Source organism: Pelodiscus sinensis, chromosome 18, assembly GCF_052426305.1.
Source record: "Pelodiscus sinensis isolate ZL-2025 chromosome 18, ASM5242630v1, whole genome shotgun sequence".
Lineage (NCBI taxonomy): Eukaryota > Metazoa > Chordata > Testudines > Trionychidae > Pelodiscus > Pelodiscus sinensis.
The window spans coordinates 2,464,084-2,520,414 of NC_143069.1; the positions used below are offsets into that span (position 1 = coordinate 2,464,084).

A 56,331-nucleotide genomic window follows, 5' to 3' on the forward strand; every position below is an offset into this window, starting at 1 on the left:
GGGGTGCAGGATCAGGGGGAACCCCAAGGCACCGTCACACCAACCTCAACCTCCATTTAAGTCCATTGCTAAGGAGAACAATGGTTCCCCCTCCTCCTTGACACCCTTTGTCTCCCCTCTCAGTCTTCTCCTTTCCAAACTAAACACGCCCAGTTCGTTCACTCTTCCCTCCTCGCTCGTGTTCTCTCCACCTTTCGTCATTCTTGTTGCTCTTCTCTGGACCCCCTCCCATTTCTCCCCAGCTTTCCCGAAACGTGGTGCCCAGAACTGGACACAACCCTCCAGTTGAGGCCTCACCAGCGCGGAGCAGAGCGGAAGAACGACTCCTCGGGTCTTGCTCCCCACACTCCTGTTCATGCCGCCCAGAACCAGGTTGGCTTTTTTTCCCAACAGTGTCACACTGTTGACTCATATTTAGCGTGTGGTCCAGTCTGACCCCAGATCCCTTCCTGCAGGGCTCCTTCCTAGCCAGTCGCTGCCCATTCTGTGTGTGTGTGATACGGATTGTTCCTTCCTAAGTGGAGCACTTTGCATGTGTCCTTATCAACTTCATCCTCTACCTGAGACCATTGCTCCAGCTTGTCCAGATCAGGTTGAGTTATGACCCTGCCCTGCAACCCCTCCCAGCTTGGGGTCAACCACAAACTTCACAAGCGTCCTCTCTGTGCCAACATCGAAACGGTTGATGAAGGGATCCGTGAGTGAGACAATCCCAGCTCTTGCCTGTCTCCCCCCCTCGGGGCTGGCTCAGGGGTGTCGCTTTGTGCCGGGAAGGGCTGATTTATAGCCAGCTCTGCAGAGAAATAGGTCAGTGTGACCTGCCCGCCCCCCCACAGCCCACATCCACCCGCATCTTCTCAGCCCTGCTCACTGCCCACCCCCTCACACCTGCCTGCTCCTCACACATCTACACACCTGTCCCATTTGTATGCGCGTGCACACATTCACACAAGTCCGAGTGCCCGGGCACTGATATGTTTGCACATTCACATTTGCACACACACTCACGTTTGCACATTCATGTGTTTGCACGCGCATGCTTGCATGCACACACGTTTGCACTAACACATTTGCAGATTCATGTGTTTGCACACACACTCCTGTGTGTTCACTCGTTTGCATACACACACATTTGCACTGTTTGCACGTTCGTGTCTGCATGCACGCACATGCTTGCACATTCACGTATTGCACACACAGGTTTGCACTAATCCATTTGCACATTCGTGTGTTTGCACGCACACACGTTTGCACACTCACGTGCTTGCGCGTACACACACCGAGGGTGTGTCACTCTCGGGGACCGAGCCCAGGCGCCGGTAGCTCCCCGCCCGGGCACTCAGCCCCAGGCTCCGGACGGGGGGGGCGCAGCTGGAGCCGAGTTAAGCCGGGCTCGGGGCTTTACGTCAGCGGCTTGGCGATCCCCGGCGGGGGTCGGGGGCGGATCCCGTCCCGCCCCGGCCCAGGCAGCGGAACCCGCGCCGGCAGGACGCGCCCGGCCGCAGGCTCCAGGTAAGTCCGGCAGCGACAGGCGGGCCAGGGCGCAGCTCGTGTCCGCGCCCCGTGTGCGCCCTGCGCCCTGGGCGCACATTCCTGCGTGCGCAATGCAGCTTGCGCGTCCCCATTGGGGGTGTGTGTCAGTGGGAGCGGTTGGCGGGGGCTTGTGTTAAAGTGTGTGACTGTGAGGGAGGGGGTGGGCCTGCTGGTGTGAGAGAGAGATTGTAGGCAGCGGTGTAGGAGTGTGAGTCAGGTTTGTTTGTGGCTCTGTGTGGTGGGACTGTGTGCGGCACAGTTTGTGGTTGTGTGTGTTGGTGTGGGGGGGGGTGTGCGGCACAGTTTGTGGCTGTGTATGGTGGGGGGCGTGGCAGTGTGTGGTGTGCACTGTGTGTGGTACAGTTTGTGGCTGTGTGGGTGTGGCAGAGTTTGTGGCTGTGTATAGTGGGGGGGTCTGGCAGTGTGGTGTGCGGTGTGTCTGGTACAGTTTGTGGCTGTATGTGGTGGGGGGGGGTGGCAGAGTTTGGGGCAGTGTGGTGTGTTTGGTAGAGTTTGTGGCTGTGTATGGTGGGGGGGTGTGGCAGTTTGTGGCAGTGTGTGGTGGGGGGCAGAGTTTGGGGCAGTGTGCAGTGTGTGTGGTAGTTTGTGTCTGTGTATGGTGGGGGTGTTTGTGGCAGTGTGTGGTGGGGGATGGGGATGGTTGTGGGGTGAGCTAGGGCCGCTGGCCATTGTGCCCGGGGAAGCCGGGGGCTGTGGCTGGTGCGGGGACAGGGCTGTCTCCCAGAGCAGGCTGTGGGGGGGTTGCAGCTTTGTGCCCAAGGATCACTGCCCGGGGGGGATTAATCCCTGGTCCAGACCCCCCCCCATGCGCTGAGGTGGCTCCACGCCCAGGCAGTGGTTTATTTATACCTCGGTAGCCACCAGCGGGTCCCCCTGGGGGCAGGCGGGCGCATGTCACACAAGCCACCCGGCTGCAGGGCAGGACCTCTGTGCGCTGGCAGGCGCCGAGGCAGGGCCGGGGGGAGCTCTGGGAGCAAGCGGAGCCTGGTGAGACCCTGCTGCCTGGCTGAGGGTGGGTGACGGCCGGTGGCTCGTGGGGGGCACTGGCTCAGGGGGACCTGGTCTTGCGAGGGGCCCGAGGCGCGTGGGGAACGGCCCCAGGCAAGGCCAAGGCGGCAGCAGGAGCAGCTGCCAATGCGAGACGCTTTGCACTGCGGCTCCTGCCACTGTCTGCCCGCCCGCCCCCTCTGGCCTGGGCACGGCCCGTACCCTTCCCCAGCCCCATACTGGCCCTCTGCTGGGCTCCTGCTCTGCCCCCCATGCCTATGCCCCAGGGGAGGCCAGGTGGAGCAGGGAGCCAGCCCAGATACTGATTGGAAGTCAAACCTGGCGGGAGTTTTCCGCCAGTCCCTGGTCCCAGAGCTTGGGGCTTTTCGTGGAAGCCACAGGCCTGCCCCAGCTCTGCCACGTGCCCTGCTCAGGTCAGAGCCGTGGGCATTGCCTGGCAGGCCGGGCTGGGCCGCTGCGCTTTCATGCTGCTAAATGCCAGCGCTGGCCAGATGTGGGCCCGGCTTTGGGGGGCAGGGACCCCCACAGAGCTTTGGGGCTCGTGATGTGCACGAGCGTCCCGTGCGCCGCTGCCCCCCTGGGGTGCAGGAAGGGGCGCGGAGTCCTGCGCGTGGCGGGACCCTGCAGGTACAGGGGATTTTCCCTGCATTTGGCCGGCTGTGGGGCCCGTGTGCCGCGGAGGACGCTGGTCAGTCGTGGGGGTCAGAGGAGAGTGGCCGAGGTGGGGGACACACTGGGAAGGGCTGATTCCAGTGACAGTCTGTGCAGCCAGCGGCTGGCTGAGGCAGGGCGACCGAGCCGCTGGCTGGAATTTGAAGCTGGAGAAATGGAGCCTGGAAATCAGGTGGGAGTTTTGTGGGGAGGGTAACTCAGTGAATCCACAGCACAGCCAACTGGAAGTCCAGGTGCGTGGTTGTTCTAAGAGATCTGTACAGACGTGGTCTCCTCACCTCAGAACAGATATTTTGGCCTTGGAAAGGGTTCAGAAAAGGGCAACTAAAATGATCAGGGGTTTGGAACAAGTCCCATATGAGGAGAGGTTAAAGCGACTGGGACTTTTCAGTTTGGAAAAGAGGAGACTGAGGGGGGATAGGATAGAGGTCTATAAAGTCATGAGTGGTGTGGAGAGGGCGGATAAAGAAAAGTTATTTATTAGTTCCAATAATAGAAGAACTAGAGGACACCAAATGAAGTTAATGGGGAGCAGATTTAAAACTAATAAAAGAAAGTTCTTCTTCACACAGCGTGTCGTCAACCTGTGGAACTCCTTGCCAGAGGAGGCTGTGAAGGCTAGGACTATAACAGAGTTTAAAGAGAAGCTAGATAATTTCATGGAGGTTAGGTCCATAAAAGGCTATTAGCCAGGCGATAAAATGGTGTCCTTGGCCTCTATTTGTCAGAGGCTGGAGAGGGATGGCAGGAGACAAATCGCTTGATCATTGTCTTCGGTCCACCCTCTCTGGGGCACCTGGTGCTGGCCACTGTCGGCAGACAGGATACTGGGCTAGATGGACCTTTGGTCTGACCCAGTACGGCCATTCTTATGCCCCAGAGATACCCCAGGGCTGTTCTCTGACCTGTGTAATGGGGCCCTGATCTCAGCTGGGGTCTGGGCGGCGCCCGGCCCGACGGGCCCTGATCTCGGTCACTGTGTGTCTGGGCGGCGCCCGGCCCGACGGGCCCTGATCTCGGTCACTGTGTGTCTGGGCGGCGCCCGGCCCGACGGGCCCTGATCTCGGTCACTGTGTGTCTGGGCGCCCGGCCCGACGGGCCCTGATCTCGGTCACTGTGTGTCTGGGCGGCGCCCGGCCCAACGGGGCCCTGATCTCGGTCACTGTGTGTCTGGGCGGCGCCCGGCCCGACGGGCCCTGATCTCGGTCACTGTGTGTCTGGGCGCCCGGCCCGACGGGGCCCTGATCTCGGTCGCTGTGTGTCTGGGCGCCCGGCCCGGCGGGCCCTGATCTCGGTCGCTGTGTGTCTGGGCGGCGCCCGGCCCGACGGGGCCCTGATCTCGGTCACTGTGTGTCTGGGCGCCCGGCCCGACGGGCCCTGATCTCGGTCACTGTGTGTCTGGGCGGCGCCCGGCCCGACGGGCCCTGATCTCGGTCACTGTGTGTCTGGGCGGCGCCCGGCCCGACGGGGCCCTGATCTCGGTCACTGTGTGTCTGGGCGGCGCCCGGCCCGACGGGCCCTGATCTCGGTCACTGTGTGTCTGGGCGGCGCCCGGCCCGACGGGGCCCTGATCTCGGTCACTGTGTGTCTGGGCGGCGCCCGGCCCGACGGGGCCCTGATCTCGGTCGCTGTGTGTCTGGGCGCCCGGCCCGACGGGCCCTGATCTCGGTCACTGTGTGTCTGGGCGGCGCCCGGCCCGACGGGGCCTGATCTCGGTCACTGTGTGTCTGGGCGCCCGGCCCGACGGGCCCTGATCTCGGTCACTGTGTGTCTGGGCGGCGCCCGGCCCGACGGGCCCTGATCTCGGTCACTGTGTGTCTGGGCGGCGCCCGGCCCGACGGGGCCCTGATCTCGGTCGCTGTGTGTCTGGGCAGCGCCCGGCCCGACGGGCCCTGATCTCGGTCACTGTGTGTCTGGGCGGCGCCCGGCCCGACGGGCCCTGATCTCGGTCACTGTGTGTCTGGGCAGCGCCCGGCCCGACGGGCCCTGATCTCGGTCACTGTGTGTCTGGGCGCCCGGCCCGACGGGCCCTGATCTCGGTCACTGTGTGTCTGGACGCCCGGCCCGACGGGCCCTGATCTCGGTCGCTGTGTGTCTGGGCGGCGCCCGGCCCGACGGGGCCCTGATCTCGGTCACTGTGTGTCTGGGCGGCGCCCGGCCCGACGGGCCCTGATCTCGGTCACTGTGTGTCTGGGCGCCCGGCCCGACGGGCCCTGATCTCGGTCACTGTGTGTCTGGGCGGCGCCCGGCCCGACGGGCCCTGATCTCGGTCACTGTGTGTCTGGGCGCCCGGCCCGACGGGCCCTGATCTCGGTCACTGTGTGTCTGGGCGCCCGGCCCGACGGGCCCTGATCTCGGTCACTGTGTGTCTGGGCGGCGCCCGGCCCGACGGGCCCTGATCTCGGTCACTGTGTGTCTGGGCGCCCGGCCCGACGGGCCCTGATCTCGGTCACTGTGTGTCTGGGCGCCCGGCCCGACGGGCCCTGATCTCGGTCACTGTGTGTCTGGGCGGCGCCCGGCCCGACGGGGCCCTGATCTCGGTCGCTGTGTGTCTGGGCGGCGCCCGGCCCGACGGGGCCCTGATCTCGGTCACTGTGTGTCTGGGCGCCCGGCCCGACGGGCCCTGATCTCGGTCACTGTGTGTTTGGGCGCCCGGCCCGACGGGCCCTGATCTCGGTCACTGTGTGTCTGGGCGCCCGGCCCGACGGGCCCTGATCTCGGTCACTGTGTGTCTGGGCGGCGCCCGGCCCGACGGGGCCCTGATCTCGGTCACTGTGTGTCTGGGCGGCGCCCGGCCCGACGGGCCCTGATCTCGGTCACTGTGTGTCTGGGCGGCGCCCGGCCCGACGGGCCCTGATCTCGGTCACTGTGTGTCTGGGCAGCGCCCGGCCCGACGGGCCCTGATCTCGGTCGCTGTGTGTCTGGGCGGCGCCCGGCCCGACGGGGCCTGATCTCGGTCGCTGTGTGTCTGGGCAGCGCCCGGCCCGACGGGCCCTGATCTCGGTCACTGTGTGTCTGGGCGGCGCCCGGCCCGACGGGGCCCTGATCTCGGTCACTGTGTGTCTGGGCGGCGCCCGGCCCGACGGGCCCTGATCTCGGTCACTGTGTGTCTGGGCGGCGCCCGGCCCGACGGGGCCCTGATCTCGGTCACTGTGTGTCTGGGCGGCGCCCGGCCCGACGGGCCCTGATCTCGGTCACTGTGTGTCTGGGCGGCGCCCGGCCCGACGGGGCCTGATCTCGGTCGCTGTGTGTCTGGGTGGCGCCCGGCCCGACGGGGCCCTGATCTCGGTCACTGTGTGTCTGGACGGCGCCCGGCCCGACGGGCCCTGATCTCGGTCGCTGTGTGTCTGGGCGGCGCCCGGCCCGACGGGCCCTGATCTCGGTCACTGTGTGTCTGGGCGGCGCCCGGCCCGACTGGCCCTGATCTCGGTCACTGTGTGTCTGGGCGCCCGGCCCGACGGGCCCTGATCTCGGTCACTGTGTGTCTGGGCGGCGCCCGGCCCGACGGGCCCTGATCTCGGTCGCTGTGTGTCTGGGCGGCGCCCGGCCCGACGGGCCCTGATCTCGGTCACTGTGTGTCTGGGCGGCGCCCGGCCCGACTGGCCCTGATCTCGGTCACTGTGTGTCTGGGCGCCCGGCCCGACGGGCCCTGATCTCGGTCACTGTGTGTCTGGGCGGCGCCCGGCCCGACGGGCCCTGATCTCGGTCGCTGTGTGTCTGGGCGGCGCCCGGCCCGACGGGGCCCTGATCTCGGTCACGGTGCCGTCTGCTCGGGGGCTTCCCTGCCCCCCAGTCACCATCCCCTGTTAGACGGCAGCATCAGTGAATCTAACCACTAGCCCCCACTCCCCTCCCGGAGCCGGGCATAGAACCCGGGGTCCTTGTTCCCAGGCCCACCATGCTCTAACCACTAGCCCCCACTGCACTGTCCCCAGCCCTAAAGCACAAAGGCCAGGCAGGTCCCAGGCACCCAGCCCCAGAGGAACTGTGGGGCCCTGAGCTCCCCCACAAGGCTCCCTGTTTGAGCAGGAGCGTGAGGAAGAGCTGGTGGCTGGGGCTGCGTCCCACCAGGCCAGCCCAGAGGAGGGCGGGCCGGGCCGTTTCCTCCCAATTAATCTGCCTCGTTTGTTCCATTCCCGGCAGGAAGTGGAGGCAGAGCTGCCATTTATGGTAACAAAACCAGGCCCTGGCTTGGGAGCAAAAGCAGGCTGGAAAGAGGTGGCCACGGGGCAGCCAGGCCCGGAAGAGATGTGGCACGCTTGCACGTGCACACACTCCCACTCTTGTGAATACTTGCACACATGCACACTTGTGAATATACTCACGTGCATAAACACACTTGCACTTGTGAATACCCTCACATGCGTACACTTGTGCGCATGCCTTTAAACGCGTGCACGCGCATCACATGCATATTCAGACGTGCACACGCACCCAGCCCAGTTGAAGGCCTCCTGAGAAGCTGCCCTGGAAGGAAGGCCCCTGCTTTGGGCTAAGGACCCCCCAGGTGTCCATCCCCCCACATCGGGGGTACCGAGCTGGGGTGCATCCATGGGGAAAGCAACCCCTGGGTGACCGCCCAGAACACGGCTCTGTCCTCCCGGTCTGGGATTCAGTGTCTGCTTCCGCCTCGGGCTGGCCGCTCCTTTTGGGGCTCATGCCTGGCCAGGAGCAGCTGCTGGGTCGGTCAGGGCCGGGGGCGCAGCCGGGAGCTGCTGGTGAGCGGACGGTACATGGCGCCGGGCACCCTGTGTGTGCACGTGGTTGGCAGGCAGGGGCAGGGTATGCGCATGGGTGTGCACGTCATTGGTGGGTGTTCGTGTGTGTGTGTGTGTGTGCACGCCATTGTCAGGTGTTCATGTATGTGTGTGTATACCTCATTGGGGTGTGGGAGGGGTGGTCAGGTGGGCACATGCGTATGTGCATGTCATTGTTGGGTGTGCACGTGTGTGTGTGTGCACGTGTGTGTGTGTGCACATCATTGTCGGGTGTGCACGGGTGTGTGTGTGCACATCATTGTCGGGTGTGCACGGGTGTGTTTGCACAGGCAAAGCCACTGCTAACCCCTCCCACCGCTTGGACACGTGTCTGAGCCCGCAGCATTAGGTCAGCGGGGTGGACGTGACCCCTGGAACCCGGCCGCCAGGGTGGAGGTGTCCTCGCCTCCCCCCCCCCCTCCCGCCTTCACCGGCCCTGCGGGAACTCAGCCCCCACCCTGGGCTCCCGGCGGCGCTGCTCCACGCTTCGCGAGCTCCTGCCCCCAGGCTGGGGGGCCTCAGGGCCTGGGGTTTGCGGCGGAGACGCGCCCCCCCTCCCCCCGTAACGCTCCCTGCTCCGTTCCAGGTGACGATGCTGCTCCCCCACGGCCGGCCGAGACCACGGCAGAGCCACGCCGGGGCCTCCGGGCTGCTTGCCCCGGTGCCGGGATTCTGAGCCACCGAGCCGGCCGCCAGCGGTTTCCTCAGCCCCGGCAGTAGGGGGCCCCCCGGGGCCGTTCTGCAGGGGGGTGAGCCCCCAAGGGACTGTCCCAGGGAGCGCGGCCCCCCGCCATGCCGGCCAAGACCCCCATCTACCTGAAGACCTCGACGCCGAAGCGGGGCCGGAGGCCGCGGCTGCGGGACGTGCTCTCGAGCGACATGATCAGCCCGCCGCTGGGCGACTTCCGGCACAGCGCCCACATCGGGCCGGCGGGCGAGGCCGACATGTTCGGGGAGCTCTCCTTCCTGGCCGGCCAGTACGACCTGCTGCCGGGCCTGGGGCACCGCCTGGCCTCACAGAGTGCCCAGGCCGTGGGCCGCGAGCTGGGCGTGGCCGCCGGCGGGCACGGCCTGCTGAAGAGCGCTGTCTCCCTGCCCGCCTTCGGGGGGGCCCCGTGCCGGGAGCCGGCGCCCCCCAAGCCGCCCCGCTTGCACCTGGAGCAGCTGCCCGCTGGCCAGCGGTCCATGTCTGTGAGCTGCGCCGAGGGCTGTTTCCATGGTGCCCAGGGCCTGGCCTTCTCCGCCATCGCTCACTATGACCCGCTGCCCTCCTCCGTCTCCTTCTCCGCCTCCCAGGGCTCCTTCTCGGGCAGCTGGGGCCCAGACTACAGCGCCCCGGCTCCCACGGACGCCCCCCAGGCATCCCCCTGCTCCCCGGGGGGCTCTGTCCCCCGCTCCGAGTCCCTGCTGGCACTGGACCTCGACCTGGGGCCCTCCATGCTGGACGACGTGCTGCGGATCATGGAGGAGTACAAGCTGCCGGCCACCAAAGCTCTCTAGAGCCGCCCTCCAGGCCAGGGGGCTCCTGTGCCCGGCCGTGCCCCCCCATGGGGGTCCCAAACTCAGCCCTGCTCCGGAACAGTAGCAGGACAGGGAGGGGTGCCCGGCCCCCCAGAGGTGACAAGGGGCAGGGCTTTGCCACTGCCCCACCGGGGTCAGGAGCCGTCCTCGGGGGTCACCTGGCTGGACTTGAAACTACAGGCCAGGAGCTGGGGACCCCTGGGTTTTACTGCAGCTGGACACTGGCAGGGATGCTTTGCACAGCCCGGGGACCTGCCCCACGGAGCAGACCCATATCTAATCACCCCCCACGTCCCCTGGTAGCCGCAGACCCCTGCCTTCTGCCATGCTGCTTGGCTGGGAGCTGAGCTCCCCTGCGCTCGCTGGCCGGAGGGGCCTGTGTGCCCCCCACCCCTCGGCAGACCACAGCTGGTGCCGCCCAAGACCCGGGGCTCCTGCTGGCCCGTGGCACCAGCTGACGTGTGTCCAGTTGCAGCCTGGGGCCCGTCCTCCCTGCAGGAGCCGCGTGTCAGCAATAAAATTGGTTTGTACCTGGAGCTCTGCCCCGGCGTGTGCCCCCGCCTCCCAGAGCGGGAGCCTCAACAGACACACAGGGCCAGACCCCCGCTGGGGGGTGGGAAGGGGCAGCTCCCAGCCAGGCTGCAATGCTGTCAGACCCCCTCCCCCATACACACACAGCTGCTGTTTCGAGTGGCGGTGCCCATCTGCAAGCTCCTGGGTGCACATGACAAAATTTATTCCGCACCTGGGTGGCAAAAATGAGCGGGGCCGTGGGCCAGCCCCATGAGCTCTTGTTGGCACCGATCGCCCTGACCTGGCCTAGTTCTTACAGAGCTCAGACCAGAACCCAGGAGTCCTGGCTCCCAGGCCTACCCCCCTCGACTCCCATCCCCCCGCGCGCCGGCAGAGAACCCTCCTGCTCTCCCCTTTGCCTGAAGCTTTGACCCGGGGCATCAACTCCTGGGGCTTGGCAGCAACCTGGCCTGGCCACCAGGGGGTGCCAGCTGCACAGCCTGGCTCCGTGCTCCCGCAGCTGCTTGCCCTGCTGTGCATGTGGGTCTGGGGAGCCCCAGCCTAGCAGGGTCCTGCTGGGGCCCACCTCACTGGGTTCTGCCCCCCGGCCTGAGCAGACATGGCCAATGCCTGGATCCCCTGGAAACGGGGGGGGGAGGAGGGTGGCAGTGGAAGCAGCCGTGTGCAGCCCCCCCCCGCAGGCAGCCCCCATCCTAGGTGCCCCACACCAGGTCTAGAAGAGAAGCATCCAGACACCGGGCAGCCAGGGGGAGGCAGCAAACGGCTCAGGTGTGGGCCCTTCCCAGAGCCCTGCCTGCCCCCTCCCCACAGCCCCACCCAGGCCCAGGACAGCCAGGGGAGATGCAGGGAATCCCTGCCGATGGCTAAATATGGAGCTGCCTGGGGCTGGCCCAGCCCAGAGGCAGGGGAGCGGAGGGGGGGTTGGTCTGGGTGTGAAGCCAAGAGGAAGTGTCAGGGCTGACCCAGCTGCTGCCCCTCTGAGGCAAAGCCCTGGCACCTAGCCCCAGCAGAGGCCGGCCCTGCTCCCCCCCCCCCCCGCACTGTAGGGCTACACCAGGGGGGCAGCTGTGACCGCAGCCCCACATTAGCCAGTGGCTCTGGGGGGTCAGGGCACCCCCGCCCAGCGAATCGCCCCCAGGCAGCAGCCAGGCACTGGAGGCAGGACCCAAGGTGGCTCCATCGCCCGCCCAGTGCGGCAGGGGAGGCTCCGGCAGCACCGGGGACAGGGCCCGGCTCCCCCAGTGCCAGGCGCTTCCCCCCAGGGCCAGACGGCCAGCAAGGGGGCAGCAGCGGAGCAGGGCCAGGGACCAAGCCAGCACTCCGGAGCAAGGCTTTATTCCAGACCCAAAGGGGCGCGCACAGTCCGGGGGCTGCAGGCAGGGCCAGGCCTGCCCCTCCCCACCGCTGCAGAGGGGCCTTCGGCTCTGCTGGGCCCCCCCCGGACGGGACCAGCAGGGCCGTGGCCCCCCGAAGGAAGCTGCTGCCCTGCCGGGCCGGGGTCACGCTTGCTCCTGGATGTCTGGGCTGGGCTGCCGGAGGGCCTGCTGCTTCTGCAGCCCTTGCAGCTTGCGGAGCAGCTCCTGCACGAAGGCCTGTGGGGAGCAGAGAGCCCCCGGTTAGCCCCCCGGCCAGGCACCCCCCCGGCTCCCCCAAAGGCTGCTGCCTCCCGGGGCCCCCTCCAGCCACTCCTGGCTGGAGCACCCTCATGCCACCCCCCCCCCCGGGACGCCAGCTCCCCACATGCCCGTTGCTGGGGCAGCCGGATGCCCAGCCTGGAGGGCAGTGCCCGGGGGGACCCGCTAAGAGGGGGGGCGTCTGCAGCCCGGGTGCTCCTGTGGCCCCAGGAGGGAACACGGCAGGTCAGGGGACCCGTCGCCCGCTCTGTGCTGTGGGGGAGTCTCTGGCGGCGGGAACGGGGCTCGGTTCCCCCCCTGCCCCTCCAAGCACCAGGCGCATCCCCACGAGGCCAGCCAGGAGGGCAGCAGCTGGGTCCTGGGCAGGGCTGAGACTGCGGGGGGAGGGCAGGATACCAGGGCTGGACCCCCCCCCCTTCCATGGGGCACTAGGGAGACCAGAGTTCTCTGGAGCGAGCAGCTTGCTGGACAGCCACCAGCCCGGGCCACCAGCGACGGAGCCGGAGATGGGGGGGGGGTTCCTGGGCCGCCCCTCCCTAGGAGGACACTGAGGGACGAATGTTTTTCCCTTTTAAAGCCCTGACCCGCAGGGCCCCGGCGCGCCGCGCAGCCCGGTCCCGTGGGAACGGCGGGAGCAGCCAGCGGCAGCTGGAGCCGGCCTGGGACACATTCCGCAAAGGGGGCTGCCGCCTGCCCCCCGGCTGGCCTGAGCTGGGAGACGTGGGGCCCAGCCTGGCGCTGGGGGCTGAGCCCGGGCAGAGGGCCCAGGGGTGGACATCGGGGCGCTAGGGGGGCCCGGCAGCTGCCGGCCACTCACCTGCGTGTTACTGTGGCAGGACTTCAGGATGCCCTGGAAACAGACACAGATCTGAGCACAGCACCCGGGGGCCTGCCAGCCCTGCCCCCCCCTGCCCAGGGACCCCAGGAGCCTGGCAGCCACAGGACAACCCCCCAGCCCTGCCCCCCCCGCCCAGGGACCCCAGGAGCCTGGCAGCCACAGGACAACCCCCCAGCCCTGCCCCCCCTGGCCCAGGGACCCCAGGAGCCTGGCAGCCACAGGACAACCCCCCAGCCCTGGCCCCCCCCCCCGCCCAGGGACCCCAGGAGCCTGGCAGCCACAGGACAACCCCCCAGCCCTGCCCCCCCCCCCCGCCCAGGGACCCCAGGAGCCTGGCAGCCACAGGACAACCCCCCAGCCCTGGCCCCCCCCCCGCCCAGGGACCCCAGGAGCCTGGCAGCCACAGGACAACCCCCCAGCCCTGCCCCCCCCGCCCAGGGACCCCAGGAGCCTGGCAGCCACAGGACAACCCCCCAGCCCTGCCCCCCCCGCCCAGGGACCCCAGGAGCCTGGCAGCCACAGGACAACCCCCCAGCCCTGGCCCCCCCCCCCGCCCAGGGACCCCAGGAGCCTGGCAGCCACAGGACAACCCCCCAGCCCTGCCCCCCCCGCCCAGGGACCCCAGGAGCCTGGCAGCCACAGGACAACCCCCCAGCCCTGCCCCCCCCGCCCAGGGACCCCAGGAGCCTGGCAGCCACAGGACAACCCCCAGCCCTGCCCCCCCCCGGCCCAGGGACCCCAGGAGCCTGGCAGCCACAGGACAACCCCCAGCCCTGCCCCCCCCCCAGCCCAGGGACCCCAGGAGCCTGGCAGCCACAGGACAACCCCCAGCCCTGCCCCCCCCTCGGCCCAGGGACCCCAGGAGCCTGGCAGCCACAGGACAACCCCCAGCCCTGCCCCCCCCCCGGCCCAGGGACCCCAGGAGCCTGGCAGCCACAGGATAACCCCCCAGCCCTGCCCCCCCCCGGCCCAGGGACCCCAGGAGCCTGGCAGCCACAGGATAACCCCCAGCTCCATCCCGCCGCCCAGGCAGCCATGGGCTAACCCGCCCCAGCTCTGCCCCCTCTCCCCCCAGGCAGCCATGGGCTAACCCGCCCCAGCTCTGCCCCCTCCCCCCCCCAGGCAGCCATGGGCTAACCCGCCCCAGCTCTGCCCCCTCCCCCCCCAGGCAGCCATGGGCTAACCCGCCCCAGCTCTGCCCCCTCTCCCCCCAGGCAGCCATGGGCTAACCCGCCCCAGCTCTGCCCCCTCCCCCCCCAGGCAGCCATGGGCTAACCCGCCCCAGCTCTGCCCCCTCTCCCCCCAGGCAGCCATGGGCTAACCCGCCCCAGCTCTGCCCCCTCTCCCCCCAGGCAGCCATGGGCTAACCCGCCCCAGCTCTGCCCTGGCTCCCACGTACCCTACATTGGGGGGCTGAGCCCTTCCGCACACCAGAGCAAGCCAGGGATGCCCCCCCCCAGGGCAGGGTAGCTGTGCGGTTTTGCCCGTCCCTGCCGAGACCCTGGGGTGGGGCTGCCCCACAGCGGGTGCCACAGGAGGCCGGGCGGCCCACGGCAGGGCGTGGCTGGCAGGCACAGCGCCGAGCGGCTGAGGGGCCGACAGGGCCCTGGCACCCACCTGCAGCTGCGCAGCCCGCGCCTCGTCCGTCTCCAGTTCCAGCAGCTCGTCAATGTTCACTTCATCCGGGATCTCTGCCTCCTGCAAGGGGGAGGCTCAGCACGGGGGGGGGGGGGGGGGCAACCGGGGGAGGGCAGGGAGCAGCCCCCACCGCAGAGCCAGGTCTCTGCTGTCATCTCCTCCTTGCTGCTCCGCCAGCCCCCCCCTCCGAAAACCAGGGTCTCCCCGGGGTGCCCTTGGGAGTGCTGCTCGCCCCCCCCCCCCGATCTCCTGGGGCAGAGCTGCTGGCCACCAGCCGCCCTCGCTGGGAAGCGGGCAGCCCCCGGCCCGGCCCCGCAGGGGAACCGACTCGGGGGGAGCAGACGCCCATTCCTAACCGGCTGAATCCGTCTCGGTTCAGCCTCCAGCATCAGCCCCCCCAGGACACAAAGCTCAGGGCCCAAGTCACCCCGGACGCTGGAGGGAGGCGGTTCCGTCCTGTGGGGCAGCTGTGGGTGGCCAAGTGGGACACAGGCCCCCCCCCCATGAGCCTGGCTTGGAGAAGGGGCCGGGCCACGTAGGCTGCAGCCCCCACTCTGCTGCTGGGGGCCCCGGGCCCCAAAGCAGGGCCACGGGGGACTTGGCTGGGGGGAGACTTTTGGCCCCTGCCCGGCTGCAGCAGCGACCTCCCCCCCCCCCCGCACTGTCCTATCACCCGCCCCGCAGGCCAGAGCGTGGTACCCACGCCTGCTCCTCCCTCCAGCTGGCAGCAGCCCCCCCCTCCCCCCGCTTGGCCCCAGGGCCAGGCTGCTCCAGGCACGCCGGGGACACAGACTCCATTATCCCGCGGGCGCCCAGCACTGCCAGGCTGCACCCCCTGGGCCCAGCCCCCCCGGAGCCCTCCCCCCATTCTGCTCCTTCTGGGCCATCCGGGGCTCTGACCCACCAGCCCACGGCTGGAGGAGGGGGGCCGGCTTGCTCTGTTAGCCGCCAGGAGCTGTTTCTGGAGGGGGGAGGGGAAGAAGGAAAACGGTTCCCCCCCCCCCCCCCCTAGGGAGCAATTCCGGACAATGGAACAGCTGGTCCCAGTCCCACCCCATCTGGCCAGGAGAAATGGGGGAGGGGCTGGCAGAAGGTTCAAACCAGAATACCCCCCCCACGCACACACTTAGCAACACCAGCCCCCCCCCCATGCAGCCTCTGCTTGCCTCTTCCAACCCCCCCAGCCCTGTTCTCCAAGCTGGGGACTGGGCGAAGCAGGGGGCACGCCGGGCCAGGGCAGGGAGCCAGGCACCGCCCTGGGCAGGGGGTTTACAGAGGGGGGCAGGGCCAGGCACAGGGGTGCAGAGCAGGGCCAGGCGCTAGCGAGGGGGTGCAGCCCCCCCAGCCTGCACAGGGGTAGCGGGAGAGCAAAGCCCCCAGAAGGGGCCTTGGCTGGGAGCAGATGGCAGCAGGAGGGCCAGGCCTGGTGCAGGGGGACACTCCCAAACACCTCCCATCCCCCAGGGGCAGAGACCAGGGCCGCCCCGGGCCCCCCCGAGGATGCAAACACAGAGGCTGTTGCGGAAGTGAGCTAGGCCCCTCCCGGTCCCCCTTCCTGCTGCGGGGAGCCCAGCCCAGAGCACCTGGGTCCCTGCCCATCTGGCACCTCGGAAGTGTGGGGGGGGGGGGCTGCAGCTGCCTCACGAGCCCAGTTCAGACTGCAGGGTGGGCTCCCCACCCAGGCAGGAATGGGTCCGTCCCTCCCCCGCCCTTTCCCCTGCCGTGCGGCTATTCCCTTCTCTGTCGCCACCCCCCCCCCCCGGCCAGCCTCATGGGCATCTCCAGGGCTGTCCCCCACTGCAGCCAGCCCCCCCACAGGGCAGGCCAGGATGGGACCTGCAACAGCTGGAGCCGGCTGCTGCTGCTCCCCAGCACCAAGAACTGAGCCTGGCTGGACCCGCCCTTCCGAGCTGCTCCCAGGGGCGGTGCCCCCAGCCCCAAAGCCCTGGCACAAAGCAAGGGGGACCTGGAGGGAACCACAGGGCCCGTCAACAGCCGCTTTCTGGAAGGACCATGGGGCACCGGACGGAGGCACAGGCCCTAGTGTAGACGTGGCTCCGGCGCCCGGCGCGTTGGCAGGCCTGCAGCTCCCTTGGGTGCCGTGTCTCCCGCCTCCCGCCACAAGGCCGGGTGCACTGCGCAGAGCCGGCTTAACGCCCGAGGGCGCGGCAGAGGGGGGAGCCCAGAACAGCTGCCCGGCCCCCGGCTGCAACCCTGCTGTGCCAGTCGCAGCCTTCCCCATGGCGGGAGTGGGCCAGGGAGGGGCGCTCTGTACAGCACCCATCGGGCACCCGGGCCTAGGCCCGACCGGCTGGCGCTTGGCTCTCGCCCGGAGAAGTCGGGGAGAGCGTGGGCGGCTCCCGAGCCAGGAGCGCCCCTGTATAACCCCCCCCCCCACGGCTCTGGATTGGGGACGGCTCAGGGGACTGTCAGACCGCGTTGACCCCCTTTGCAGGGCGACGGCAGCCCCCCTGCAGCTTCCAGGGCCCCCTCCCCGCAATCCCAATCGCTTTGGAACCTCACCCTGCGAGGCAGCAAAGGGACCCGAGGCAGCTGGGGACGCCAGCCCCTCCGCAGGGACCCAAGGGGGGGAAGGAGCCTCCAGTCTCAGGTCCAGTCTTTGCTCTCCTCCCCCACACCCCAGAGCCAGGACCCACCCCCCCACGCACACCCCAGAGCCAGGACCCCCCCACACACACACCCCAGAGCCAGGACTCCCACACACGCACACCCCAGAGCCAGGACCCACCCCCCCACGCACACCCCAGAGCCAGGACCCCCCCCCCACCCCAGCCACACCCCAGAGCCAGGACCCACCCCCCCACGCACACCCCAGAGCCAGGACTCCCACACACGCACACCCCAGAGCCAGGACCCCCCCCCACACACCCCAGAGCCAGGACTCCCACACACGCACACCCCAGAGCCAGGACCCACCCCCCCACGCACACCCCAGAGCCAGGACTCCCACACACGCACACCCCAGAGCCAGGACCCACCCCCCCACGCACACCCCAGAGCCAGGACCCCCCCCACACACACACCCCAGAGCCAGGACCCCCCCCCCACACACCCCAGAGCCAGGACCCACCCCCCCACGCACACCCCAGAGCCAGGACCCACCCCCCCACGCACACCCCAGAGCCAGGACCCACCCCCCACACACCCCAGAGCCAGGACCCCCCCCACACACACCCCCAGATCCGGGGTGTCCTGGCTACCAGCTGCACCAGCCCAAGCCCAAGTGCTTTGTGGGACCCCAGAGCCCCAGCAGGCCGTGGTGAGGAGCCAGTCCACTGCTCCATAAGAGCCCAGCCCAGGTGCAGGGGTGGGGTGGGGTGGGGTGGGGGAAGCGTTCGCCTGAGGCTCAGCCCACACAGCCATGGAGTCAGCGTAGAGCCCCCCCCCATCTCTTTCCTGAGCAGCCCACGAGCCGTGGGGGGGGAGATTGGAGCAGAGACCCCCTCCCCCACACCGCTGACAGACCCCATAGCAGCGGGCGCCTGGAAACCAGGGGTCCCCCAGCCCCGATCCTGGGAAGGAGGGTCCCCAGCAGAGCCCTGGCCTACGCAGGGGGGCAGCTCCTCTCGGCCAAAAGCTGTGGGAGGGGAGTGGGGTCTAATGGCTAGAGACGGGCTGGGCGCCCGGATGCTCATGTTCTACCTTTGGGTCTGGGGCTTACAACATGGGCTCTCTCCTGGCTCCGCGAGGGCAGTGGGGTCTAGCGGTTAGAGCAGGGGGCCTGGGACCCAGAACTCTTGGGTTTTATCGGGGCTCTGGGAGGGGAGTGGGGGCTGGTGGATCGGAGCAGAGGGACCGGGGGACCAGGACCCCTGGGTTGTATCACAGCTCTGGGAGGGGAGGGGAGTGGGGACTAGTGGTTACAGCAGGGAGGGGCTGGGAGTCTGGGCGCTCTCCCGGCTCTGGGAGGGGAGTGGGGACTAGTGGTTAGAGCGGGGGGGGGCTGGGAGGGGGGGCGTGGCGGGGGGGGGGCTGGGAGTCTGGGCGCTCTCCCGGCTCTGGGAGGGGAGTGGGGACTAGTGGTTACAGAGGGGGGGCGGGCTGGGAGTCTGGGCGCTCTCCCGGCTCTGGGAGGGGAGTGGGGACTAGTGGTTAGAGCGGGGGGGGGGGGCTGGGAGTCTGGGCGCTTTCCCGGCTCTGGGAGGGGAGTGGGGACTAGTGGCTACCCCGCAGCTCTGCCCGGCGGTCCCCACCCGGCGCTCCGGGGCCCCGGCTCCCCCCGACGGAGGCGCGCCCCGGCCCCGCCGCTCACCCGGCCCCGGTACAGCTCCTCCAGGCGCCCGTCGATCCACTGCTCGGTGTCCAGCCGCCGCTGCAGCTCCCGCCGGTCGTACTTCACCGTCACCCGGGCCTGGCGCCGCTGGATGCCGGGGCTCCGGGCCGGCTCCGCCCGCGGGCTGCCCAGGGAGCGCACCGGGGACCCCCGCCCCAGCCGCCTGCCCACCCGGTTCGCAGCCATCGCCGCCAGCCCCGCAGCGCTGCTCGACCCGCGGCTTATGGCGGGGGCGGGGCCCGGGGGCGGGGCTTCGGGCCGGGCGAGGCACGGTCCTGCGGGAAGCGCGCAGCACGAGCAGGGGATGGGCGGCCGGTCACCGGGGGCTGCACCACGTGGGGGGCAGGGCTGGGGGCGGGGGCAAGGGTGCCCCACTCGTGGGAGGCGGGGCTGGGGGCAGAAGGGCCCCAGGCGTGGGGGGCAGGGCTGGGGCTAGGCGACACGGCTCGAGGGGCAGGGCTGAGGGTAGGGGGGCCCCACGCGTGGGAGGCAGGGCTGGGTGTAGGGGGGCCCCACGCATGGGGGGCAGGGTTGGGGATAGGGAGGCCCAGGGGTGGGGGGCAGGGCTGGGGCTAGGCGACACGGCTCGAGGGGCAGGGCTGAGGGTAGGGGGGCCCCACGTGTGGGGGCCAGGGCTCGGGGATCAGGTCTGGGGTCAGGGGGGCCCCACGCGGGGGAGGCAGGGCTGGGTGTAGGGGGGCCCCACGCATGGGGGGCAGGGTTGGGGATAGGGAGGCCCAGGGGTGGGGGGCAGGGCTGGGGAGGCCCTGCAGGCTGGGACAGGGGTTCCCTGGCTTGGCCCTGGGCAGGTCGGAGCGGCCCCCCCCCCCCCCCCCCGGCACGGTGGCAGGCAGAGCCGCAGAGTTTCTCTCTCTCTCTCTCAGCGACCACTGAGCTCAGACCCCCTCCCCCGCAGCGCTTCCCTTCCCCGGGGGCCCTTTTCCTTCCTGTGGGGCCAGCCCAGGGCCTGGCCAGCTGCCCCCAAGAGCCCCCTGCCTGCCCCTCCAGGCCCCTTCTGCCCTCCCGTCCCCAGCCTGCAGAGCCAAGGCTGCGGCCCAGCTCCAGGAGCCCCCTTGTGCCTGGGACCCCGACCCCCTCTTCCTGCCCACCCCCCCCCCGAACCCACCCCCACCCCCAGCCAAGTTAGCTCCAGGCACTGGCCCAGAGCTGCCCTGGCTGGCCGGAGACCCACTGCCCCTCTCAGACATTGCTGGGGGCGAGTCCCACTGTGGGCTCCAGTGGTGGGGAAGGCCCATGGGGGGGGTCCCACACAGACCTCCCTCCCCTCCCCCAGGTGCTGGGGCGCTGGAGCTGGACTGCAAAGCTGCAGGAGTTTGGCCTCCTGGACTGGGTTTGAAAAGCGGCTTGCTGGGATTGGCCCTGGTCCAGGCCGGAGGGGAAAACCTCCCCTGTGCCCCCCCCCCCCGCTATAGGGCTGGGACAATTTGGGGGGTGCTGAGCAGGGTGCCCTGAAAGCCGGGCACGTGGGTGGCCGCTCAGCAGAGATTCCATCTGCCCCGCTGATCACACAGAGCGCCACAGCTGGGTTTGGGGTGGTGCACGCTCGGCGCACAGAACAAAATGTATTCCACACGCGGATGGACCGGATGGGTGGGCCCATTGGTGCTGAGAGCCACCGAGCCAAACTGTAACCCCGGTGTACAATGGGAACCACTTCCAAAGCCCCCCCCCCCCTCCCAGCCCCAGTTCGGCCGGTTGCCCTGCGCCCAGGCTGCATTCCCCTGTCATCTCTGACGGACGACCAGTGCTTGGCCAAAGTGGGCCCGTGTTGTGCTGTGGATCCCGGGCCAGCAGGTGGGGAAGGGAGGTGCAGAAAGACCCCCCCCCCCCCGGAGGTGCTGTCAATCCATGTTCACCTTGCATGGGAGGATCAGCTTGATCTGCATCACACAGCCCGGCTGGGGAGGCAGGGAATAGAAACTCCCCTGCCTGTGCCCCAGACCACTGACCTAACCACTAGACTGAGCTTCCTTTTTGCAGGGGCAGGTTGGAGCTGCTTGCCTGGCCTGGCGGTGGAGCTCCAGGGAGCCCCCAGACCTAGACTTGGCTGCTGTGCACCCAGGAGCACCCCTCTAGAGCCAGGCTGCTCCGCAGGCAGGGGATGTGACCCTGGTCCCCGGAGGCCCAGGTGAGTGTCACACCTACAGCCCCGGCAGCGCTTCCCCTGGGCTGGCAGAGCCGTGAGGAAAGGAGAAGTCACCCGGCCCCCAAACGGTCCTTTGCATTTGAGACGGTTCCACTGCTTCCGTGTGTCACCGAGAGGTGGGGAGTCCCCGGGCCCTGCACCCCCCGCTGCAGCCAGGGGCGACTCCCAGCCCGCAGGGAGAACAGATTTGGTGGTTCCCAGGGACACCGGGTAGCACAGACTTGTCGGCACAGGGACCAGGAGCACTCGGTACAACCCACCTCGGGGCGAGGGGGACCCCTCCCTGTATCCTAAGCCAGCCGAGACACACACTCAGCTATTGGCGCAGTGCCCAGGGAAACTGAGGCACGCACCCAGGGCCACCCCAGGACAGTAGAAATCGCCTGCGTCAGAGTGAATACCAGCCCCACTTCCTCACCCCATCTTCATGCCCTTTCCGCCCCTCCTCCCGCAGCCTGGTCGGAACCGGGACCCTCGGGGCAGGGAGACTCGGCCTGCTCCGGCCAGTGGCCAAGGCCCCAGCCCTTGGCGACAGGGGAAAAGGAAGGCGAGTCATCGGGCTCTCGTTTGCACGGGCCCCGTGGCTGGGGCCGCAGCGTGCCCGGTGAGGGCGGGAGGCGCTGTGGGCGGAGCTGGAGCTCTGCACGAGCTCAGCCCAGGCGGCGGGCAGGAAACCCGCGACGTGTCTCGGGGGCCAGCTCGCCGTGGGGAAGGGGCCCAGGCCGTGGGCTGACGGGCGGCGCCGAGACCTGGCAAACTCATCCCACCAAGGGCCCCCAGAGGCAGGCCCGGCTGGCTCACAGGCTCTCAGGAACCAGAGGGGACAATGCAGAGGGGCAGGCACAGGAAGGGGGGCAGCCGCAGGAGCCCAGAGGCGAGGTGGGGATCCCTGCCAGGGTGTCTCCAGATCTCCAGCCCCATCCCGTGGGCCCAAGCAGAGCCCCCTGCTGCCCTCTGGTGGGGGCGAGTGGTCATAGCCTTGAGACGGGAGGGGGGGCGCTTTGGCTGCACTGGGGGGCCTCTGTCACCCCTGGGTAACCAGCTGTCCTGCTTTTAAAGGGACAGCCCCAGATTTCAGCTCTCCTGCCGGGATCCCGACTTTTTCTTAACAATGGACCAATTGTCCCGTATTTTCGGTCTCACTCTCCCATCTGTGCTGGGGGGGAGGGGGTCCTGCTCCTGAGCAGATCCTGGCTTGCCAGCCACCCACCAATAGGGAATTTGGGGGGAGGCAGTGGGGGGGAAGGCTGGTTATGGGGCAAAGCTGCAGTGTGTGGGATCGGCTGCTCCCTCTGCTGGTCCATAAGCGCAGTCCCTGAGACACGCTCCCCCCACACTTGGCCAGCAGGCTCCTACCACTGCCCCTGGCTGGCCGGCTCCTTTCTCCCCCCACTGCCCCTGGCTGGGCTGGCCCCCAGCGGAAGCTCAAACCCCCCGGCCCAGGGCACTGGCCACGAGGAGCCAAGCCCTGTGTGTGTCAAAGCCCCGCACTGCACTGGCTTGGCGAAGATTTTCAGGTAGGTTCTGCTGTGGCAGAAGGAAGCTGGTTCCATCCTGTTCACACCCCACCCTGCAGGATCCGCAGCAGCCCCCTGGGCAGGGTCTTAGCCCCCTCCTCACCTGCTGCCCCCTGCCCAGGACCTGCCCCCAGGCAGTGGGGGGGCTGCTCTGACCCCCAGACCTCTCCCCTACCGAGCCACCTCTTGGGCTGGGTTCATTGACATCCCGGCAGATGGATTCCCTGGGCCCTGGTGCACCAGGCAGCCTGGGGACTTAACTAATTCTTGCCCGCACTGTAGCCAGGGGACAGGGGGTGGCTGGGTTATGCTAGCAGCAGCCTGGAGGTGGAAGCTGCCTTAGGACACTGGGCAGGCAGGAAGGAGCAGGCTGTGTCCAGCCACAGCAGAGCTAGGGGGGCAAGGGGAAGAGATGAGTTTGGCAAAGACATGGGCCAAATCACCCCCCCCCCCCGTGGCTAGAAGTCCGTCCCCTCCCTCACAGTGAAATCTGGGGAGGGTGGGGCTGTGCCCCCCAAAGTCTCCTTGAGAAAAGGTGCGGCCAGATATGGGGCGAGGCGAGTCAGGGCAGGGTGGGTCCTGTCAATTGGCCTGTCACCTCTCCCCAGGCAAACCTGAAAGAGAAGAAGGTAAATACAGAGATTCCAGCGACACCGGTTTTCTTTTTGACGAGGGCTCGGTCGACGCGGGGGTCAGCTGAATGTTTGCCCAGCGGAGTTGTGAGTGCTGCAGAACTTGCTTGACTAGGAGTCGTGGTACCCAGCATCCCGCACTCGGCGTCTGGAAACACGGGCCCCCTGTCTCTGACTCAGCTCCGGGTCGGGCAGGCTGGGGGGATGAGGCATGGGAAGTGGACACGCCGTTACACCTGCTACTTTTCAGGAGGAATGGTTGCACAAGAGGGTTTTTCTTGCGCAAGAGGGGGCAGTGTAGATGCTCCTTCTTGCGCAAGAGCCTCTTCTGAAAAAAAACGGTGGCTCATTAGGTATGCAAATGAGGCTCGATAATATTCCATGCTTAGCCTCATTTGCATATTACTCATGCAAAAGGCTGCAAGTGTAGACATAGCCTGGGGGTCTTTCTGCACAGCTCATTGGCCTCCCACTGGCTGTGGCCACCAGCCCCCGAGGTCTCCATTATCCAGGCCACTGGCTGGGTCCTCTCCCCTCCTTATCAACCCCCAGGGACACCGCCTGCCTGCCCTGGAAGTGTTAGCACCTTCCCCGCCTTGTCTACCTCCACCTTGTGAGGTCGGGGCCTAACCCTCTGGCCTCTGCTCAGAGGGGGCCTGGGCCAAAGGCTGCAGGAAAGTGGCTTGAGAATCGGCTCAGCCCTTTAACATACGCCTCTCCCGCGAGGGGCTGGGGCCCCCAGCGAGTTACTGCAGCGGGGAGGGGGGGCGGTCTCCCCCCACAGCCTGAACGAAAGGGGTTTCACGGCTCCAGAGAGCCGGGCCTGGGCCTGAGGCAGGTCTGGAAGCAGCAGGGGGAGGACCCATTGGTCCTGGGATCTTGCGCAGAGCGCAGTCCACCATAGGGACTCCCGAAATACATCCCTGAGGCAGCTGCCCTGCCTTTCTCCTCTGGCGGTGCCAGGACAAACCCGCCCCTGGGAACAGCGCACAAGGTGCCTCCTGCAGATCCAGCCATTGTGGGCGGGGAAGGGGGTTATAAATCTCTCAGCGACTTTTTAACAGCTGGGTGTTGGAGAGCGTGTGAGGCATTGACCCGGCAGTAACCCGGGGAAGGAGGCCAAACCCTAGTTAATCATTTCTTTTCCTTGTTCCAAGAGCTCTGCCCCCCTCCTCCTTCATCCCAGCAGCCCTGCCTGGAGGCCTGAGGGCAGCAGGGCCCAGTTGCCTGCTGGACCCAGGAGACATGCCCCCATCCCACCCCCGAATACACTGCCCAGCCCAGCTCTTCTATCAAGGAAGTCGGGAGAGAGTCCAGAAGGCTGGAAAAGGGCAAATCTAGGCCCCGTCTATAAAAAGAGAATTAAGAACAACCCAGGAAACTACACTCGTCAGTTTAACTTCCGTGCCAGGGAAGAGAATGGAGCAGGTAATTTAGGAATTCACCTGTGACAGGTTACAGCCAGCACGGATTTGTGAAGAACAAATCTTGTCAAACCAACCTGATCACTTTCTTTGATAGGAGAACAAGCCTTGTGGGTAAAGGACAAGCGGTGGACATGGTGTACTAGCCTTACAGGGAACACTGCCCACAGCCGGCTAGCAATCCTGGCCAGCTCCCACACCGTGTCCTGAACAGCGTGACACCCACTGAACCCCCAACACCCACAGCCCCACACCCAGCCCCCAACACCACAGCTCCCCAAGCCCCCACACCTGCTAGCCCCTAACATCCTCAGCCCCACAAGCCCCAACACCTACCAGCACCACACAGCCCCCAACACGCACAGCTCCCCTGAACCCCAACACCTGCCAGCCCCCCAACACCCTCAGCCCCCCGAACCCTCAACACCCCCCCACCCCCAACACCTGCCAGCCCCCCAACACCCTCAGCCCCCCGAACCCTCAACACCCCCCAGCCCCAACACCTGCCAGCCCCCCAACACCCTCAGCCCCCCAACCCTCCCCCCAACCCCCCCCCCCAATCCTCAACACCTGCCAGCCCCCCAACACCCTCAGCCCCCCAATCCTCAACACCTGCCAGCCCCCCAACATCCTCACCCCCCCAAACCACACCTGCCAGCCCCCAACACTCTCAGCCCCCAATCCTCAACACCTGCCAGCCCCCCAACACCCTCAGCCCCCCGAACCCTCAACACCCCCCACCCCACCTGCCAGCCCCCCAACACCCTCAGCCCCCCGAACCCTCAACACCTGCCAGCCCCCCAACACCCTCAGCCCCCCCCCCAACACCCCCCAGCCCCCCACACCCTGCCAGCCCCCAACACCCTCAGCCCCCCAACCCTCAACACCTGCCAGCCCCCCAACATCCTCACCCCCCAAACCACACCTGCCAGCCCCCCAACACCCTCAGCCCCCCAACCCTCAACACCTGCCAGCCCCCCAACCCCCCCAATCCTCAACACCTGCCAGCCCCCAACACTCTCAGCCCCACAAGCCCCAACACCTGCCAGCCCCCCAACACCCTCAGCCCCTCTGAACCCCCAACACCTGCCACCCCCTGAACCAACTCCCAGTCCCCCAACACCCTCATGCCCCCGCCCATCCACAGACACCGGCAGCCCGCCCCGTATGCAAATGAGCTGGGCGTGCCCTGCTCGCCCAGGGGGCGGGGCGCATCCCAGGTGCGGGCGGGTACGAGGGAGTGTCGGGGGGGGGGGCTCACCTGTGTGACGCGGAGGCGAGGGCGGCGCGGATTGGCTGAGCGCGAAGGGGGCGGGGCTCACCTGTGTGACGGGGCGGCGCGAGCCGGGCGGGGCCGGACCAGTCGCCGCGAGCCGCGCTCGGGGATGGGGCGCTGGGGGCTGCTGCTGCTCGCGCTCTGCGCCGGGGCCCGGGGCCTCGAGGGATCGGGGGAGACCGGGGGGAGCCGCGCGCCCGGGCCGCCGCTTTCGGGTAAGGGGGGGGCTGTGGCTCTGGCGGGGGGGCGGAGGTCGGGGGGGGGGGGGCTGTGGCTCTGAGCGGGGGGGCGGAGGTCGGGGGGGGGGGCTGTGGCTCTGAGCGGGGGGGCGGAGGTCGGGGGGGGAGGCTGTGGCTCTGAGCGGGGGGGCCGGGGGGGGGGGCTCTCTGGGGGGGGGCGGGGGGGGGGAGGCTGTGGCTCTGAGCGGGGGGCGGAGGTGCGGGGGGGGGGCTGTGGCTCTGAGCGGGGGGGCGGGGGGGGAGGTCGGGGGGGGAGGGGGGGGGGGCTGTGGCTCTGAGCGGGGGGGGGGGCGGAGGGGGGGGGGCTCGGGGGGGGGGCCGGGGGGGGCGGAGGTGGGGGGGGGGGGGGGGGCTGGGCTCTGAGCGGGGGGGCCGGGGGGGGGGGCTGTGGCGGAGGGGGGGGGGGGGCTGTGGCTCTGAGCGGGGGGGGCGGGGGGCGGAGGTCCGGGGGGGGGGGGCTGTGGCTCTGAGCGGGGGGGGCGGAGGTCCGGGGGGGGGGGCTGTGGGGGGGGGGGGCTCTGAGCGGGGGGGCCGGAGGTCCGGGGGGGGGGGGCTGTGGCTCTGAGCGGGGGGGCCGGGGGGGGGGAGGCTCCTGGGGGGGGAGGCCGGGGGGGGGGCTGTGGCTCTGAGCGGGGGGGGGGGGCGGAGGTGCGGGGGGGGGAGGCTGTGGCTCTGAGCGGGGGGCGGAGGGGAGGCTGCTCTGGGGGGGGGGAGGCTGTGGCTCTGAGCGGGGGGCGGAGGCCGGGGGGGGGGGAGGCTGTGGCCGGGGGGGGAGGCTGTGGCTCTGAGCGGGGGGGCGGAGGTCCGGGGGGGGGGGGGGAGGCTGTGGCTCTGAGCGGGGGGGGGGGCGGAGGTCCGGGGGGGGAGGGGGGGGGCTGGGGGGGGGGGGCTGTGGCTCTGAGCGGGGGGGGGGGCTGGAGGTCCGGGGGGGGGGGGCTGTGGCTCTGAGCGGGGGGAGGGGGGGGGGGCGGAGGTGGGGGGGGAGGCTGGGCTCTGAGCGGGGGGGGGCGGGGGGGGGGAGGTCCGGGGGGGCTGTGGCTCTGAGCGGGGGGGTGGGTATCGGGGAGGGGCTGGCCCTCACCCGCCTGGGAGGGCTCCTCCGTCCAGGTGTCGTCCCCCCTCCCCGTGCTGTGCTGGGGGGTTGAGACCCTGTTCCGCGCACTTCGGGGCCAGGCGCCGTGCCCCGAGGCGGGGTGGGGCTGCGGGAGCCCTCCCTCAATGGGGCGCTCCAGTCGGAGGGAGCTGGTGGGGGCATCACACCCAGCTGGGTCTCTCCCCCCCGCCCCCGCTTAGGCTTCCTGGAAGAGCCTCCTGCAGGTGGGGGTGAGTCGGGCACGGAGCAGCCAGGTGGCTGGTGTGGGGGTGAGTCACTCCCCACTGCTCCGGAAGGGGCTGAGTCCGAGCAAACTCCAGTGCCAGGATGTTGGCAGGGTGGGGACCAGAGTGTCTCCTCCACCTGCTGGCTGCTTGTCTCCCACCCCAAGGGGGCTGCTCCTCCCTGGGGTGTCCTAGGTCACCCCTCCTTTACCTCCGAGTCTCAGAACTGCTCGGAGGGCCCTTTGCTGGGCCCCACTCGGCGAGGGGGCGATGGTGACCCCCGAGAGCTGGGATGTGGACCCAGGTGTCCTGGCACCCGTGCCTGGTGCTTTCACCGCTGGGGGCAGTGGTGGTGTGGGCCTGGGGGTCCCAGGATGTTGGCGAGACTGGGGTGGGTGAGATCATGTCTGTCCGACCAGCTGCTGGGAGAGGGACCAGCTGGTAACACATCACATCACCTCACCCACCTGGGCCTGTCTCTGGGCTCCTCTTTCCCAATGAAAGGCGCCCTTAGAAATGCAAGGCATTCTCCTGGCTGGCGCATCCCTGGGGCTCTGGTTTCAATAGGAGAGCACCTCTAGCTAGCAGGGTTCTTAACCTGGGGTATAGCCTACTGTTATCTGCCTTATTTCGGCCTGCTAACATGATATTTGCTTTGTTTTAGTGAATTAATAGCTTTTAGTTTATTATTGTTTTCCCTTTATATAGATTTAAATATGTTGGAATTGCAAGGAACCTGCAGAATTCATTTTCTGTAGGATGGCTTAAAGCAGTAGATAATCCGGGAAATACTTGTTTGTAACTTTCTATAAAGGGGCGAAGCAAGAGTTTATTTTTTTTCAATCCTGCCCTCAATTTAATGTATAAACCTGCTAACATAGCAGTAATGGCCATTTCAAATTTCCTGCGCAATCACAACAGATAGAGGCCCGTAGACTCCTGCACTTTCTCTGTGGTTTCGGGAAATTATCCAAGAAAACATCAGTCATTCGTAATAAATATTTGTAAGATACCCAAAGATTGCTAAAATCGAAGATGGTACCCTCAGAAATCTTAGGCTGCTAGGCCCAGTTATGGAAAAGGGGTGGTATATCTGGAACACTTTGGTGCCAAAAAGGACATTTAGGCCTAGGGATTTGGGAGATTGGGGCTGCTGGACCGGCATTGCCGAAATCAGTCCACTCCGGAGAGTTATCTTGTCAGTCAGAGAAACTGAATACTCCTCCCTCTCTCTCTCTCTCTCTCTCTCTCTGTGGCTATGTCTAGACTGGCATGATTTTCCGCAAATGCTTTTAACGGAAAAGTTTTTCCATTAAAAGCATTTGCGGAAAAGAGCGTCTAGATTGGCACGGATGCTTTTCCGCAAAAGCACTTTTTGTGGAAAAGTGTCCGTGCCAATCTAGATGCGGTTTTGCGCGAGAAAGCCCCGATCGCCATTTTCACCATCGGGGCTTTTTTGCGCAAAACAGTTTTTAGCTGTCCACACTGGCCCTCTTGTGCAAAAACATTTCTGGAAAAGGGCTTTTGCCCGAACGGGAACGTCAAAGCATTTGCGCAAGAAGCACTGATTTTGGACAGTAGAACGTCAGTGCTTTTGCGCAAAATCAAGCAGCCAGTGTAGACAGCTGGCAAGTTTTTGCTTTTGTGGAAAAACTTGCCAGTCTAGATGCAGCCTGTTTCTTAAACTATGTTCTGTGGAAAAACTCGCAATAGTGCCGTGACCTCTTCTTTGTTTTTGTCTCTTTATTTTTTTTTTTTTTGGTCGGATAATTTTTTAAGAACACTTTCATAAGTGTGCCTCAAAAAAATATTATTGTTTGGTGTTCTGTGGCCTCAAAGTTTAAGAGACTCTGCTCTTGCTTTCTCTCTAACTGCTTTCTCGTTTCCTTAATTTTGCTTTTAGGTATCCTACTACCACTTGCTCCCAGGTCTTCCAGGGGAAGGGAAGCCACCCTTCTCCATCCAACCTTGGGATCCTTGTGTGTGTAGGAATTATTATTATTACTCCTCTTTGTCCACTTAGAGAAGTTTGAATTTGATCGTGTTAATGACGTCTTGGGTAGGAATTCAAGTGGTTTGGGTTCTTCCGGCTGGTTTTGTCGTGGAAGTGTTATCGTTATTCCATTAGCGATAAAGCTGTTTTCTATTTCATTCCCTGAGTTAGTGTGGCTGCTGCCAGCCCTCGAAGGAACCTTGCGGTTCCACTGAACTGTAACCTGGGATAGAGGATGAGCCTAGATCTTTTCCTGATCAGACTGGCGAGCCTTACCCATCCAAATTTTACCGAAACTCCTTCTCAGGCTGCAGGGGGTTACCTCTGCTCCCCCAGGGCATTTCACAGGGTTGCCAGGTGTCCGGTATTTGAGCTTTCTGTCTGGGAAACAAATTGAGAAAATACCGGACATCGAAATGTTCAGTATTTTCTAATTACGTTTTATTATTATCATGAGTATCAGTGCAGAGTTGCGTACTGCCTGGCTGGTAGACCCGCTCGCGCAGTGTGAGCACGTCCCAGCCAGGCAGTACTCAACTACACAGTTGTGGAGGGGGGCAGGGCGGGCTGGAATCTCCGGGGCTGGACTCACCCGTGCACCCCGCCAGGACCATGCTCCGGACAAGCAGTGCCCTGGAATCTGCGTGCGCCTGGGCCAGCCCTGCTCCCCACCAGCCGGTTCCTCCCCCCGGTCTCCCCTGGCGCGCCCCCCCCCCCCCGGGGTCTCCCCTGGCCAGCCCTGCTCCTCACCAGCCGGTTCCTCCCCCCGATCTCCCCTGGCGCGCGCACCCCCCCCCCCCCCCCCCCGGTTTCCCCTGGCCAGCCCTGCTTCCCACCAGCCGGTTCCTTCCTCCAGTCTCCCCTGGCCAGCCCTGCTCCCCCCCCGATCTCCCCTGGTCAGCCCCCTCCCCCAACCCCTCCTGGCCAGCCCTGCTTCCCACCAGCCGGCTCCTCCCCCCCAATCTGCCCTGGCCAGCCCTGCTGCCCCCGACCTCCCTCCAACCAGCCCCATTCCCCTCCCAGCTTCCCCCGCCCCAATCTTAGATCAAGTATATCTGATATTTTTTGAAACCCTTGGGTTACCCTGGTGCTTCACCTAGCCTGCTGTAAAACTAGGCAACATCTAGCTAAGTCTGTCCCAGCTAACGCGTCAGCCGATGGGCGGCTCCGAGTGCTACCCGCCGCAGTATAGGCACTGTCCTGATACTCCAGCCGATGCATTTGATGGGGTGTCTGGCTTCGCAGACCAGCCCTTTTCAAAGAGGGGTAAGCCACGGCCACGGCCCACACCGGGCTCCGCCAAGGGGGCCTGTAGTGTGCAAAGAGCTTGCCCGTCGGCAGGGATTTGCCCTCAGCGCTAGGGGTGGCGGCACCAGAACTCACAGCGGTTGTTGGGGGGGGGAGGGTCTGGAGAAAAGGGAGCTGGAGCAGCGCTCAGCTAGGCCTGGTGACCTGGGCCAGTGGCGTCTGGCTACGGGCTGCTCCTGCCACACAGCTGGGGGAGCCAAGCCCCGGGCGATGGGTGAGCCCTGAGTTGCTGTTTCCTTTGTCCCACCTGCGATCTGACCGGGCTGGCCCCCACGGCGTCAAGGTGGCTCTGCCCAGACTTTTCAAAGGTCCTTGGCCTCTAGCAGGGAGCTTTCTGCAGCTTCCTCCTGTCCGCACCCCGCAGCCACCTTGTCAACAAAACGACTTCCTGGTGCAGGCGGCCTGGGCCCAGCCCTGGCTGCTCTGTGGCTGGAGCCGCGTCTCGAATCTTCGCTCTGGGGAGCTTCCTCCTGAGTAGCCAATGGAACCAGTCAAGCCTCAGCCAGAAGCGGGCGAGGGAAGACGGAAGCTGGGGTTTCCGCGGGGGTCGCTCTTGCAGCAGCCGAGCCTTGCACGGGGCAGCCTGGCTTGTCCTGGACCCATCCAGTTTGCAGCGTGTTGAATTCGCACCCCTGCGGGGGGAGGCAGTTGCGCCCCCGTGTGTGACGTGGGGGAGACCCCCCCCAGGCCAGCTGAGACCGGCCCGGTGTGGGGGGGCCGTGTGGACACAGCGTAGCAGGCTCCCTACAGTGGCTGCACCTCCCGCCCCTCCCCAAATGCCGTTCTGTGCCTTGCCGTGGGGCGTGGCTCGGGGGCCTTTCCGTGGTTCTGTCTCTCGGGCTGTCGTGTGCCTAGTGCAAAACGCCGCCCTTCTGCCGTGGGGCTGCGGGGATTGTGCCTGGGGGCAGGCGGCTCGATGCGCCTTCGGTGACTCATCAGACGGATGGGAACCTGCGCTGCCCGGCTGGGGAGGGTGCGCCGGGGTCACGGCGAGGTGGCACCCACGTTGCTGCCGCTTCCCAGAGCTGCGTTGCTGGCTGGGATCTCTCCTGTGGCAGCCCGGGCCAAGGGCACGTCCGGAGGGGCGCGGGGTGTGGTGGGGGTGTGAGATGCTCCAGCCCCACTGCAGGGAAGGCAGCAGCTGGCGCTCACACGGGGGTGGCCTCTGCGGGAACTAGAATGACTCACTGCATTCGGGGTCAGCGCCCCCCTGCCTGGAGCTGCCCAGACTGGTGGGTGGCCGAGCTGCACAGTTTTGAGCCCTCGCGGCCACAGGCAGGTGGCTCACAGCTTCCCCTCCGCGCCTCGGGTTAGGGAGCAAACACGGGATCCGGAGCAAACAGGTTCACGGCCTCTGCCTCCCCGAGCAAGGAGGAAGCGGGAGACTGGGCGTTGGCGGCTGGCATACCAGGGACGAGCCTGGGTTATGTTCGTCCCTCGGTTCCCAGCAAAGAGGAGGGGGCGGGTGGGGCTGATAGATGTTCAGCCGGGCATCCAGCAGTGAGTTTGCTCAGCCCCTGGCCAAGCCGGCTGGGCATTTCTAGCCAAACCTGTGGGAGGAGCCAGGCCCCTCAGATCCCTGTCCAGCAATAAGCTCACGGGTGGTGCAAATTCTGGGAAGCTGGTGGCACCTGCCCACCAGTGGCTGGTGAGATTCGAACCCGCAACCCCAGGATTCACAGGCTGAAGCCTTAACCCCTTGCCAGGGCAGGAGAAATTCGAACCCACAACCCCACGCATCCGAGGTTCATGCCTGGCCCACTAGGTCAGGGCCCTCCCTTGCCGAGATCACGGAGAGCAGGGATCTGGGCTTGGATTGCGAGCAGCGGTGGGGCGGGTCTGGGAGGGGACTGCTTTGGGGCAGGGGCTGTCTCTCGGTTCCCTGTTTGAACTGGGGGTGGGCTGGGGGAGCGGCTGGGCTGGGTCTGAGGCCCCGAGGTGCTACCCAGGGTTCATAAGGGTAACCAGCGCTCCCAGCAAACGGCGCGTCGGCTCCGGCATCTCGCCGCACGGCTGCAGCTCGGGCGTGGGAGACGGAGTGAAACTGTGGGCGGCGGAGCCGGTCCAGCCTGTTTGGGTGACGTCACTGGGGTGACCCAGCAGCTTTCCTCGCCGAAGGCTCTGGCCTGGCTTGTGCCGGGAAGGGGGGGCTCCAGAGCTCGGGGGCGGGAGGCAGGCGCCAGCCCCGGCAGTGGCCATGCCAGGTACCTGCGGCTGGCAGCTCAGACCTTCTGAACTCCCTCGAACGTGCTGCTTCCCATAACTCCCTCCCCTGCGGCGCCCCGAGCAACCGCCCGGAGGGCTGCCTTCCTGGGGAGCTGCGTTGCGGGCTTGGCTGGCACTGAGCTCGCTGAGCCCTCCGTCTGCCGACTCCTCCTCTTAGTCCCCGAGGGGCTGAGAGTGGGGCAGGGCCGGGGGAAGTGGCGCCTGGTGTACGGCGAGCCAAGGGATTTTTCTGGGGACCCCGACTCTCGGAATTAGCGGGGCAGGAGAGCCGCCCGGCCGCCCCGGCACTGGGAACGCAGTCTGGTGTTTGCACTAGTGGGGGGAGAACCCCCTTGGGGGGCAGGGGGCTGTAAACGAGCCTCGGCCCCTCTCGGGTGCTGCTAGAAGAGCTGCTCAGGCGCGTCTGGGTGACTCGGGGCTGGGATTCTCGTCCGCGCTGTGGGCTGTGTCCAGGCGGGAGGGGCTTGGCTCCTGGCCCCCCGCCTATGGAAAGGGGGTTCCCCCTCCCCGGCTCAGTTCCAAGTTGGCCAAAAGGCTCGTCCTGCGCCCTGGTGGAGCCGGCTCGCGTGCTCCTGTCTGGAGAGCGTCTGGTGTCCCGGGTGTGGCGCACCAGGCTCTGCCTCGGTTCCCCAAAGCAGGCAGGGCCCTGGGCTGCGGCGTTAATACGGCCTGGGGCCCGCCGTGGGCCGAGACCCTTCTGACACCGCCCTGCCGGGAGCGCCCGGGTCAGCCTCAGCGTTTCCTGCCCCCCGGCCCCTCCTCGCTAGGTCCCTGGGCGCCGAGCGCAGGGCTGAACCGTGCGCCCCCGGGAAGCACGTGGGGGCCTCGTTTAGAAACCGCTCTGGGGGAAGTGGCGGGAGAGCCGCTGGCGCTGCAGTCCTGCGGGTGGGGGCCGCCTGAGCCCCGTGCCGGACAGGGCTGGTTCCTCTTTGCTGGGCTGCTGCTCTGGCCTTTCTCCCAGCCAGCCCCTCGCGCCTGGGGGGCTCCCTGTGGGCAGAGCCTCTCGGGTTGCTGGCTGCTCGGGGCAGGGGCCGTCCATGAGCGCAGCCGGGCCTCAGGCCCCTAGTGAGGGGGCGCTGACGGGGTCCCTCTGCTTCCCTCCCCAGAGCTCTGCCTCTTGCCCAAGGTGGTGGGGAGGTGCCGGGCCTCCTTCCCCCGCTGGTGGTACAACGCCACGAGCCAGGCCTGCCAGGCCTTCGTCTACGGCGGCTGCAGGGCCAACCTCAACAACTTCGTGACGGAGGACGCGTGCCGGCTGGCGTGCGTCGCGCCCACAGGTGAGGCCCCCGGTCTCTGCTCTCCCGCTGGGCGCCCGGCCCGGGCGGGGTCTCTCCGTGGGGCGGGGGCCGTGGGCACCGGGGGGGGGCTGTGCTTGGCGGATGCGTGGCGCTGGCAGGGCAGTGCGTCCTCACACCCGCTTTCTTCCCAGACGGGGAGGGCTTGGCTGAGACGCCGCTGCCCAGCCGGAAGGAAGTGCCCGATGCAGATGGTGAGTAGTGGGGGCGCTGGGGCTGCTCGCTGGGGGCCAGTCCTGCTCTGCTAGGCTCCCTAGGCCAGACTGGGATAAACGGGACCTGCATGGGGCCCCCAGCGGCCAGGTCTGGGACCTCCCGGGGAGGGGGGCATTGCTCTGTGCCCTGCTGGCCCCTGCGGCTGCAGCTCCCCTTGGCCGAGGGGTAGCGGGTAGGGGGCTGCCTCGGAGCTGGGCTTTGCCCCTTCCTCCTGCCTCCAGCTTCCCCGCTCCTTGGGGTGACTCCGGAGCCCCGCAGCCCCTCTGGCTCTTCTCCTGCGCCCTCCTAGGGGCTGCCTTGTGCCTGCAGCTAGCACAGCCGCTGGCTGGGACCTCCGGGCCTTGGGGGACTGGCCCCATCTGAGTCCAGTGAGCAGCCGGGTGTTGCTGGGGAGCACCCAAAGCACCCGGTCCAGCTCCCTGGGGTGATGTCCTGGGGCCTCGCCTTGGATGGGCGCACGGGCGGCAGGTTGGGGGCTGGGGTCTTTGCTTTGCAGCTGCCTCCCTGTGACCCGGCTGCAGAACGGAGGGCGGGGGTGGGGAACAGGCCACCGGGCTGTCTCCCCCCAAAAAAGGAGCCTGAGGTGTGGGATCAGAGCAGGGAGCTCCTCTGGCCTGCCCGTTCTCGCCCCCCACTGCAGGGGCGCCCCCGCAGCACGGCCGGCCAGCCAGCAACTCGCCCAGCTATGAAGGTGGCGTGTCTCCCCCGCGGGGGGGGCTGGGTCTCGGCGGGCAGGGCGGGGCCTGCAGGGAACGGGCTGCGTTGCTGCGGCGCTTGTGGGGTGCCAGGGCTCTGCAGGGGCAGGTGGCGGATGCCCGGCGCCGCGGGCGGGACGGTCACTGGGCGGCCTTGTCCCTGCGCTAAGGCTCTGGCCTCTTGCGCCGCCCCTCCTCCCCCAGAGTCCTGCACGGCGCCGCGCGTGACCGGCCCCTGCCGCGCCGCCTTCCCCCGCTGGTACTACGACCCGGCCACCGGCGCCTGCCAGCAGTTCGTCTACGGGGGCTGCAGGGGCAACAGGAACAACTACCTGCGGGAGGAGCAGTGTCTGCAGCAATGCCGCGGGGCTGCCGGTGAGCGAGCCGCCCGGGAGGCAGGGCTGGGGGGGCGCTGGCGGGGCTGTGGGGGGAGGGGCCCTGAGCTGCCGGAGGTGGTGGGGCCGTGCGGGGTGGGGCCCTGAGGTGGTGGGGCTGTGGGGGGAGGGGCCCTGAGCTGCTGGAGGTGGTGGGGCTGTGCGGGGTGGGGCCCTGAGGTGGTGGGGCTGTGGGGGGAGGGGCCCTGAGCTGCTGGAGGTGGTGGGGCCGTGCGGGGTGGGACCCTGAGGTGGTGGGGCTGTGGGGGGAGGGGCCCTGAGCTGCCGGAGGTGGTGGGGCTGTGCGGGGTGGGGCCCTGAGGTGGTGGGGCTGTGGGGGGAGGGGCCCCCAGCTGCCCCACGTGGAGGGGCCTTGGGGGAAGGGGCTGTCTTAGGGCTCAGCCTGTCTCTCTCTCTCTCTCTCTCTCTCTCTCGCAGGTGGCCCGGAGGGGCCTGACGTTCACTCCACCAGAGGTAAGAGGCCAGGCCGGGCCCCCCACCTGAGCCCGGGGACCCCCCCTGCAGTGCTGGGCTGTTGGTGTGAGGAGGGGGCCACGGAGCAAGCGCCTGCCCCCCACATTCACCCGCTTCCCCTCTGCTCCCCGCAGTGGTGGCGCTGGCCGTGCTGCTGGCCGTCCTGGCGGCCGTCCTGCTGGGCTTGGGGGTCGTGGTCTTTGCCAGGCTGTGCAGGAAGAGCCCGGAGCTGCAGGGGGGCGTGCCCTGGAGGCCCCTGGACGACAAGGAGTACCTGATGAGCAACACCTACACGCTGTGAGGGGGCACCGGCCCCCCCCGCCCGGGGCTCGGCCCGGAGCCTGGGACTCAGCCGGCGTGGAGGAGCGTCCGTGGGTTATAAACGCCCCCTGCCGGAAGCTGCTGCCCGACGACACTTCCAACTTTTTTTTTACCACAATAGTTAGTGTGCAAACTGCTCCTGGCAGACCCCGGGCACTCAGCCCCAGCCCCTGCCCCTGCCCCTGCCCCGACAACAGGGCCTTGCTGGGCAGCTCTTTTCCCCCCCCCCCCATGAGCCTTTCCATGCTGGAGAGGGGCACCCATGCCCTGTGGGGCTGATGGGGGAGCTGAGAGCACTGCAGCCAGCCTGGTCTCTTCCCAGCAGCTGAATCTGACGGGATCCCATCTGCCCCTGGCTGGCGGGCTCTGAGGGGCCTGTGGTACAGCTGTGGCTCCTGTTCCCTGGCATGGCCCGGCCACGGGATGGGCCGCAGAACCGTGGCTGCTGGGGGAGGCCCTGTCATCTGGCCTAAGTCTGGGGGTTAGGACAGATCTGGGCTCCCAGCCTGCAGCAGGCGCCTCCCAAGGGTCCAGCCCAGCTCCCCAGCCTGGCTGCCGTGCCGAGAGGGGAACAGCCAGTTGCCCCCAGACCAGCTCTCTGCCCTGCTGAGGGGGCCTGGCTCACCCCCCTGCCCGGTGCAGGGGGGGGTTGCAAGCCCTGTTAACTCCTGCAGGCTGTGGGGCTGACCCCTGCCCTGGGGGCAGCCTGAACTGGGCACAGTGGGGCCAGCTCGGGGTGGGGGAGCTGTAATGGCTCCGGAGGGCGAGTCCCTCCCTGCTCAGAGATGCTGGGGCTGTCCCCTCCTGCGGGGTGCTCAGTGGCTAGGAGTAATGCTACAGCCCATGATCCGGCACCTTCCTATGGGCACAGACCTGCCCTCCTGGGCTCTCCTGTGCCCTTCTGTCCAGCCGGCGCCTGGACCTTCTGCAGCCGCTGGTGTCTGGGAGTGGCCTCCGCAGGGTCCGGCCTGTCGGGTGCCAGCACCGCCCGTGCCTGTGTCTGAGCCAGCAGCGAGCAAGCGGTGCTGCCGTGCAGGGGCTGAGCCTTTGGCGTCTGCCAGGGACCCTGTTCAACTTGTTTTTTTACATTCTGAGATTTCTTTGAATAAAGGGGAAAAGGAAACGGTTCCTCTCCTGCGCCTGCCTGGGCCCCGGGGGGCTTGCGGGGCTGGGAGCCGGCCTGGAGAGTGTGGGGTGGGCAGGGTGGCGTGAGCACGGCTGCAGGGCTTTGGTGGGGGCGCTCTGTGGCACCGCAGCGCCCTCCCCTCCATGCGGGTAATGGCCCCATAGCCTTGCACTGTCTCAGGCTGCAGGGAGACCAGCCCTGTCCCCCGCACCTGGGCTCCGCAATAGCCTGGCCCTGGGAGCAGTGGCAGCTTATGGAGGGAGCCAGCTGCTGAGCTGTGTGCATGGTGGTGGAACCAGGGCTGGTACCAGGCTGGCCTGCCAAGGGTCAAGTGGGCCCAGCCAGCCTCCAGGTGCAGGCTCTGAGCTCTACCTTGGGTGGCTGCTCACCTGGAAACTGCCCCCCAAGCTCTGCCCAGCAGCCTCAGGAAAGAAGCAGCTAGGCCTAGCGGTCACAGCTCTGCTGCACAGTTCCAGGCTGCCTGAGCCTAAAGCCACCTCTGGGTCTCTGCCATGCAGGCAAGGGGGGGTGAGTCTATATCAAATGGGGCTGAAACTCTTTATTCAGAGGGGATCCCTCAGGGGTGCAGCATGTCCTGGGTGCCTCTGTCCCCTCCTCCATGCAGGGGACTGGTCTCCTAGGTCCAGGGCCTCTTGTCCTTTGCTTGCTGCTTCCTGGTGCTGGCAGGGCACAGAGGGGCCTTGGAGTAGCCTGAGCCTCACTCTGTCCTGCTGCCTTTGCCCCCCTGCAGCAAGGCCACCGCTCGCCCTCCGGCAGCCAGATTTGTCAGCCCCAGCGGAGGGAGGCAGACCCAGTGATGGGGAGCAATTCCCAGCTGTCCAGGTGCTGGCTGCCAGCTGTGGGCCTGGCTGGGGTAGGGGACAGCGTCCGGCTGGCCCCACCATGATCCATCCAGCAGGGGTGAGCTCTAGCCCCCCAGGCTGCCTCTGGCCTCCTGGCTCTGGGCTAGCCCAGGGTCCTCCGGCCGGCTGCTGTTACAGGTCTGGGGCCGGTTCCTCTTCCCGGGCCGGCGGGCCCCACGCAGGTCTGCAGCCAGCCCGGCCCAGCACTGTGCAGGGAGAGAGCCTGGGTCAGTGAGGGTCCTCCCCACGGCCCCTACTTGGCTCAGGCCCGGCCTCCGTTAGCCGGGTGGGCCAGGGGCTCCTCGCTGCAGCTGTGCAGCCCCCGGTCTCCCCCTCCCTCCCAAGGTGCCCAGCTCTGCCGCTGGACCCAGCTGGGGGCTGCCGCTGTCAGCGCTGCTTGGGGCTCAGGGCAGCTGCTGTGGGGCTGGCTCCAGCCAGTTCCCCTCCTCTCCCCCTCCCCTGGGGCCCCAGAGCAAAGGCCGGGTCTGGTTCTGTACCTGCAACCGTGGGGCAGCAGCGGCTCACCTGACCAGGACGTAGAGCACGTGGCTGGGGTCGGAGACCAACACCCTGTGGGGGGAACAGGCTGTCAGGCAGGTCCAGCCCCTCCTGGCGTCCCTGGGGGGCTGTGAGCCCTCCTGGCCTCCCTGGGGGGCTGTGAGCCCTCCTGGCCTCCCTGGGGGGCTGTGAGCCCCCCTGGCCGTAGATGGGGCTGCCCGTGGGCCGCAGCAGCCAGCCTGGCTACTGAACCCAGCTTGCCTGAGGCTCCCCCCTGCCCTGTCCCACCCCTGGGCTCACTGTCTCTGGCTGCCCCCCCCCCCCCCCCCCGCTATCCCCGGAGCGGGGGCAGCTAAGGGAGGGGTCTGATCTCGGGGCAGGCACCTGGCTTCTGTCTCTCTGGGTTCCCTGCCAACCGCTCCCGGCCCGGCCCCTTGCCAGCTCTGCTCCCTGCCTGGGCCCCAGCCTGCAGGGCGAGGCTGCTGCTGAGTCACAGAGCCCGGGGGGCAGGGAGCAGAACGGGGCCCTCACCTGGGGGCGGGGGGCAGCCTGGTCTGCAGGGAGAGGGGGCGGGGATGGAGCTAGCAAGGAACCCAGGAGTCCTGGCGGGGGCCCCCTTCTCTGACCAGCTCCCCGGGGGGTCCGAGGCCCGGGGACTCACCGCCCGCCCCAGTGGTGGAAGGCCCGGGCCTGGGACACGGTGCAGAGGAAGAGCCAGAGGCTGATGGTCTCCATCCAGAAGATGAGGAAGAGGAACCAGAGGGAGGAGAGGAGGAAGAGCTCGCACGCCATCCTGCCGGGGAGAGGGAGGGGGCTGGGAGCAGGGGCCAGAGCCCCCCCCCGGGGGGGGCGGCTGCGGGGGGGGGGCACTTCCCAGCGGGTCGGAGCTGGCTCTGGCTGGAGCCCAGCAGGGGGTGCGCCCCGACCCAGCGGGGGGGGGGGGGGGGGATGAAGCCAGGGCGGGGCCGCCAGGTGCGCGGGAGGGTCCGTGCGCCCAGCACAGGTGCAAAGCGCGTCCCACGCGCGGGGGAGGGGGGACACCTGCCCAGCCAGTGCCCCCCCCACTCCCACCCCACAGCCCAGCCAGTGCCCCCCCCCCGCTCCCCCCCCCGCTCCCACCCCACAGCCCAGCCAGTGCGCCCCCCCCGCTCCCACCCTGCCCCCCCCCCGCTCCCACCCCAGCCCAGCCAGTGCCCCCCCCCCCTCCCACCCCACAGCCCAGCCAGTGCCCCCCCCCCGCTCCCACCCCACAGCCCAGCCAGTGCCCCCCCCGCCCCACCCCACAGCCCAGCCAGTGCGCCCCCCCCCGCTCCCACCCCACAGCCCAGCCAGTGCCCCCCCCCCGCTCCCACCCCACAGCCCAGCCAGTGCCCCCCCCCGCTCCCACCCCACAGCCCAGCCAGTGCCCCCCCCCGCTCCCACCCCACAGCCCAGCCAGTGCCCCCCCCGCCCCACCCCAGCCCAGCCAGTGCCCCCCCCCCCCGCTCCCACCCTACAGCCCAGCCAGTGCGCCCCCCCCCGCTCCCACCCCACAGCCCAGCCAGTGCCCCCCCCCGCCCCACCCCACAGCCCAGCCAGTGCCCCCCCCCCCCCTACCCCACAGCCCAGCCCCCCCCCCGCTGCCCTGCCGCGCCCCTGGCTCCCGCCCGCAGCCCCCCGGCCCGGCCCCGCTCACCCAGCGCCTGGGAGCTGCCGGGGCTGCCGCGGAGGCCTCTGGCTCGGAAGCCCCCGGACCGGAGTCAAGTCTCGCCTCCCCTGGGTCCTAGCGCCGCCGGAACACGGCCGGGGCGGAACCAGCCGGAGCCCCCCCCCCCCCCCCCGGTCACACACCAGCCGGGTCGGTACCAGGACAGGTGCGAGCCCCCCCCCGCCCATCTTCGGGGTCCCACCGGGCCCCCCAACTCAGCACAGCAGGGCTCCCGGTTCTGTCCCCAGATGGGGGGGACCCAGGACTCCTGGGGTCGCGCCCCGGCTCCGCGGTAACGTTACACCGGAACGGGGGGGGGGGGGGGGAGCAGGCGCGGCCCGGCACGAGGTTCGCTCGCCCCGCCCTGCAGGCCGCCCATAAAACCCCGCCCGGCCCGGCCCGGCGCGACTCGCTGCGGGAGCCGGGCGCGGAGCGGGATGGATTTCGACCTGACGGCAGGTAAGTGGGGCGCCCCCCCCGACAGTCCCTGGGCTCGCTGCGCCGCCCGGCCCGGCCCCCTGGGTCCCAGCCCGGCCGGGGGGGGGGGGGGTCTCGGATGGAGTGAGGCTCCCCCGGGCAGCCCCCACCCCGCACGCACGGGCGCGCCTCCCCCTTGTTCTGCCAGGCAGGGGGCCTGCAGCCCTAACCCCCCTCTGCCCCACAGCGGTCGGCTCAGACCCCAAGCACCAGACGGAGAAGAAAGGGGGGCACCCTGCCAAGCACAAGGTGAGGAGCGGCTGGAGTAGGAGCCTGGGGTGGGGGGGGAGCAGGCTGGGCCCCAGCGCTGCTAGGAGCCTGGGGTGGGGGGGGGGGGGCAGGCTGGGCCCCAGCGCTGCTAGGAGGCTGGAGCTGGGGACACTGCTGCTCTGTGGCTGGGGGGGGGGGGGGGCGCATCTGCTCCAGGTATCCCCCTCTGCCGCCGGGCCCGGAGCCCCACAGGCAGCGCTGGCCTTGCTGTGCCTGGGGGGGGGGGGGGGGGCTGCGATTAGGATGGGGGGGGCCAGGCTGCGGTTGGGGCCCCCCGGCAGTGCTGTCTCCTCTCCCGCAGGACGGGCACGGATGCTCCTCTGACTCCAGCAGCAGCAGCTCCTCGGAGAGCGATGGGGATCACCACGGAAAGGTAGGGGCAGCCGAGGGGCCGGGCGGAGAGCGCAGCTGCCCAGCCTGGCCCCCAGCACCTGCAGCTCTGGAGGTGCCGTGGACTGGGCTCCTGCCAGGCCATTTCCCCCAGCGGCCTGCCTGGGGGTGGGGGGAGACTGAGCCAGGACTCCTGGGTTCTGCCCCTGCCAGGGGAAGGGGGGCGTGTGTTTCCCATCTGGGGCATCCCCCGCAGACACAGCCCCCACCCTCTTCTTGCTGGGAGGGAACTGGCCGGCAGCCCCTGCACAAGAGCCCGGGTCCTGTCCCTGGTTATGCAGCCCCCCCCCATAACGGCTCCCCAGGAGGGCAGGATCCTGCTGGCTCTAGTGGGTGAATGCAGTTGGGGGGGGGGGGGGGATGTGCGGCGGGGAGTAGCTGCCTCATGGCAGCTGGGGCCCTTACCCCTCCCTGCCGCTGCACCCCCCTCCAGGCCCACAGCGCTGGCCACGAGCACAAGAAGAAGAAGCCAAAGGAGAAGAAGCCCAAGGACAAGTGTAAGGAGAAGTCCAAGGACAAGAAGAAGAAAGAGACCAAGAGCCATTGAGACCAGCGCCAGGCCCAGCCCGGCCTCGCCCAGCCGCACCCCTGGCCTCAGGCCTGGGCCCCAGTGCAGCATCGGACCCAGCCCGGAGGGGAGCGGCTGCGCAGCCAGGGCCTGCCTGGGCAGCTGCACCCGGCCCCGTTATCTTTCCAGCTTAAACCTGCCCTTTGGAGCCTTGATTTGAAATAAACAAGGGTGAGTCTGAGCACGCCTGGCAGCTGCTGTGGTATGTGTGTGCGTGTGTGTGTGGGGGGGATTAGCCTGCCCTAGGCGTGGCCTGACCCACAGAACAGGCTCCTGCAGGGCTGGCCCCACCCCGGGGAAGGGAGCAGCGTGGCAGGTGGCCCTGGGGGGAGGCAGCTCCTACTTCGGGTGTGAGCCAGGCCCTGCCCGCTAGGACCAGAGCGCAGTCGTGAGGGGTGCAGCAGCCGCAGGCTGAACCAGCGTGGACAGCGCACGGGGCAGGTGCTGCGGCAGCTCCCTGGGGGGCCCCACCACTGGCTACGTGCAAAGCCCCCCCCCCCCCGCACAGCACACAGCCCCAGTGAAGTCAGCACACGGAGCTGCCCTGGATGCTGTTTATTGGCTTGGGGGTACAGATGGGTGGGTGGGGGGGGCTCTAGGCTGCATGCAGGCACCCCCGGGCACAAGGCCACGCCCCAGCAGCAGCGATGCTCAGAAACCAACAGGCAGGCATGCACACGAGAGGGGGAGGGTGGCGAGCGAGAGGGGGAGCCACGGGGCCTGCCCAGGCCTTAGCCAGAATGGCAGGAGGTGGCACGTGAGGCCAGATGAGCCGTGGCTGCCTGAGCAACCCCCCAGAGCCTCTTTCTGATCAGCAAGGAAAGGCAAATGCACCCCACACGACCCCTCTCCCTCCCCCCGAATCCTAGCCCAGGGACGCCGGCTGAGCTGGAGCGGAGGCAGCCTTGTTTCGCGCCCGCCGGCCGCCTGGCTGGGGCCGCAGGGGAGCTCCGGGGCGGGGGGCCGTCACCTGACGAGGTGGAACGTCAGCCAGTACATGAAGAGCGGCTGCAGGGCAGCGATGGCCATGGTGAGGTACATGCGCAGCTGGTTCTTGGCGCCCCGCACCAGCACGCCCTCGGCCGCCGCCTCCGACAGGATCTTCAGCCGCAGTGTCCGGATCTGGGGGGAAGAGGGGAGAGTGTTGGGCCCGGGCCGGGCGGCAGCTGCCCACAACCACCGGGCGCCTCCTGCTGCCGTTTCCCCACCCGCCAGGGTCCTGGCACCAGGTCCGCTCCTGGCTCAGTGCAGGGCAGGCGGGGGAGATGCTGCTCCCCCACGGCCCAGCCCCACAGCCCCCGCCCTTACCATGAAGACGAAGATGGCGAGGCAGCACCAGCTGAGCAGCAGGTAGTAGCCGGTCTTGCCGAAGAGCAGGCCCGACACGACGCCAACAATCATCCTGCCATGGGAGAGGCAGGAGGTGAGTTGGGGGGGGCAGCAAGCCCTGCCCGCAGACAGCACACGCACTCCTGGCTCTCCATTGCCCATGCTGGTCACTTATGGGACATGGGACACTCCCCTACATTTGCCCCTGGCACTAATCCCATTGGACAGGGATCCGGAGCCACGCACGTCACATCCCCTTAACTCTGCCCATGGCCCGGCCTGACTGCGCCAGAGCATGCTCCAGAGAACCCCCCCGCCTCCGTGCACTGGCGGGAGCGGCCCCCGCTCAAGCCCGGTGGCTGCAGCTGCAGGCTGGTTGGCAGGGGGAAGGGGGGGCACTCACCCGACGTACTTGTACCCCGAGAAGGCGACGAGGTCGATGGTGGTGAGGTCTGTGTTCACAGTCACCAGGTAGAGGCTGAGCAGGACGGCCAGCACCTCCACAATCAGCCAGGCCAGGGCCGAGCTAGCCTGCAAGCCCAGCAGGTCGGGAGAAAACCTACAGCCGCACAGCCGGGAGGAGGGTCAGAGGGCCCCAGCAGGACCTCCAGTCCCTCCCACCCAGCCCCCAGGGCAGCCCATGGACCAGGAACAGGGCCAAGTTTCCCCCCCAGCCCCCTTCCCTCTGGCCACAGAGAGCTGCAGGGAGCCCCGGCCCTGAACTGGCTCCTCCGGGCTTTCCAATTGAGGCCCTGGAGATGGGGGGGGGGCTGGTTCAGGCTGTGCCCCCCCCCCGCTCCCCCACTCCCATGGATTCTCCCGCCTGAGCTCACCAGGCCCCAGTTTTACCCTGGGCCCACGAGAGCATCAGAACGGCCCATCTGCGTCAGACCACCCCCTGCTGCCCATTCCCAGCTTCTGGGAACGAGGAGACGCCCACGAGAACTAAGCGCCCACCGTGGCCCTGACCGACATTGCTAAAGGCAACTTGTGCCAGTACGCGGCCCCCGCACGGCCTTGGGACTGGCGCCTCCAGGGAGAATGTACGCAGCATCCCCCTTTGTCACGAGACTGGTTCGCTGAGCCTGTGCTCTTTAAACGCTCCCATACGCCCTTGCCGCCACGTACGGCGCAGGGGGCGAAAGGGAGACAGCCCCCCTGACAACACCCAACGTCTGGGCACAGGGAACGGCTCGGGAAGGGAGCCCCCCATCACTGAGTGTTTTATGAACCCAAAACTTGCACTCGCCTTCCAAACAAAGGCCAGACACGCAGATTAGACACTGAGACGCCATCCCCCAACACAAGGCTGCTGCGCCCCTGGCCCCCGGGGAGCGCAGACCCCAGCTAGCAGCCTCCTCACCTGTTCTGGGTTCCCAGTGCTAAGCCCGCCACCAGGAGGTAGGTGATGAAAGCCATGACTGCGAAGGAAAGAGACAAGCAGAGTCACCTGCCTGGACGCAGGCGAGGTGCTGACCTGGGCTCCTAGCAGAGCTGAGAGGAAACACAGGAGGGGCGTGACTCCCACCACCGAGTTATTCCCACACTGTGGCTAGGCCACTCAGCTTCCTCCTGTGAGTGCAGGGCCACGGTCCTAAGACTGCGTATGTAAGATTCTGACCACAGTCTCTGTTAATCTCTCACGTACGCCCAAACTGGACGGGCCTGATCCGAGCCTGAGACCTAGCGAACAATGGACAAAACACGGCTGAAGGAAAGTTAAGATAAGCAGGAAACAGCCTTCTTTGTTTACCGAGGCATAAGACAAGGAGTCAGCACAACCCCAGGTGCAGAGCAGTAACTGGGGGCTTATCGTGAGTTACATAGGCACATAACTCACAGAGAGGTCTCGAAGTCTGGGAGAGATAACAGTGTATCCTCCCCGAATACCAGCCAGGGTTCAGGGAGAGGGCTAACATGGCAGCAGGAGACGCTATCCGCCCCTCAGAGATGCCAATCCGAGTTCAGAGGGACGCACTGATAAGCTCTACACAACTGCCACAGCTGGGTACTGTTCACTGGTCTCTTTAAGACCCCCTAGGAACGCACCTGAAATCAGGACTTAAGCTACTTCCTGCCAGAGAACTTGAGTAACAGCTGTGTACTAGCAAAGGTGAACCTGAGCCCTGGGCGGGGCATGCATGGAATCTTGTAGACTATTGGCTTGTTGTGCTCATTTTGTCTGGCTACAAGGACCTATCCAGGGGCTTGGGAACTCCCGTCTCCCCGCCCCGCCCGATATAATCCACTGCACCAGCGCTGTGCATAATAAACCCGCCTGCTTGGATTTACACGGTGTCGAACTTCTGTTCCTTCAGTTGGCCACGGGGAGGGGATGCAAGCATGTGAGCTACTTGGGAGCCAGAGACCGACATCCAAAGAGAGGTGAGTACGTTTAATTTACCACCTCATTAGGCTAGGGATCGGAGTCTCTCGTCCCCTTCGGACACATCTTGCCTCCGCTTTTCAGAGTTCAAACAAAGGAACCTAGACACGTGTGATCCGAGCATAGAGGTAGAAGGGGTACCACTGGGGAGGGGGCCGAGCTGTTAAACTAAGGGGTGTGTTACGGAGGATCTGGACAAGCGACTAGCCAGTAACTGGCTGTGAGCTAAGCCCAGGACTGGCTGGGTACGCGAGCGGCAGGCAGTGCAAACGGGTGGCCCTGCTTCCTTATTGCACGTCCTGACGGAGCGCCCCCCCTCCAGGCATGTGAAGTATATACCCTCGAATGGTACGAGTCCCCAGTAAGGCCAGCGATGGTGTGACTCGAGACCACACACATCCCCAGTACGGTCAGGAGTTGTGGTGATCAAAAGCCATGGCATCCAAGGGGGAGGTGAAAGTCACCCCACAGGAATACTTAGAACATAAATATGTAAAAACCCGGCAGGCGGCCGTTAAGGCAAATTACGCTGCAGCCAGGTCTGAAGAAGAGTTGGTGAAATGGTGGAACGACCAGAAAGTGAAGAAAGCAGACAAAGCGGTGATAATACTATTGGATATCCTCGCTATGAAAGAAAAGGAAATTGAAGCTTTAAAATCTGAAAACGAGGCGCTACGAGACAAAGCCCTTTCTCGGAGCGATAAACCCCCCTCCACCAGGAGTAGCTGTGAGGCAGGCAGGCAGGATCCCAAAGCAGGAGAATCAAAGCTACAAGGCCAAGGGCCCACCCCTAGATCAGAAGAGGGCGAGCTCCCCGTCGGCACTTGCCAGCCAACCGCACCACCGGTAGCTTACCCGTGGGGGGATCTGGCAGTGAGGGACAAAGGAGACGGGCTAGAACCCCCTCCATACACGTCCCCGTATGGACCAGCACCTCAAGGGCCAGATCCGGGCACTGCCAGGGCTGATGGAGGGTGGCCACAGGGACCAGTCGCCCCAGATGATCACGTCCAACATGTGGCCCTAATTCAAACGCAGCTAAGAAGGCTCAGAAATATTAACGAGGAGGGGGAGCCAGCGTGGGGATTCCGGATGGAAACCCCCCAGACCTACCGCCCCTTTACCCCACAGGAGAAACAGGCACTGCTGTCCTTTCTGCCCGAACTTCAACGCGATAACAAAAACATGGAGTTCTGGGACAAACTGGACGGCCTGACTGAATTGCACGGCCTGCGTAAGAAGGATGTTCACATCCTGGCCAAGTGCAAGTGTCCCAGAGACGTGTGGGACAATTTGGCCAATAGATGGAAAAGCGGGCGCTGGGCCGAGGAACATGACCCCAGACCCGCGGGAGTGGCCCCTGATCAAGAGTCATCCCCGAACCCAGACTCCGGCAGCGTAGCTGAATTCAGGGCTGCGCTTTCCACAGTTCTGGGAGCTCAAGCCACCAACTGGGGGGCCTTGCAATCAGTGACCCAACAGAAAGGGGAGTCGGCCATGTCCTATGCCGAGAAGAAGTGGAATGCATTCCGCTCTTATTCAGGCCTGGACAACATAACATCCCGAGACCACGACGTGTTTCTCCAAATCCTAAAGGAAGGGTTGTCTGCGGATCACCAAGCAGTCCTGGCCTTAGGCCTCTCGGTTGGAGATTCGTTCTCGGCCGTGATGAAGTGGGCCGCAGATCTAGAGAACAGGAAGAAAAAGGCAGCGGCGACCCTCGCCTCCGAGGAGGCGGTGGCGGTCCATGCAGTCGGAACCGCTACTTGTTACACCTGTGACAAGCCAGGACATCTGGCACGGGACTGCAAGGACAGGATGAAAACTAAAATGTGCAGCAACTGCAAGAGAAATGGTCACAGGGGTAGGGAAGGCCAGTGGCCAAGCAAGCTAAATAAGACCAATAAACCAAACCCCCAAGAGCAGGAACAGACTAAACAGATCCAGGAGCTGCTCAAACTCCTGGCTGGCAAATAGGACATAGCAGCCTCCGTGGCTGGGACCGTAGGCGACCCAAGGATGTTTCTGAACACAGGAACAGGGGGCCGGTCGTGCAAAGTGTTATTAGATACGGGAGCCTCGGTATTAATAACCGGCCAAGACCTCCCCCGATCCGTCAAACCATATGGATGGAAGGGGCGGGAGGGGGAAGGTTAAGAGCAACCCTAAGCCAGCCAGTAGAAATAGAATTTGATGACATGATCACAGTAAGTCAAATCTGGGTTTGCCCCGAGCAAGGGGACACAATTTGCGGCACAGATCTCCTTAAGGAGCTCGGAGGAGTGATCAATCCCAGAGCCAGCAGCGCTGAATGGACTGGAGGGTCCAAGCAGGAACAGCCATCCGAAAACCGTCTCTACCGCTAACTCCCTGATAACGGCCCGTTCGGAAGCCGGACGGGACCTGGAGGTTAACTATAGACTATACTCACCTTTACAGGGTGACCCGAAAGGCTCACCCGATTGTGGAAAACCCTGCCATCATCCTCAGCTTGCTAAAACCGGGACACTGAAAGCAGCATTAACGAACGCGGTGCTGGAGACCACAGACCTAACAGGCTGACTCAGTTAATGCCCCTTGAATTAATGAGAATGCCTAGCGGTGTGGTCCTACCAGCCGACGGGTCAGGGCCCTTCGCAGAACTACATTAAAGTGTTAGACAAAGAGTTAAAGGAATTATACCACCAAGTAAAGGGAAACCAAGCCCAGCTGGACGATAGCAGCACTCTGGACAAACCTGCATTTAAGGTCGGGGATCTGGTAACGTGTCCCGTTGACCCAGAGGTTAGAGGAATTCTAAAACCGAAGTGGCAAGGCCCCATGCGGGTCCTTTTGACCACTAACACGTGTGTGAAGGGTGGGGGAAAGATGGGACCGTCTTGGAGGCACCAAAATCGGTTAACACTGTTTGAACCAGCGCCCGCGAGTGCTAACAATGTCTCCACAGGTGAACAAGAAGAAGGACTGATGGGTGACCGTGAGGCCCCGCGCTGGCCCTGTGGATTATGGTGAAGGATGCAAGGAGGGTGCCGTGTGAAAGGGAGGACTGGGAATGGGTCACTAACCCCCTCCACCGGGCTTGCTCCGCTTTAACTTTTTGGGGGAGGGGTAACTCAGTGGTTTGAGCATTGGCCTGCTAAACCGAGGGTTGTGAGTTCAATCCTCAAGGAGGCCATTTAGGGATCTGGGACAAAAATTTGTCAGGGATGGTACTTGGTCCTGCTGTGAAGGCAGGGGACTGAACTCGATGACCTTTCAAGATCCCCTCCAGTTCTAGGAGATAGGCAATCTCCATTAATTTAACTGCCGTACTAAAGAAATGCTTCGCTTTTGCAAAACACGCGCATTAACCATCAAAAAGGCCTGGCCAGAGATAGGGGTAGGACCACAGATAGGGCAGGGGCAGGGCAGGGGCAGGCGGAACATAAGAAAATTCAAATAAAATCATACACGGATTTTCAGGTAGACTCGTAACATCACGATTTCAGTAACAGCCGACTGCCCCGTTACTCCCTGGTGCCAAGTGCCAGAGACTATAGAATTTTTGGGAGCCTTTGGAAGGAAACATGAAATTGCAGAGACTCCCCACCTATAATGAAAGTCACTATCAAACCATGTTGCAGCCCTCTCAGAGGGACAGTGTCTACAATTAATATGACTAGTATCCAAATTACCTTTAAAGGTAACTAGACAGAAACGGGGACTCATGGACACGACTGCGGGGTGGTTCCGTGCAGGTAATTCTGTTGGCAACGCCTATGCCGTAGCACACATAGCTAAAAAGAGAAACCGAATCGAATCAAGCCTGGCAGACGCTGTGCTATCTAATGCTCGGGGAGGACTGGATACTGAGAAAGGCAGTCGGATACTCCTCGACAGCTTAAACGACCTGTCAAACTCTGTATCCACCTCACTGGACATCACAAAATATTTGGGTCAAAGATTAACCAATTTGTTAATAAATGGTACAAAAACAAAGGACTTGGAGGAAAATTATTGGAGAACAGGACAGACATTGGCTGTTAGCACACAGGGAATTATAACAGACCCCCTGGATAGCCGGGTCCACCACAGCCCTCATGAAAGTATTAGGGCCCCATCTCCCCAGTTCCCCTCCAAGGGAGTGGGGACACAGAGAATCAATGAGGGTCCAAAGACCAGTCTAGACAAGTCACAGCATAATCTTTAACCTCCTAGTGCCTCTGGGCATCCCTAACCCGCACCAAGCTAGAATGGTAACCTCCCTGTCAGCGTGGAGAGGGGGTCACGTCACTAACAGAGGAGGCATCGCGTATGCCGAGGCTGCTGGGAAAGCATTGTACACCAGCGAGTGCTGCACCCGCTCCGATAGAGAAATCTTGTGTGCATGCCCACGTAATACTCTAACGAATCGGTCCCGGTACGAGGTGGCTGTCACAGAGAAGCTGGTCCAGATCAACGGTCCCTACTGGTGTGACTGCCCAGAACCGCTCCATTGAGCTAAACGGAAAGCCCTGCCCCTCGACACACCCATCCGTGTGCATGACGGTCCCTCGAGGGGCAACCCTGGCCGTTGGCGGGACGCGGCTCTACCGTGCTCCGCCAATGACGGGTAACCGAACGTGGGATCCGGAATGGCACTACGGCAGTTAATACCAAGAGGGGGGGCTTCGGGCCCTGCAGGTGAAGATTGAGGAGCTGGTGGCCGAGGCCCAGACACACTGGGGTAGGCCGTCTGAGGTACACTCAGATAGGGGAGACCGTGGACCAAGCCGATGCCAAATATTCAAAGGCATTGAACCAGGCGGCGGAAGTTAAAACAATGATTATGGGCAATGCCATCTCCGGTGATGAAATCTTGTGGGGATGGATCTGGGTGCAATTCTGTGGGGAGTGTCCAACCAGACATTCCTGCTGGTGTTGGTGCTTTACCGGCGCTTCCAAAGTAAGCTGAAAACGTCAGAATGGTTGTATTTGACCAGGCGGGTTAGGGAACCCTAGGGTCAAAGGGGGGACTGGAGGGCCAAGATCCTAATGCGATGTATGTAAGATTCTGACTCCAGACTTTGTTAAGAATCTTTCACATATGCCCAAAGTGGACGGGCCTGGTCCGAGCCTGAGACCTAGCGATCAATGGACAAAACACGGCTGAAGGAAAGTTAAGATAAGCAGGAAACTGCTTGTTTTATGCCCAGTTAAACAAAGAAGATTGTCTCAGCACAACCCCAGATGGAGAGCAGCAATCGGGGGCTTATCATGAATTATAGGCACATAACTCACTGAGAGGGGCCTCGAAGTCTGGGAGAGAGAACGGTGTATTCTCCGTATACCAACCAGGGGTCAGGGAGAGGGCTAACGTGGCAGCAGGAGTGAGGCTATCCGCCCCTCACAGATGCCAATCCGAGTTCAGAGGGAAGCATCGATAGTCTATGCTGGGTGCTGTTCACTGTTCTCTTTGCTTTAAGACCCTCTAGGAATGTACCTGAGGGCAAACCTGACTGGGAGGTGCCACCTGTCATTTCTAAGGACCTGAAATCGGGACTTAACCTACTTCCTGCAAGAGGAGAACCGGAGGAGTAACAGCTGTGTACTAGCAAACATGTGAACCTGAGCCATGGGCGGGGCATGCATGGAATCTTTTAGACTATTGGTTTATTGTGCTTGAAGGGATAAAATAGCAAATAGCCCATTGATATGTAGGTAAGATTCTGAACCACAGACTCTGGTTAAGCTTTTCCGCATAGGCCCAGGCTGGACAGAGGCATGAGGCCTAGATAGCTCTAGGGAAGCAGGAAAAACACAGGAAAACAACCCCGCCTGTTTATCACAAATGGAAGGAGCTGAAGTGCCATAACATTATGTGGGGAGGAATAACTGAACACCCTTATCATGAGTTTTCCACACACAAGGCCAAGGCCCTGAAAGGGGCCTCAGTCTGCCAACTGGTATGGGAAAAAAAACAACAACTGCCTTCCCAAGGCCTAGCACATCACTAGGCGATAACACCCCCCCCCCAGATCCCAAGTTCACCCCTCCCTGGCAGTTCCGGCTAGCAGACATACCAGAATAATATTATAAACAACTGCTTTGCTGTGTACCTTACACTGTCTTTTGTTTTAGACCCCCAGAAAAGCACCTATGAACTGCACCTGTCGGGAAAGCGCCATCATCACTTCTATGGATCCCAATCGAAATGTAGCTTATGCATGGCACAGCAATTTTCGGGGCAAGGAGGGGGGATACTTGTGTTTTAACAAATATGTTAACTGAGCTATGGGCGGAGCTACTATGTAATCTCTTAGACTACTTGCTTATTGTGCTCATTTGTCTTGCTGCTAAGATCTATCCAGGGGTTTGGGAACTCCCACCCCATCGTTTCTCTCTGCCCATTGGTCCCCTATATAATCTATTGTAATCAATTGCTTAGTAGTGTCCACTGAGCCTAAGCAGCAGGGTGACACTCCATCAGCGCTGTGCGTAATAAACCCTCCTGTTTGGATGTATACAGTGTCCATATTTACATTTCCAACAGTGCTCATTCTGTCTTGCTGCTAGAACCTGTCCAGGGGCTTGGGAACACCCACCCCGTAGCATCTCTCTGCTCATCAGCGCCCAATATAATCATAGAATACTAGGACTGGAAGGGACCTTGAGAGGTCATCGAGTCCAGTCCCCTGCCCTCATGTCAGGACCAAATACTGTCTAGACCATCCCTGATAGACATTTATCTAACCTGCTCTTAAATATTTCCTGAGATAGGGATTCCATATCTGCCAATTGCTTGGCAGTCTCACTGAGCCTAATAAGCGAAGTGACACTCCCCCAGCTGTGCGTAATAACAGGCCTTGTGCCTGAACCTGCACAGTGTCAGACTTCTGTTCCTTGGCCAAGCACCCCAAAAGACAGGCCACACCACCCAGTGCGGCAATCTGCATAGCTAGGCCCTGTGGCGCTCAGGGGGTCAAACCAGAGCAGGACGTGCTGCCCAGCGAGGTACCTGGAATGTACAGATCCGGGGCGTTGATGTCAAACCGCGGCGCTACAGGCCTGTCCTGCTGGTATTGCACCTGCCAGTCCTGCCAAGAGACACCCCCGTCAGACACCCGGCTGCTGCAGAGCCAGGAAGGGCGTGCTGGCCAGGGAGGGCCGTCTCGGCTTGGTGCCCCTCCTCCCAAACCAGCCTCATGGGACAAGCTCGCAAGGGAGCCGCCAGCCTGGTTTAGCACTAAGCTGGCACCCTGCACTGGAGAGTCCCTTCTGAGGTGAGCAGGTCTGGGGGCGCTGCTCTGCCCTGAGCCCTGCCACTAGCATCCCCCTACAGCAGAGCGGCTGTAAGAGGCTGCAGCATGGACCCTGTGGAGTCAGACAGGCTACCCGGAGAGCGCTCCCCATACCAGCTCCAGCCGCTCCATGGAGTGGAGAGAACCCAGACCCTCGCTGGGATAACAGGCAGCGCCCTGTGCATGCAGGGGATATGACTGCAGGGAGGCCCCCCCCCCAGGCAGAGCTTTGGGGCCCCAGTCAGACTGAGGAGCTGCCTGCACTCACGTGTGAGCAGTGGCACTTTGGAGGGGGAAACGCTAACCCTCCATTTAGGGGTTTCAGACCAAAGAGCCGTTTGCAACACCCATTCCCCAACCTGATCCGGAACAAGGGCCTGGCACCAGTTACTGAGCAAGGCCAGGTGCAGCCTTTTGGGGCTCACCTGGTGCATGAAGGGGAAGAGAAGCAGCCCCAACTTTTTGCCCACGTAGACAGTGTCCACAGCAAAGTAATATTTCAGCTTGGTCACCGGGATGAAGCGGTCAATCTGCAAGAAGGAGAAAGCAGCTCAGGACACGCACTCAGGCCTGGGTTACAGCAGCAGTGCAGAGGGCAGGACAGGGTTGGAGAAAAGCAGCCACTGGGGGGGGGGGGGGTGGGTTTCTCCCCCCAGCTCCTCACCCCCGGCGCTATACTCACATTCTTGTCCACAATCTCCTTGCCCTGGCTGGCCAGGGTGCTGCCGTAGGCCATGGCGAAGTTGGACATGGGCTCGGCCAGGAAAGAGCCCTGTGTGGGGTAGCCGACAGTGGGGGGCTGCTGGGCACTGTAGCCCCTGCCCGCCGGGGTGCTGCTGGAGCTGGTGTCATCGAAGAGCTGATGAGGATCGGCCATGCTGGAGGAGGCGGCTGGCAGCCGGCGCTTGGAGGCTGTGGGAAGGAGAGACAGCAAGTGAGTGGGGGCAATGGAACTCCCCCCCCAACCACCTCTCCTCCAACCCTGCCCTTTCCCCATGGCCCCGCCCTCTCTCCCCACGACCCACCTCTACTGCCCCGCCCCTTCCCCATGACCCCACCCCCTCTCCCCACGACCCCACCTCTACTGCCCCACCCCTTCCCCATGGCCCCACCCCCTCTCCCCACGACCCCACCTCTACTGCCCCACCCCTTCCCCATGGCCCCGCCCCCTCTCCCCATGACCCCACCCCTACTGCCCCACCCCTTCCCCATGGCCCCACCCCCTCTCCCCACGACCCCACCTCTACTGCCCCACCCCTTCCCCATGGCCCCACCCCCTCTCCCCATGACCCCACCCCTACTGCCCCACCCCTTCCCCATGGCCCCGCCCTCTCTCCCCATGACCCCGCCCCTACTGCCCCGCCCCTTCCCCATGGCCCCGCCCCTTCCCCATGACCCCAGCCCTACTGCCCCACCCCTTCCCCATGGCCCCGCCCTCTCTCCCCACGACCCCACCTCTACTGCCCCACCCCTTCCCCATGGCCCCACCCCTTCCCCATGACCCCGCCCCTACTGCCCCGCCCCTTCCCCATGGCCCTGCCCCTTCCCCATGACCCCGCCCCTACTGCCCCGCCCCTTCCCCATGACCCCGCCCCTACTGCCCCGCCCCTTCCCCATGACCCCAGCCCTACTGCCCCGCCCCCAGCCTCTCCCCCCACGGCCCCGCCCCGCACTGACGCTGCCTGAGCCCCCCGCCGGAGCCGCCGTCCGGGTCCATCCCGCTCCGCTCCTGAGGCCGGGCGCTCTGCCGCTTTAACAGTCGCCCCGCCCACTCAGGGGCAACCGACCAATCAGCGGTCGGTCATGAGCGTCACGTGCCGGCCGGCGGGCCCGCTGATTGAGCAATAGGCGTGGAGGGGGGGGGGTCTCGTTGCTCGGCGCGCCGCATCGCAGCGCGTACGTCAGACAATGCGCCGGAAGCCGGGGGTGTCACGTGGCAACGCACGTCACATGACGCCGGGCGACCGGAAGGGTCTCTCTCTGTCTCCCTGCCCAAGATGGCGTCTGCGGGGCAGTCACGTGTTGGTCGTCGCGCGCTGCCCGTTTCCAAAATGGCGACCGGAGCCTCTCGCTCAGGCTTTGCCCATTGCTGTAGGCCCAGGCGCGCTGGGATTGCCCTCCCCCCCCCAGCCACAGCACAGGTCACTCCATGGAGCAAGGCATGCTGGGATTCCCCCCCCAGCCACGGCACAGGTCACTCCATGGAGCAAGGCATGCTGGGATTGCCCCCCCAGCCACGGCACAGGTCACTCCATGGAGCAAGGCATGCTGGGATTGCCCCCCCCAGCCACGGCACAGGTCACTCCATGGAGCAAGGCATGCTGGGATTGCCCCGCCAGCCACGGCACAGGTCACTCCATGGAGCAAGGCATGCTGGGATTGCCCCCCCAGCCACGGCACAGGTCACTCCATGGAGCAAGGCATGCTGGGATTGCCCCCCCAGCCACGGCACAGGTCACTCCATGGAGCAAGGCATGCTGGGATTGCCCCCCCCCAGCCACGGCACAGGTCACTCCATGGAGCAAGGCATGCTGGGATTGCCTGCCCAGCCACGGCACAGGTCACTCCATGGAGCAAGGCATGCTGGGATTGCCCCCCCAGCCACGGCACAGGTCACTCCATGGAGCACGGCATGCTGGGATTGCCTGCCCAGCCACGGCTCACGTCATACCATGCTGCAAGGCATGCTGGGACTGGAACCTCAACAGGGTATATTTTGTTCTATACAACGGAACAAAGCATGCTGGGAGTGGCGCCTGTCTAGGCCACAGTGCTTGGTCAACAGTGGAGCAAGGCATGCTGGGACTGGTATTTCCATAGGTCAGGGCTCTCAGTTCAGGGTGGCAAGCAGGGACTTGGGAAATCCTGGCTCGAGGGGGCGTTCCTGCGGACAACGTGTTCCGCCTGCATTATACACACCCGCCTAGTGAGACAGCAGGGGGTTCCTCTGAGCCCCAGGGAACACAGGCAAAGGGGCCAGACCTGCTACTTTGGTCTGGTCTTGCTCACAAACAACAGGCTCTGTGCAATACTCAGCCCCTTGTGTACTCTGTCCTCAGAGGGCCCGTGAGGCTGGGTCGGGTCGGGTCAGTATGCCTGCAGTGGCCCATCCAGCAGCCTCCCACACCCGGAGACATTCCTCCCCCTGTTCCACCCCACCAATGGCTCTGCTTTGTTTGCTCACGGCAAATAAAAGAGGAAAACGAGGCCTTTAGGGACAGGCTGTGGGGTGGCTAAAACCCAGGCAGAGTAAACCTGGTGGTGGACACCCCTGTGTTAAACAGAGAGGGCGGGACTAATGATGTCACCGTGAATGACAGCCAGACCTCACTGTGAAACAAAAAACAGGACTATGTAGCACTTTAAAGACTAACAAGATGGTTTATTAGGTGATGAGCTTTCCTGGGCCAGACCCACTTCCTCAGATCAAATAGTGGAAGAAAATTGTCACAACCATATATACCAAAGGATACAATTAGAAAAGGGAACACATATGAAAAGGACAAACCAAATATCAGAACAGAAGCGGGTTGGGGGGGGAATGTCTGCGAGCT

The 56,331-nt window shown here is 65.4% G+C and overlaps 6 protein-coding genes and 1 long non-coding RNA gene across 13 annotated transcripts; 5 read left to right on the forward strand and 2 right to left on the reverse strand.

The window, feature by feature from the left end:
• Positions 1 to 434: 434 nt before the first annotated feature.
• Positions 435 to 10,454, forward strand: LOC142823801 (cdc42 effector protein 2-like). Its single transcript, XM_075915242.2, has 2 exons — positions 435 to 1,512; positions 8,578 to 10,454. Exon 2 carries the CDS (start codon positions 8,784 to 8,786, stop codon positions 9,489 to 9,491), a length of 708 nt encoding a protein of 235 aa, XP_075771357.2. The 5' UTR covers positions 435 to 1,512; positions 8,578 to 8,783; the 3' UTR covers positions 9,492 to 10,454.
• Positions 10,455 to 11,365: 911 nt separating this feature from the next.
• On the reverse strand, positions 11,366 to 18,714 carry PPP1R14A (protein phosphatase 1 regulatory inhibitor subunit 14A). The gene is made up of 4 exons (XM_075915243.2): positions 18,430 to 18,714; positions 14,136 to 14,216; positions 12,498 to 12,530; positions 11,366 to 11,638 (listed from the first exon to the last, which is right to left on the reverse strand). Exons 1-4 carry the CDS (start codon positions 18,634 to 18,636, stop codon positions 11,546 to 11,548), a joined length of 414 nt encoding a protein of 137 aa, XP_075771358.1. The 5' UTR covers positions 18,637 to 18,714; the 3' UTR covers positions 11,366 to 11,545.
• A 6,816-nt stretch (positions 18,715 to 25,530) lies between these two features.
• Positions 25,531 to 37,047, forward strand: SPINT2 (serine peptidase inhibitor, Kunitz type 2). The gene is made up of 6 exons (XM_089769884.1): positions 25,531 to 25,681; positions 33,656 to 33,826; positions 33,979 to 34,038; positions 34,960 to 35,130; positions 35,568 to 35,603; positions 35,738 to 37,047. The coding sequence occupies exons 1-6, from the start codon at positions 25,576 to 25,578 to the stop codon at positions 35,902 to 35,904; spliced, it is 711 nt and encodes a 236-aa protein (XP_089626010.1). The 5' UTR covers positions 25,531 to 25,575; the 3' UTR covers positions 35,905 to 37,047.
• A 545-nt stretch (positions 37,048 to 37,592) lies between these two features.
• YIF1B (Yip1 interacting factor homolog B, membrane trafficking protein) lies at positions 37,593 to 54,676 on the reverse strand. Of its 5 annotated transcripts, none has more exons than XM_075915516.2 (11): positions 54,455 to 54,676; positions 53,460 to 53,689; positions 53,203 to 53,307; positions 52,495 to 52,573; positions 44,496 to 44,553; positions 43,536 to 43,691; positions 43,112 to 43,205; positions 42,774 to 42,925; positions 39,073 to 39,204; positions 38,439 to 38,483; positions 37,593 to 38,119 (listed from the first exon to the last, which is right to left on the reverse strand). In XM_075915516.2, the coding sequence occupies exons 1-11, from the start codon at positions 54,492 to 54,494 to the stop codon at positions 38,017 to 38,019; spliced, it is 1,194 nt and encodes a 397-aa protein (XP_075771631.1). In that variant the 5' UTR covers positions 54,495 to 54,676; the 3' UTR covers positions 37,593 to 38,016. The 5 variants fall into 5 exon arrangements, with proteins under 5 accessions (XP_075771631.1, XP_075771632.1, XP_075771633.1 ...); XM_075915517.2 differs by having other exon boundaries at positions 38,411 to 38,483; positions 54,455 to 54,674; XM_075915518.2 differs by lacking the exon at positions 39,073 to 39,204 and having other exon boundaries at positions 54,455 to 54,673.
• Positions 40,397 to 41,984, forward strand: C18H19orf33 (chromosome 18 C19orf33 homolog). Its single transcript, XM_075915524.2, has 4 exons — positions 40,397 to 40,557; positions 40,763 to 40,824; positions 41,147 to 41,218; positions 41,669 to 41,984. Exons 1-4 carry the CDS (start codon positions 40,536 to 40,538, stop codon positions 41,780 to 41,782), a joined length of 270 nt encoding a protein of 89 aa, XP_075771639.2. The 5' UTR covers positions 40,397 to 40,535; the 3' UTR covers positions 41,783 to 41,984.
• On the forward strand, positions 45,384 to 52,000 carry LOC142818210 (uncharacterized). Its single transcript, XR_012898945.2, has 2 exons — positions 45,384 to 45,517; positions 48,466 to 52,000. It is a non-coding gene; the product is annotated as an uncharacterized LOC142818210 (long non-coding RNA).
• Positions 45,515 to 52,000, forward strand: LOC112545935 (uncharacterized). 3 transcript variants are annotated; one of them, XM_075915515.2, is made up of 2 exons: positions 45,515 to 51,197; positions 51,618 to 52,000. In XM_075915515.2, the coding sequence occupies exon 1, from the start codon at positions 45,954 to 45,956 to the stop codon at positions 47,493 to 47,495; it is 1,542 nt and encodes a 513-aa protein (XP_075771630.2). In that variant the 5' UTR covers positions 45,515 to 45,953; the 3' UTR covers positions 47,496 to 51,197; positions 51,618 to 52,000. The 3 variants fall into 3 exon arrangements, with proteins under 3 accessions (XP_075771630.2, XP_025040841.3, XP_025040843.3); XM_025185056.3 differs by having other exon boundaries at positions 45,515 to 48,526; positions 50,963 to 52,000; XM_025185058.3 differs by having other exon boundaries at positions 45,515 to 48,526.
• Positions 54,677 to 56,331: the final 1,655 nt, after the last annotated feature.

Coding starts and splice junctions, on each gene's coding strand:
- LOC142823801 (XM_075915242.2), top strand. CDS start 8,784: ATGCCGGCCAAGACCCCCATCTACCTGAAGACCTCGACGCCGAAGCGG.
- PPP1R14A (XM_075915243.2), bottom strand. CDS start 18,636: ATGGCTGCGAACCGGGTGGGCAGGCGGCTGGGGCGGGGGTCCCCGGTG. Junction 14,217..18,429: donor AGGAGCTGTACCGGGGCCGG/GTGAGCGGCGGG, acceptor TCCCCCTTGCAG/GAGGCAGAGATCCCGGATGA. Junction 12,531..14,135: donor CGCGGGCTGCGCAGCTGCAG/GTGGGTGCCAGG, acceptor GTCTGTTTCCAG/GGCATCCTGAAGTCCTGCCA.
- SPINT2 (XM_089769884.1), top strand. CDS start 25,576: ATGGGGCGCTGGGGGCTGCTGCTGCTCGCGCTCTGCGCCGGGGCCCGG. Junction 25,682..33,655: donor GCCCGGGCCGCCGCTTTCGG/GTAAGGGGGGGG, acceptor TTCCCTCCCCAG/AGCTCTGCCTCTTGCCCAAG. Junction 35,604..35,737: donor TGACGTTCACTCCACCAGAG/GTAAGAGGCCAG, acceptor TGCTCCCCGCAG/TGGTGGCGCTGGCCGTGCTG.
- C18H19orf33 (XM_075915524.2), top strand. CDS start 40,536: ATGGATTTCGACCTGACGGCAG. Junction 40,558..40,762: donor GGATTTCGACCTGACGGCAG/GTAAGTGGGGCG, acceptor TCTGCCCCACAG/CGGTCGGCTCAGACCCCAAG. Junction 40,825..41,146: donor GGCACCCTGCCAAGCACAAG/GTGAGGAGCGGC, acceptor CCTCTCCCGCAG/GACGGGCACGGATGCTCCTC.
- LOC112545935 (XM_075915515.2), top strand. CDS start 45,954: ATGGCATCCAAGGGGGAGGTGAAAGTCACCCCACAGGAATACTTAGAA.
- YIF1B (XM_075915516.2), bottom strand. CDS start 54,494: ATGGACCCGGACGGCGGCTCCGGCGGGGGGCTCAGGCAGC. Junction 43,692..44,495: donor GCACTGGGAACCCAGAACAG/GTGAGGAGGCTG, acceptor GTGCGGCTGTAG/GTTTTCTCCCGACCTGCTGG. Junction 43,206..43,535: donor TCGGGGTACAAGTACGTCGG/GTGAGTGCCCCC, acceptor CTCCCATGGCAG/GATGATTGTTGGCGTCGTGT.